The sequence below is a fragment of the Syzygium oleosum genome, unplaced genomic scaffold, assembly GCF_021117445.2.
Source record: "Syzygium oleosum isolate NSW1041296 unplaced genomic scaffold, Sole_v2.1 Sole_v2.01, whole genome shotgun sequence".
Lineage (NCBI taxonomy): Eukaryota > Viridiplantae > Streptophyta > Magnoliopsida > Myrtales > Myrtaceae > Syzygium > Syzygium oleosum.
Genome location: NW_026607485.1, coordinates 18,319,054 through 18,388,637, shown reverse-complemented (window position 1 = coordinate 18,388,637; position 69,584 = coordinate 18,319,054). Strand labels below are relative to the sequence as shown.

The following is a 69,584-nucleotide window of genomic DNA, read 5'->3' as shown; positions in this document are numbered from 1 at the left end:
GTTTCTGCTTAGCTAGTGTCTTGAGTAGCGATGCATGCAAATGCCTGGCATAAAATGATAAGTTTGAGGGCTTTCAATTCATGTCCTTTATCCGTTTCTCTTATTTTTTTGCTCAGGAGGTTGAAAAAGGAAGCTTCATGTAAAACTACGTTTTCTGGGTTCTAATATGGTAATTGAACCTCGGAATTTCTATTAATCTTGCCAAATGGGGGCACTGTACTGAGGCCAAACTTCCAAAGAAAGCACCTTAACATATTTTGACTTTGTAGTAGTGAGATTGTAGTTTTTTCATCAAGGTGTGTTTGGTTTTGGTGTTCATATGATGTTTTGTCTAATGGCTTTGTCTTATGTTCTATGAATGTCCCTGCATTTTGTGCGAATTGTTTCTGAGCTTCCCTGCGGCTCTTTTGAGGATTGAGTTAACATTTTGAATTGCATCATTTATTTGTAGCCAATGAAGACATTCTGATAGCCCTTGCCCATCAGAAATATAAAGCTGGAAGCTATAAGCAGGCACTAGAGCACAGCCTTGCTGTTTATGAGAGAAACCCCCAACGGACTGATAACCTTCTTCTGCTCGGTGCAATATATTATCAGGTTGTTTCGGTGGTTCCATGTTTGTGTCGATTCAATGATGAGATGGCATTAGGTCTATGGATCTGATTCGGTGACTTGATTTGAATGCTGTAGCTGCATGATTTAGATATGTGCATAGCCAAGAATGAGGAAGCACTTCGAATTGATCCACATTTTGCTGAGTGCTATGGAAATATGGCAAATGCGTGGAAGGTAATGGAACAAAAACTTCAACGGCTAGGGTACAGCTTTTAAGCTGGTTAATTTATGTGGGTCGAGTGTGATGATTTTTCCTCCATTCTTTCTTCCTCAGGAGAAGGGAAATATTGATGCAGCGATTCGTTACTACTTAATTGCTATCGAGGTGTGTATTCTGCTTGAAAGATTTCTTCTGGCTGATGGAGTTCTTTTTTTTCACACATAAGAAAACTTTTTCTGTTTTGATGTTCTTCCTCCCATATTGAGCTTGAGATGTAAACTTGACTTGGATGTCCAGAAACAATGATAGATGGTTAGAATACTTAGTTACTTCCCAATTTTTTTGGACAATTTTTTCATTGTAAAGATATGGCCAAGTGGCATGTGAGATCTATTGTCACTTACCGTTATGGAGCGTCTAACCTTTGGTTTGGCAACTGAGCTAATTAATGCTATAGATTTTAACAATTGTAGAAGTATGACCAGGGGGCCTGCTTCTTTTTAAGGCGTTCTATGTTTCATAATTTGTCTCGATGAGCGATTCATATTACGGGCCGTCGGATTAATGATCTAATCTTAATTTTTGAAATGACATTTGCAGCTTCGACCCAATTTCGCTGATGCTTGGTCAAATTTAGGGAGTGCATACATGCGAAAAGGAAGATATACTGAGGCTGGACAGTGTTGTCGGCAGGCTTTGGCACTTAATCCACGCTTGGTATTATTACACCCATATTTGAGAAGCATATATTTTAATTTCTTGATGTTTCTAATTTTTTGTTTGCCTGTTGGTGCAGGTTGATGCTCAAAGTAATCTCGGAAATTTAATGAAAGCTCAGGGTTTGGTGCAAGAGGTGACACGACTTACGACTTTAATTGCTTCTGTGATTTGCCTGTTCATGTGTTTTCTGATTGTATTTTATTTGTCCATTCTTTCAATGGAGATTGGAATGAGGTTGGGACACCAATGCTTCTCAGAATTGGTCTATTTCGTTTCCTAGACTGCTTTTAACACATGATTTTTCTTTTTTGTTGCATGGAATGGTTTTCTCATTGCTGTAGGAAACTGTACTAATGTGAAATCTAGGTTAATAATTTATTTTTAGTGGGGGGAAATAGTTCAGTTGTTTCTTTTACTCAGTGTTTCTTGGGGGTAGATATTGCACATTTAATTCTCGCTGAACGGTCGAGGAGGCGTATTGGTTATTAATCTTTTGTGCAGTTTAAGGCATACAACCAAATTTTGGAATAGCATGGTGAAATAGGAAAATATTTTCTTTATATGCTATATTCAGTTGTTTCAGAGTAGTTCAGGAAGCACGTGTTGGTAATTGAATCGCAACTTCTGCATTTTCTGAGTATTTGTTCACTTTTTAGGCATTCAACTGTTACCTTGAGGCCATCCGTATACAACCAAATTTTGCAATCGCATGGTCAAATCTTGCTGGCCTTTTCATGGAGGCAGGGGATCTTAATAAGGCACTTCAGTATTATAAGGTTAGTAATCTGGTTGAATTTATTTCTCTTCATCTAAATTTCATGCATTTTTGCATGAGAGTCTCCTTGAGCGTGCATATGTATTTGTCAGGTGATGGCCTCTAGTTAGATTTATTGTTTGGTCAGTAACCAAGATATGATCCAGTTGACCGGCTATGTACAAAAGTGACTTTCTAGAATGTTCTTGATGTTCGCTTCTCATTGCGGTCAGAAGCATTCTCATTGTGGTTCTTTTCTTTAACTGATTTGAAATCATAAACTTTATTTACAGGAAGCGGTGAAACTCAGACCAACATTTTCTGATGCCTACCTGAGCCTTGGAAACGTCTATAAGGTAAGCTATCAATATTGTGCTAATGAGGTGGGGTAGCTGCAAAAGCCAGGACGAGTGTCTGGTGAAAAACAAGATCTTTCTTTTGCCTTTTCCAGGCCTTGGGAATGCCTCAAGAGGCTATTATATGCTATCAGCGTGCTCTGCAGTCTCGACCAGATTATGCTATGGCATATGGTGAGTTTTTGCTTTGCTTATTTCCTTCATGTTTGTGTAAAAACTGGTGGAAAATATGGAAGTAAGACATATTGCTGAATTAGACTCTTCAAGAGTGACTTCTAGTGTTAACACTCGAGTCAAAAAGGTCAACTAGTCGGGATACTGTAAAGCACATAAACTACGCTATTAATGTAGATATATCTTTTTGATGGTAAAACAGTCTCATGATGTCAGTGGTTTCATCCTAGAAATGTTTCCATGTGTTAATGAGCTATTCATGGAACTGGATCAGATACGTACACATTTGAAACCATATTCATTGAATTGAATGGAACTTATTGATCTGTCAAAGTTGATGGCGCAGGTAACTTGGCCAGTATACATTATGAACAAGGTCAACTTGATTTGGCCATTCTCAATTATAAGCGAGCAATTGCTTTTGACTCGGGCTTCTTGGAGGCATACAATAATTTGGTTTGCCATCTCTTCTCCATGTCACTTTCAGATATGTAGAGTTTATACTTGTAGTTACCCTTTTATTCAATTGATGTTTCTTTTTGCACAATTAGGGTAATGCTTTAAAAGATTCTGGAAAGGTTGATGAAGCCATTAATTGCTATCGAGTAAGTTTTTATGAGAGTTTTTTCCATCGGTTCCGTAGTTTTGTATGTTTAACCATATCTGATCTCTTTATCCTTCTCTGTGAAGCACTGTCTTTCTTTACAACCTCACCATCCTCAAGCACTGACAAATCTGGGGAATATATACATGGAATGGTACTTCCATCCCATTGATCATTTCTACACTTGCACTTGTTTTTACCTATTATCAACGTAATAGTTGGAACCTGCTCTCATTTAGAAGTTGATTTTGTAGGAACATGTTAAATGTTGCTGCGTCCTTTTATAAGGCTACCCTTACTGTGACAATGGGACTTTCTGCTCCTTTTAACAACTTGGCAATAATATATAAGCAGCAGGTCTCTCTCTCTCTCTCTCTCGCTCTCTCGCATGCACGCACTTACATCTAGGTCCAGGATATGATCATTCTTCAAAGCTTTAACGGAAAGAGGTCTAATTTGTTGCTGTTTTTTATTTATTCTTTTATTGTGCTCCATCACAGGGTAACTATGCTGATGCAATCACATGCTACAATGAAGTTCTGAGAATTGATCCTATGGCAGCTGATGGGCTTGTCAACCGAGGTAACACATACAAGGAGATTGGAAGGGTTAGTGAAGCCATTCAAGACTATATTCGTGCAATTAACATCAGACCCACAATGGCTGAGGCTCATGCAAATCTGGCATCAGCTTATAAGGACAGGTTTAGTAGTTTGCTTACTTACGCTGTCATTGAGACGTTTCTACAGCTATTTAAAGATTCTTATGGATTTTCTGGGAATCAGTGGACATGTTGAACCAGCTATAAAAAGTTACAAGCAAGCACTAGCTCTTCGTCCTGATTTTCCAGAAGCAACTTGCAACCTTCTTCATACATTGCAGGTATTTAAGAACTGTACTCTCCTCCCATTTTTGCCCCTTGTTTTACACGTAGCGGGTGAGGCCAAAGTGAGACCAAAATCTACACCTGGGGAAGAGTTGCACTTGCACCTCTCAACGGGGAAACTTTCATCTTTTTAATTGTGAATTGTTTAATTTTATCCTTCCAATTTCTGACAAATAGGACTACTAAAAGATAAATTGGGGTTAATGTGATGGTCTGTAAGATGATTGAAGTGTTATAATCTCTTTTGCAACTGGACGATCATGTGTGATCTCTTCGATTTGATAATCCATGGCTGAACTATCATAACTTCTCTAGGAATTAGGTATCCTACAGTAATGAAAGATCATGTGCTACTGTTCAAGTCTATGAGATTTGGCCAGGAGGTTATTTATTCAGTCATTGTGATTGGTTTTGCGTGCTTTCACGTCATTGATAATTGCCTGAGGAATGCAGTTTGGGTTTTAAATATTCTCCGCAAGATTGTATTGTGAGATATTTAATGAAAATTCAATCTGAGTGCAATCTGAGGAGTAGACACGTCATACTGAGATATTGTGGAGATGGTATGTAAGCAGGGACATTCTGAGTTCTTAAGGAAGCCCAATTCTATCTTTTGTTAGAAATCTGTATGGTTCATGAACTTAGCTTTGAATGTCAATTTATCTTTAAGGATTGTCCAGTTGAGTTCGAAAGTACAGGCAACCTTATGCATTTAATAGTCGTTGTTTCATGTTAATTGCTTGTGTCTTTATTTTGTTGATTTGACCATTTTTTTTAGTGCGTGTGCGACTGGGAAGATCGTGAGAAAAAGTTCTCTGAAGTGGAAGGAATACTCAGGAGACAGATTAAGGTAAATTGTCATTTGTCATGAGTAAATATATCTATATTGCCTCTGTAAAGAATACATGCATCTAAGTTTATAATTGTGCCCTTATATTACTTTCAGATGTCAGTGATTCCGAGTGTACAGCCATTTCATGCGATAGCCTATCCCATTGATCCGTTACTTGCACTTGAAATCAGGTGAGTTATGCTGCCTTTTTGTTGAAGTGAATAACAAAGTGCTGTGGCAGTTGTTTTCATGATTCTCTTTTTTTGTAGTCGCAAGTACGCTGCGTACAGTGCTCTTGTTGCATCCCGTTACTCGCTTGCTCCTTTCAATTATCCTGCACAATATCCTGTCAAGAGTGATGGTGGGACTGGACGTCTAAGGGTTGGGTAAGGCCCCCCGCTTCCCCCCGCCCCCCATTTTAGTCTATTCGGCTCATGTGCACATTGCCTTAATTGATCATTCTTTCCATGTGGTTGTCACTGACACATCTCATCCTTGATTTTCAGGTATGTGAGCAGTGATTTTGGCAACCATCCCTTGTCTCACCTCATGGGCTCGGTCTTTGGCATGCATGACAGAGAAAACATTGAGGTTTGTTGGATGTGAAACTCTAGGCTTGGTTTCAAATAGCTATGTGAATCTAATAATCGATTATATTGCAGGTCTTCTGCTATGCGTTGAGTGCCAATGATGGAACTGAATGGAGACTTCGCACGCAGTCAGAAGCAGAGCACTTCATTGATGTCTCTTCCATGACTTCTGACATGATTGCAAGGCTAATTAACGACCATAAAATTCAGATTCTTGTCAATTTAAATGGCTACACAAAGGTATGGTGCTTGTGTGTGTGATTTGCTGATTTAGTGTCAGTATTTCAGCATGTCATATGTAGTTGAGACCCATTTTTATAGGTATCGCCATAAACATCTAACAAGCTGTATAATTTGGACCTTGTCAATATCAAATTAAATATTAGATGCAAGGGCTGCTTTTTATCTGACAAATCCTAGTTTTTGTACAATCTGTGCATGATTTTAGTTTTAACCCTGCAGTAATTGATATTTCTTCCCTGTCAGTCATAATAAACCCCTTCTTTTTTCCATTGATTATGCAGGGGGCAAGAAATGAAATATTTGCTATGCAACCTGCTCCTGTACAAATATCGTACATGGGATTTCCTGGAACAACAGGGGCATCTTATATACATTATTTGGTCACGGATGAGGTTGACAATTTCATTCATATTTTAGTATTCTAGTCTCAGTCACCTGAAGATACGACTTGTTATTTGACTTTCAAAATCTTCAATTGCAGTTTGTGTCACCTTTTCGTTATTCACACATCTACTCTGAGAAGCTTGTCCATCTTCCTCATTGTTACTTCGTTAATGATTATAAGCAGGTCAGTCATCTTTACTTTGTTTCATTCTTCTTTTGGTGAACTATTGGTGGAGTGTGTTTTAACAGCTCCCTCTTATGACAATCATTATCAGAAAAACCGAGAAGTACTGGACCCCAGTTGCCATCCAAAAAGATCAGATTATGGATTACCTGAAGACAAATTCATATTTGCTTGTTTCAATCAGCTTTACAAGATGGATCCTGATATTGTCAACACTTGGTAATACCACATTGTCTGGTTATCATTTTTTCGGCAGTTCATCCTTTGGAGATGTTTTAACTTGTTTGATCTCTCTTTATCATCGCAATAGGTGCAATATTCTCAAGCGTGTACCCAATAGTGCACTTTGGCTCCTCCGATTCCCTGCGGCAGGCGAAACCAGACTTCGTGCATGTGTGTTTTTCTCCTAACATTGTGCTCTTTGAAAATATCTGTGCATGTTATCATGTTTGATTGATGCTTTCTTGGTAGTTGAATTTGGCTACTGGGTGAATATCAATTTTAAGAGCTCTTTTCTCATGGCAGATGCTACTCAAAGGGGCGTGCAACCAGATCAAATTATTTTCACAGATGTTGCCATGAAAAATGAGCATATAAAGCGCAGCGCTTTAGCAGATCTGTTCCTTGACACGTGAGATATCTTTTATTAGCTTCTTCCCATTCTCACCAAGAAAACAATGAAATGTAGTTTCCATCATCGGTATGCCAAAGATAGAGGGAATTTATTGTGCATTTTGCTATCATATGGGCAGACCTTTATGTAATGCTCACACAACGGGCACTGATGTTCTATGGGCTGGTCTTCCGATGGTGACGCTTCCCCTTGAGAAAATGGCAACAAGAGTTGCAGGTTCATTATGTCTGGCTACTGGAGTTGGGGAGGAGATGATTGTTAATAGGTACTCTCTCTCTCTCTCTCTCTCTCTCTCTCTCTCTCTGCACACACGTGTTTGGTAGGAAAGACTTATTTCCATGAATAGGAAAAGGTCGTATGTCTATGGTAGTCTTGCCGTTACTACTGTATTTGGTTTAGTTGGCATACTTGCTCTCTTGTACGCGCCATTGAATAGAGTATTAGGTAGTTCGACTTTTGACCGTGTCCATGCATTAAATCTTTCAAGTCTTCGTGTGTGTGTGCGCACACTGCATTTACAACCTCTAGTTAGGGTGAAATGGTCGTGTAAATTCTTGGTTCACTAGCGTTAAGTGTCACGTTCCCCTATTCCTTTCTCGCTGCTGATGTGTTTCTATTTTTTTTCTTGGGAAAAAATGATCCAATGCGACAGTCTGAAGGAATATGAAGAGAAAGCGGTTTCACTGGCATTGAACCGACCGAAGCTTGAGGATCTTAAAAGTAGACTCAAGGCAGCTCGTCTGACTTGCCCTCTGTTCGACACAACGCGATGGGTGAGCTCAATTTCTTCTATCTCTTCATTTTCGTGTGCATCTTCCCAGTATGGCGCTAGTCCATCATCTAGAAATCGACGAATAGTTTCGCCGTTTTCTATTTCTGGTTTCATTGCATCCGGCATGTCGGAAGCTTCAGAATTTCGAATGGACCCTTTTCTGGGTCAATTGATTGATCTAAGTTAAACATGGAATTCCAGGTGAGAAACCTCGAGCGGGCATACTTCAAGATGTGGAATCTCTACTGCTCAGGCCAGCATCCGCAGCCCTTCAAAGTAACCGAGATCGATTCGGAGTTCCCATACAATAGGTAGGAATAACAGGGGTATAGAGAGAGAGAGCCAGACGGGAATGTACATAAAAAAAAAGGCGAAAGGGTTCAGTGGTAACATTCATTCTTGTCGGATTTGCCTTCCTCCTTGTCCAGATAACGGGATCGCTCTTTTTATGTTTGACAAGAATGAGAACCTCCTTTTTAACATGTGACCTCAAAACAGTTTTGAGGATCTCGAATTATAATGTAAACGCGAAACGGTTCATACAAGCTTGGGAGGTATGAAATTTATCAAGTCTTCGATGATTAAATGCTAAGATCAGTGTCTTCTCTCCACTTCTTGATTCATTTTTTGTCTCGGCTTCGGTTCACCACTGAAGACGTGCTCTTCTTTTTCGCGTGTTTGGAGTTCGGACAAACTCGGCTTGGCCGTAATGTAAACTGTTCATTTTCCTGGCATATGGCGAAAGCCTCTTCTGATTTAGTCTTCTTTAATTCGCTCGAACGGGGCTGTTCGTTTGAAGGAAAATTGATTCAACGAAATTATGATTTCCGATTTTTCGGTATTTGGCAGTATTTGGACGATGGAAACAATTAAGTCTAGATTTTGAGAAATTGACTTCCTCTTCTGGCAAAATTGTTTTGTTTAAAGCTTTCAGTGGGCTTACCTCGGACTTCTTAGTTTACTTTGAGTCCAGTGCCAAATTGAGTGTAGTGCCAAATAGCCTTTTATCGAAGAGCACATCATCTGAGTTCATTAAAGCATATCGTTTCATACATACATTTGGCAACGAGAGCTCAGCCTTCGGGAAAGTGTCTTATCCTTGAGCTCTTTTCATAAGGATAAGGACAGCTTCGGCGGAGTATTCTAACAGGTGTCGAAACTTCCTTTCGACGATTCCAACATCAAGAAAAATCAAACTCTCCGTGTAAGTATTGCAACAATCAGTCACAAAAAGGACATAATATCAGAGCTTCAGCGGATGCCGTGACTCAACACAAACCCAAGAGAGAAACCGTAAGGAAAGACCCCCACGTCAACAGCCCTAATTATCTCTAACCTCCTCTCCAACACACGCACACACTAACTTAGATAGTACCAAACTCGAGCAGTTCCTGCGAATAAGTCATCTGACTCGGCAACAACTACGTGCCATTTTACTCAGTAAAACTAAAACGCATTTCTTAGTTACATGAGGCACCCTCGAAATTCGTAAGAACCAACGTCAGGTGTGGCGAAGTGTTTATTTAGGTCGACCAATCCGCTAGATCAAACATTGTTTTCATTATTGAGAATATTCATACAAGAAACACACAGCTCAAAACTCACCTGTTCATGGCAGAGGGACACAGAAACTAAAGGTCTAACAAAACTCCTGACGAAGACCGAAACACACCCACCAAGAAAAAACGAACCCAAAAAGGCCAAAGAGAAAAAAAAGGAAAGATCGAACTCGTTGTTATTCACTCAATAAAGACGGATTGGTTACTCGAAAGCCGTCTCAAAACCCGGACTTGCCGCCTCCGCCCCTGGACGGCCCGAAGGTGAGGAGCTCCTTGGACCGCACCCACGGCTTCACCACCACCACCGACTCGAACACCTTCCTCGCCCCGCGCTGCACCCCCTCGATCTTCAGGTAGTACTTGATCCCCGCCACCACCTGCCTCTCCGCCCCCACCACCGCCCTGAACACGATCTCCTCGTTCCCCCCTCCTCCTCCTCCTCCTCCTCCTCCTCCTCCGCCCCCACGGCGCTGGCGCTGCAAGCGGTTGTACTCCTCCACCGAGTACCGCCCCAGGTCCTGCACCTTCTCGTTCGACCTCACGTCGGGGACGGCGGTCCTGCCCCCGACTCGGGGGCCGACGTAGCCTCCGGAGGCGAGGAAGGAGAGGGCGGCGAGGGTTATCAGGAATAATACTGAGGAGGCCATGCGATGTTGTTTGCTGTTGCTGCTTGTGGTTGTTTGATGATGATGATGATGACGAAGATGGAAGGGTGAGATTGTTTGATGACACCGATGATGAAGTGATTACGTGAGTTTGCTTTGTATTTATAGAGGGAGAGAGAGAGAGAGAGAGTATGATTGCGGGTGGACACGCAAATTAAGGGAGGAGGTGCAGAGGATGAGACCGACGATGGCAACACATACGGCGTGCCGCGTCTTATACTTAACGACACCTCGTTGTTTGCTTCTTCATTATTTTGCATTGATTGACAAGTCGCTCTCTCTCTCTCTCTCTCTCTCTCTCTCTCTCTCTCTCTCTCTCTCTCTGCCCTAGTGGGGGCGAGCTCGTTTAAGATCCGTGTTAAAAAGTCCGACTCAAAAACTTGAATCAATAGGTGATCAGTGATTACATAAATTGTATTTTAACACATCTCTTGCATGCAAATCGGATTAGGAATGGGGTCGGCGCGCGCGAAATAGATGGGAGCCTCTACCAATTGTTTCAAAAGCTTGAGTTGATATGTGAAGAGAGATCGCAATTATGTAAAGAGTGTATAAACTCTATCGTCATGCGACATAGGATATTTCAAGTATTCGCAAGAGTTAGATATTTTCACATGAAATATCGTAACACGTCGGTTCTCGAGGCACTCGCCAAATTATTGTAATTTTTATTTTATATATGTAGATGACACGTTTATATCAATTAGATCTAGACAATACCATGTGCTCTCTTGGCCATACGGGATACAATCAGATCAATCCGAAAACGATGTCATCATCCCATATGGGAAAACCCATTTCCTGTGGAATGCAGTAGTGGCTCCACATCAGGCCTTTGCACCATCATTTTGCAAACCGTAGGCCTAAAAAAATTACACTAAACCACACAGATACTTGTCATTGTAAAATAAGTTCATTTTTCGCAGCATGGAGACCATAAAGGATGTGATTGTTTCGTGGAAAATAAATAAATTGTAAAATATTTTCCTAAAAATAATCAGTCATTTTCATTATTCACGATAATGCTTAGATAAAATTGTTGTCGATAATGAAAATATTTTTTATTGATTAATTATTTCAAGTAATAGAAGCGATTATTTTTAGGAATTATTCATTTTTTTGCGAAACAAACGAAGTAAAGCCTAATAATTTTCTATTAAGACGAAAAAACCCGCCTGAATATATGGTTCAGCTTCAACTTCAAAGGTTTGATGAGAATCTGGAATTTCACAAAGCTCGCACAGAGACTGGAGAAGCCATTCTTCTTCGGGGCCATTGCCGATTGGTAGGGTGGGCTTACGTGTCGGTTTGCGAGAGTGCGGCCTCGACACGTGGCGTCATTTGATTCGCTTGCCGCATGATCTCCTCACGAAGGATCACGTAGGCGGCTTCATTGTATGAGTTTTGTCTTACTGCAGGACGTTATCTGAAACTAGTGTTTTCTTGCAGGATCGACTATGAATCACGTTGAATCATTGTGCCGTGTGATATTTTGATGTGGACGCTGTTGACACCTAAATTTTGGCGTATCATTTAGTGTTATTTGCATAGAAAATTAGGGATTAAATTTTTAACCCCTAAACAAAAATATTTAGGTTGCATAACATATAGTTTAAATTCATTTTAGATTAATTGCATTTTGCATCGGACCGTCGGTGACGAACGAGCTTAAATTTCATCGAATGGGACTCGGCTCGCTTGGAATGCAAGGGCCGGGAATTATAAGTCAAACGGGCTCGGTTGTTTTAATTTGAGTTTAATTCAGCCCATTATGCTTAATTAAATAAAAGCCCAAGTTAAATCAGCCCATTTAAATTAAATTAAACCTAAGCCCAAGCCTAAGCCCATTAGGACTATAGAGCCCATCTAATTGACCTAGGTTAGCATTATATAAACATGTTTAGGTCAGATTTTTAGTGGGGGGGGCTTGGTCTTTTGGGATCTGATCACACACAAACACAGAGAGAAAACAAGAGAAAAAAGAGAGAAGAGGGGTGCCCGCGGCAAGCTCCTCCTGGTCACGCCTTGCTCCCGCACCTCCGCTGCTTGACGCTGACATCAGCCAGTCGTGAGCCTCAACGGTGATTCCTTGCTGCTTTGTGCTGTCCTTGCTCCACGACATTCGCTCCACCGTGGACGCTTGCACCCAACCGAGACGCTCCCATCCCGAAGCCCCGTTGACGACCAGCTGCTCCAATCCGACGATTCCCTTCACTGTTGCTGCTGTTCGTGAGTCGTCTAAATCATGGAGATCCCCCGCTGCACTTCCAGGCCACGACGTAGTTTTGCATTGTTACGGAGCAGCAAACCCAGCGAGTCACCGCGGCTGCCGGACCTTCTTTTCACGATCTTGGAATTGTCTTTTATTGTAGGATGGTTTGGGTCTTGCTGGGAGTCCAATAAATTTTCTTGCAGCACCGTGAGCAACACTCATCACGGCTCCCCCCGACTTGCCACCGAAAGACGTCCACACTGCAAGATTTTCCTTCCTTGACCGAGAACCACCGACCCAATAAGCTTCATACTGCCAATCCACGGAGACAACAACGTCGAAGGAGAAGTCAAAGACGGAGCCAAGTGGTGGAAGTTGATTGAAGGACTTTGACTACTCTTCAAAGGAAGAGCACGTTCTGCGCACTAAAGGAGGATTCTAAAAGGGCACATCTCCACTACAAAGCCGTCCCCCCAGCTTGCGGCCAGTCTTGCACGACGCTGTTATTCCTGCTGTTTCGAGCGCCCACGCCATTGTTGCCATCCCGACGTGAGCCGCCGCGCCGACGCTGCGTCGCCCGTCGTCCGAGTCCGATCCCGATCCACAATTCGAATTTGGAAGTTATCTGCAAATTAGGTAATTCAACATTATCCGATATTTTCAGAATATTTAATTTCCTAATATGGGTGTTTGAATATTTCGTGAATATCACGTGGATATTTAGAAATCTTAGGATAATGTTCGATATATCCGCAATATTTTTGAATATTCAAAATTAGGAAAACTTCCTAATTTAGCAACGTATCTGGACGACTATCCGACCTTATCCCTAAGGTTCGATACACGGCGATACGGAAAATTATTATCCTATCCATAATCACTTGGGTACGATAATGATTTTTATCCCCCTTCCAAATTTGAATAATCGGCTTTCCGTCGATATCTATAACCCTATAGATATGACCGATAGTTTGATTTGTATGCCTAATCCGAGTTTGAAACAAATATGGCGGATCGCGTGGACGTTTTGAATGTGGTTGCTATCCTTGTTTATTTAATTGCTTTCCTTTTTCAAATAAACAGAAAATTCAAAAAATATTAATTAGATTTGAATTAGAGTTTTTGCATGTCTAGGAATCCTAAATATATCTAGAAGATAGAGTAGTTATTTAATTTAAATTAGGACTTGAGATGATTTATTTCCTAGTTTAAATTAAGTAATATTCTAATCTTAATAGATTATTCAGGTTATTTTATTATTTCGAATTTCCATGAAAATCCCAAAAAAGAAGAATGAATTGTTTTAGGATAGATTAGGATAGATTGTATTCTTAATTTAAGTAATTCATTATTTCGAATTTTAACAAAAATCCTAAAAAGAAATCATGCTAGGGTAGATTAAGTCATCATAGTTTGCATGTTAATTTAGGCATTTTTATTATTCCGAATTTAAATTGAGAAAATACCAAAAATAATCATTCGTCCTGTCATTAGAAATAGGTCACGTCGTCGCACGACGTATAGTTTGCATGCTAGGTTGCATTAATCGCATGTCATTTTCGCATGTCATTGCATATAGGCTAGATTTCATTTAAATAAGTGAAAATCCAAAAAAAGAAATTGAGTGAATTGCTTGTTAATTAGAAATCATATTAGGGTGTCAATGTGATTTTCTAGCTAACAATGCAGATGCTTACGTTGCTTCAAGGTAAGTAATTCTTCCAAACTTGCAATTTATTTAATACTTTCTGGGTGTTAAATTGGTGGTTTGCGCACTCGCATGAACACCTCACATGTTAGTAACTAAGTTGAAATGGATCCAAACTGCCTGCCAAAACATTTTTGAAAAGAAAAGGTACCGAAAGGGCGTTAGACCAGATCTAGCGTAATCAAGTTCCCGGGCTTAGAATCTCTGGTTCGTAGGAATAAAACATATCTCCCTATGTTTTATTTAGGTTTCTAATCAACCTACCATAAATTGATTAGTGGCGACTCCGAGCATAAAAACTTTTGCATGTTAAAAACTTAAACTCTAAGTTGCGAATTGGTAGGGCTTGGGAGGGCCCGAGTTAAGATTAGTCTTAATAATCCATTAGCTTGAGAGAAATTTCGGGTCGCGACAGACGCGATTGCTGAAGATCTTTTTGGATCGTTTGAACAAGTAAAATATCTAACGGGGGCGAGCACGGAGCTTGGATTTGCGCGGCGCGCCATAGAATGACCGTGATTTTTTATTAGACCTGTCAAAATATATCATAGACTCATTTCCTAATTCATATATGATTGATTGAGTTACATTAAATGGGTTTAAAATGGTAAAATTTAACATTATATGGATATTAAATGGGTTTGCAACTTCCTTAAACACTACAAAAAAACATGTAATTTGCGACGGAAAATTTTCGTCGGAAATTTGCGACGGATTATATTTTCCGTCGCAAATTAGCGACGGTTTATTTCCGTCGCAAATTTGCGACAGAATTTGCGACGGATGAAAAATCTGTCGGAAATTTGCGACGGAATTTTTATCCATCGCAAATTCCGTCGCAAATTTGCGACGGAAAAAGTTCGTCGCAAATTTCCGACGGAAAAAAAAACCGTCGCAAAATCCGTCTCAAATTTGCGACAGAAAGAAGTTCGTCGCAAATTTGCGACAGAAAATAAATCCGTCGCAAAAAGTTCGTTGCAAATTTCCGACGGAAAAAAAAAACCGTCGCCAAATCTGTCGCAAATTTGCGACGAAAACGAACGTCCGTCGCAAATTTGTAGTTTATCAGCCCATGATATTCCAACCCTATCTCTCTCTCGCTCTCTCTCACTTTTCTCCCTCTTTCATATGTCTGAAATCAGCAAAATTCGCGCACGCACATATTAATCTCGGTGAAGCTTTTGTACCGGTAAGTATCGTAGCTAGCTTCGTGACTATTCATCGTTGAAATGTAATTTCTTTTATTTTATACATGTTTATGTTTGTTTTTTTTTCGTATCTGCATCACCGGTTTAACGACCGGCGACCGGCGACACCTCGCCGGCCTTTGGATGAGGCCGAACAGCCACGCCTTTTTGCGACGGAAATAGTTTCCGTCGCAAATTTGCGACGAATAAATGAAAATTCCATCGCAAATTTGCGACGGAATTAACTTTCCGTCGCAAATTTGCGACGGTATCAAGGATCCGTCGCAAATTTTGCGACGAATTTCCTTGATTCCGTTGCAAATTTGCGACGGAATCAAGGATCCGTCGCAAATTTGCGAGGGATGAATTCCGTTTCCATCGCACATTAAAAATTATTAAAAAATGATTCTTAAGTGATTATTCTTTTTGGGTATGTGTCTAATTGAAGGTCTCGCAATCCAAGTGGACGTTGCAATTCTCATCAAATTGACCACTTTCTCCTACCAATATTTCAGTCAAATATTTGGGTAAGACTTCTTTACATGGTAATTTTTTTTTCTATTTTTGCAATTTCATATTAATTGTTGCATGAATAACAAAAATTATAATTTCCAAAATTTTATGGTTTTAATTAAGAACAATAGATATGATATTTTAAATATTTTACCAGAATTTTTTATTTTAATACAGACACAATGTAAAGAGAAAGGGCTTGGATGTATAATAAGAACTTACCTGGACGTCAAGGATTGACAGATGAGTTTCGTACTGGGTTGGAACTATTTTTAGACTTTGCTAGTAGTAAATATGAGTTCATGGATGGAAATAAGTTAACGTATCCGTGTAAAAAGTGCGGTAATGGTAAATTTATTGTGTGTGATCAAGTTAGAGAACACCTTACTAGATTTGAGTTTTGTCCGAACTATTATAATTGGACTTCCCATGGTGAACCATTTATATCTGATGAAGGATATGGAAGAAGTGACCAATTTTCAGTTAGGGAAGAATGTGGCTATTATGAGCAATTGAACCCATACGAGAGGATGGTGATTGATGCAGCTAGTTATAATTTTGTCACAGAATCAAATCATGCAAGTACTAGTTTTACTCCTACACGTGAACAAGTGGGTACTAGTCATGCTTCACAATTGGAAGATATAGGAGTAACGGGTTTTGATGAGAATGACTATAATGAAACTTTTCAATCTAATCAGTTCTGGAATGTGTTGAAAGCAACAGATGAACCTTTATGGGCAGGTTGTGAGGACCACACTAAGTTATCGGTGACAGCCCGACTATTAAATATCAAGGTAGAGCATAATGTGTCTGCGGATTGCTTCAACTCTTTTGTTGAAGTAATGCGGGAATCATTGCCTCGTGATAACATCATGCCAAGTGATTTTTATGATATGAAAAAGCTAGTGGATAACTTAGGTCTTTCGGTTGTAAGGATTGATGTATGTAGTAGGGGTTGTATGGTATATTGGAGAGATGATGAAAATGCAGAATCTTGCAAATTCTGTAGCCAACCTAGGTACAAGATTAACAGGAGGCCGGGTCGTAATCAGAAGCGTAGACCATGCAAGTAAATGTTTTATCTGCCCTTAATCCCCAGATTGCAAAGGCTTTATGCGTCTAAAGCCACTGCTGAACACATGACTTGGCATGCAAATCATGAAACAGAAGAGAGTTTAATGTGTCATCCTTCAGATGCGGAGGCATGGCAACATTTTGATAGAACATACCCTGAGTTTGCGATGGAGCCTCGGAACATCAGGTTAGGTCTCTGTGCCGATGGATTTGCTCTATTTGGGAAAACAGGAAAAAGTTATTCATGTTGGCCAGTTATTTTAACGCCGTACAATCTTCCACCTGGTATGTGCATGAAGACACCTTATATGTTTTTGACATTGATCGTGACAGGGTCGCAAAATCCGAAAAAGTTGATAGATGTTTATATGCAACCATTGATTGAGGAGTTACAACGGCTATGGGTTGAAGGTGTCCCTACGTATAACGTTTCTACCGGTCAAACATTTGTAATGAAGGCTGCTCTTCTTTGGACGATAAATGACTTTCCAGCTTACGGAATGTTATCTGGATGGAGTACAGCTGGGATCTTAGGACGTCCGATATGTTTGGAGAGGTCAAAGTCATTTAGATTAAAACATGGAAAGAAGCCCAGCTATTTTGACTGTCACAGACAATTTTTACTGCCAAGTCATCCTTTCAGAAGGAATAAGAAAGAGTTCACCAAGAATAGGACTAAAAGAACGCGTCCACCATTGAGGTTGACCGGCGATCAAATTTGGGAGCGTGTGCAGGACTTTCCAACTGTTGTTGAGAACCCGCACGGCACGACTTTTGCGTACGGAAGTACACATAAGTGGACAAAACGTAGTATATTTTGGGATCTACCATATTGGAAGGCCCATCTTATTCATCATAATCTTGACATCATGCACATAGAAAAGAATGTTTTCGACAATGTCATAAATACTGTGATGGATGTCGCCGGAAAAACAAAAAGACAACTTGAATGCAAGAAAAGATATGAGAGATATTTGCGATCGGCCAATACTAGCTGTGGATGCAAGCAGCAGGGGACCAAAACCGAAAGCAGTTTATACATTGGATAAGGAGCAGAGGCGAGTTGTTTGTCAATGGTTGAAATCTGTGCGGTTTCCTGATGGATATGCTTCGAACCTCGGGAGATGTGTTGATTTGAATGAATGCAAGTTCACAGGTTTGAAGAGTCATGATTGTCACATCCTGATGGAAAGACTAATTCCAATAGCTTTGAAGGAAGTTCTACCGAACTTTGTATGGGGCGCCATTACAGAGTTAAGCAATTTCCTCTATGATATTTGCTCGACAGTGTTAAAAGCATCGCACATGGAAAAACTAGAGAGAGATATTCCAATTATTCTTTGCAACTTAGAAAGGATATTTCCTCCAGCGTTTTTTGATTCGATGGAGCATCTCTTAGTTCACTTGCCTTATGAGGCCAAAGTTGCAGGTCCCGTCCAATTTCGATGGATGTATCCATTTGAGAGGTAATGTTTTTTTTAAAATACAGTTCAAATTAGTTTAGCATATAATATATTCCGATAAGCTTCTTTCTATTTCAACTAGATTCTTATATCATTTGAAGAAAAAAGTGAAGAATAAGGCACGTGTTGAAGCTTCAATTTGTAATGCATATATTATGGAATAAGTGACAACATTTGCATCATACTATTTTGAGCCGCACGTTCAGTGCAAGAGGCGGAGAGCAGGCAGAAATGATGAGGGCCCCATTGATCCCAATTGTACAGCATTCTCTATTTTCAATTATCTGGGTCGACCAAGCGGCGCATGTCAGTTTCGTTACTTATCAAGCGAAGAATTTCATGCAGCCCGTACTTATATTTTACTGAACTGCCCATAAGTCGAGCCATACTTCAAGTAAGTGTAAATTTGCAAATATATGTTTTGTGTGTCAAATTTTGCTAATATTTATATGGTTTTTAATATTAGGATTTTCCAAATTTCAATGTTTGGACTACAACCAAATGAGTTTGACCGTTTGTGCGATGAACAATTTGCAGCATGGTTCAAGACATATGTAAGTTGCCTACGGACCAAAACCAAGTTATTAAAATTATATACATCATTTAGTATAATATATATTATTGACTTTGCATGTGTAACCTTAGGTTCACAGTAATTATGATAAAATTGGAGGGCAAGGATTGCTATATCATCTGTCATGGGGTCCACAGTTAAGAGTTCGAAGTTGGCCAGCATATTTCATAAATGGATATAATTTTCATACTCAAGAATATGGAATGGGAAAATCCACAATGAATAGTGGTGTGTCTGTTCGGTCATCCAATGGTGGCAGTTCAGAAGATGATTTTTATGGATTGTTGGATGAAATCATAGAGATAGAGTACCCTGGACCATTAATGATGCGGGTTGTGTTATTTAAGTGCACGTGGTTCGACCCCGTCAAAGGAATGAAGGTGCATACGAAGTTCAATTTGGTTGAAATAAATCACAAGAAAAGGTATATAAAGTATGAACCATTTGTCTAGGCACAACAAGCAATTCAAGTATGTTATGCATCATATCCTAGTTTGAAACGTGACAAAGCTGATTGGTGGGCTGTATGTAAAATCAAAGCACGGAAGAAAATCGAGGAATACTGGAAGGATAGAGCCTACCAACAAGAAGAAGTGTGTAACACGGTTGAAATTGAGGAATATAACATGCCAACTTTACGAGATCCGTGTGGAGCAATGATAGATGTGGATCCAACTGAAATTTGCGAATTAAATGTACAAGAATGTTCAGAATCTGATTTTCAGACAGATGACGAAGACGAGGACGAAGACGAAGACGAAGATTAAAATTTTTGTCACAAACACTACAGATGTGTAATTATTAATGCTACAAGTGCTATTTTGGTTGTTATCATTATTGTTCTTGTTGTTATTGTTATTGTGCTTTTTTATTATTGTTATTGTCGATTATTCTTTTTATTTTAATTGATCGTCCGAAATTTTGTCCCTAAATGCCGACAAGTCAAATATTATTAACGTGCCCTAACAATTCCGATATTCTAATTTCCATTGCAAAATTTGAGATGCCAAAATTTTGGACTGAAAAAAAAACGTAGCAAATTTAGGACCCAAATAAATAAGATGCTAAATTTTTGACCGAAAAAAAGACGTCACAAATTTACAACGATCATGTAGTATGTCCATATTTGCGACGGACTCAACCTGTCCATCGCAAATTTCGACGGACAAGTTGAGTGCGTCGCAAATTTTGCGAGGCAATTTTTACTGTTCGAAATTTGTGACGGATAATTTAATCCGTCGCAAATTTGCGACGATTTTTTATTTCCGTCGCAAATTTGCAACGGATTTTTTTTTACGGCGCAAATTTGCGAAGGAAAGTGGAGTTCCGTCGCAAATTTGCGACGGACTATAGTGGTCCGTCGCAAATTTTGCGAGGCAATTTTTACCGTTCAAAATTTGCGACGGATAATTTAATCCGTCGCAAATTTGCGACGGATTTTTATTATTGTCGCAAATTTGCCACGGATTTTTTTTTACGTCGCAAATTTGCGACGGATTTTTATTTCCGTCGGAAATTTTTTGTCGTTCGAGAATTTGCGACGGACATAGAAAGTCCGTCGCAAGTTTGCGAAGGAAAGTGGAGTCCGTCGCAAATTTGCGACGGACCAGTATAGTTCGTCGCAAATTTGCGACGGACTCAACCTGTTCGTCGCAAATTTTGCGAGGGAATTTTTACCGTTCGAAATTTGTGACGGATAATTTAATCCGTCGCAAATTTGCGACGGATTTTTATTTCCGTCGCAAATTTGCCACGTATTTTTGTTTACGTCGCAAATTTGTGACGGATTTTTATTTCCGTCGGAAATTTTTTGTCAGTCGAGAATTTGCGACGGACATAGAAAGTCCGTCGCAAATTTGCGACGGAAAGTGGAGTTCCGTGGCAAATTTGCGACGGATCAGTATAGTCCGTCGCAAATTTGCGACGGACTCAACCTGTTCGTCGCAAATTTTGCGAGGGAATTTTTACCGTTCGAAATTTGCGACGGATAATTTAATCTGTCGCAAATTTGCGACGGATTTTTATTTCCGTCGCAAATTTGCAACGGATTTTTTTTTTATTTGCAAATTTGCGACGGATTTTTATTTCCGTCGGAAATTTTTTGTCGGTCGAAAATTTGCGACGGACATAGAAAGTCCGTCGCAAATTTGCAAAGGACATAAGGTCCGTCGCAAATTTGCGACATTATTACCCCCTCCACCCCCCCTTCCCCGACGCCACCCAAGCCCGATCTGTACAGTTCCCCCGCCGCCGTCGCCGTCGCAGCCGTCGCCGTCGCCGCCCGGCCTCGCAGCCGCCCGCAGCTCCCGCCGTCGCCGGTCGCCCCCGCAGCCCTCGCCCGTCGCCGGTGGCGGGCGCCCGCCCAGCCCCACCGCTCGTCGCCCGCCCCCCGCCGTCGCACCCTCGTCCCCGCCCGCCTCGCCGCCCTCGCCTTGTCCGAGCAAATGCCCGAAGCCCGCCGCCGCCGACCAGCCAGACCGACGCCATTGCCGCCTAGCCTCACCGCCCTCGCCCGCCCGCCAGGAGCCGCCCTACGCCGTCGGCCCGCAATCGCCGCCGTCATTGCCGCCCCACCATCACCCGGCCGAGGCTCTCGCCGGAGTAGCCCCCGCCCGTTGTCGCCCTCGCCGGAGCACAGCCCACTGCCGCACGCCGCCGGCCGCCGACGCTCGTCGCCATCGCCGCAGCCTCCGGCCACCCGCTCCACCCGCCTCCTGGGCCGCTAAGCCGACGCTGCTGCTGCCGCCCGACGCTGCCGCCGCTGAGCCGCCGCCCGACGCTGCCGCTGCCGCCGCCGACGCTGCGCGCTGCCGACCGACACCGTCGCCGCCGAGCTCCGCTGCTGCTCGCCCGGTCCGTGGCCGAGCACCTGGCCGACTAGTCACCATTTGGGCCCACGCTCGCGCCGGGACCGCCACTGTTCGATCGGCTGGTTTTTGTTGTCCTTGAACCAAGTAAGCAACTCCCTAAACCCTAGTTAGTATAATTAGGTAATTAGTCGGACTTGTTTAGGGATTATTTAGGATCACTTTTCGTTGTCTAAGTTACGGGTCGATTTCAGGATTGTATGTGGCTTTGATCGATGGTCGACTGGTCAATTTGTCTATTATGTGGATGATTGAGCGTTAAATGACGATAGGGTGATTGATTAAGCGTTTTCACAGAAAATGCTTGAAAATTGAACAATTCTATAAAAAATCATGAAAAATTACGGAAAATTAAAAAAACGGTATATGTTGGCAACAAATATGAAATTTGACCGTAAAAGTTTTTTAAAATTTTTAAAAAACTAAAATTTCATAATATCACAAAATGGCAAAAATTAATAGTGACCACCCATTTTGAGTGAAATTTAGATTTTTTAACGTTCCGGGACAAAAAATATTAAAATATTAAAAATTTTCATAACCTTATAAAATGGCTTAAAATAAATGTTGTCACCCATTGTGAGGGAAATTTTTATTTTTTTTGGGTGAAAAAAAAATTAAAAATATATAAAATTTCAAAACTGCATAGAATTGCCTAGAAAACATGTGGCCATCAACTTGCAGTGAAATTTAAATTTTTTTAGGTGGCAAAAAAAAAATTAGAATTTAAAAATTTTCAAAACTTCACGGAATGGCTTATAATACCTGTGGCCACCCACTTTTAGTTATATTTAATTTTTTTAACGTGCCCTAAAAATTATTAAAATAAAGAAGGACAAAAATTTTGGAAACTTTACCTAATAGCTTAGACTACCTGTGGCCACCCAATTTTAGTATGGAAATTTTTTTTTATTTCACGGAAAAAATTTTATATTAAAAAATAATAATTTAAAAATTCTAAAAATTTTTAAATTTCAAAACTTTACAGAATGTCTTAGAATATCGGTGGCCACCAACTTTTAGTGAAATTTTTTTTTAGGTCCCAAAAAAAATTTAACAATAATAACAATTTTTCTCTTACAAAACTTTACAGAATGACTTAGAATACCTGTGGCCACCCACTTTCAGTGAAATTTAAATTTTTGTACGTGGTAAAAAAAAATTTAATCAAAATGAATGCGATTCATATAGTGATGTTTGATACCTGTGGCCACCCATATCGTGCTTATATATTGATGTTTCATATCAAAATGAATGGGATTCATAGTATATTTGTTCGTAGGAAATTGCACGTCATAAGCACTCGACATTGGCTCATTTCAAGGAAACATTTTCTCAGTCTTTCCATCAAAATGGTAAGCTTCGTCATGTACATCATTATGTATCCGTAATACGTGTCAATAGTTCTTTACATATTCGCATAACCTTCCTACTCGTCAGTATAAACGTGGAGGTCATTCGTATAGAAGACAAGCCTCTTCCTCGTCCTCGTCCCCGGCCCTTTCCTCTTCCCCTGTCCCGTCATCTAACCCTCAACCACAATATGGACATGTTGGCCCTTCCTCCAACACTCAACAACATGTTACGAGACTTGGCCACATGCGAACTGAATCTCCTCCAGTTCAATCTCCTTTAGCTCCCTCTCCTTCCGTTCCACCTCATTATTCGGCGGAACAATCGAATATTGACGGAAACACAGGTCAAGAAGATAACAGATTCTTCATATGCCCATTTGGAGATTCGTAAGTACTTCATTTTTATTTTAGTATATGTAATATTTAGGGCTTTAGATATTGATGTCAACTGAATTGTCGATGTTGCACAATATCCGTATGATTGCAGATCCACGGATGCTCCGTCAGTTGTGAGGGAATTGAACAAAATAGTAAGAAACTTTTGGATGGGAGAGTATATTACTTACAGAAGTGTTCCACAAGAAGTGAAAGAAATGTGGTTGAATGAGTTCAAGGTAAGTTTTACATATTTTATTTTCTCACCAATTAAGTTTGGTGTAGTATATTGATGGTCAAGAATGATGTAAAGGGACCATAACAACTCTGTAGTTTTCGATACCTAAAGGACCAGATATTTTCCCCGACATGAACTTTACAAAATCTGTCTATATTTGTCTGGTGCATGGTTATAGATATGTGATCATCATAATAACTTTCAATTTGTGTTTTTATTCATTGCAGCGGAAGTTCAAGTGGGAGGAAGCGGAAGACAATGAAGTGAGAAGAATTTTCGATAAGAAAAACGGTGATTTTATGCGAAATGTCATGAATAGAGCGAAGATCAAGCAAGTGAAGCCGTCTTTCTTTACAGCTGACAATTGGGCGGCAATTAACAGATTTTGGGCATCTGAACAGAGTCGGCAACTCTGTGAGCAGAATAAGAAGAATCGATCTTCTAGTTCTAGTGATGGGTCAGCCACATATGCTGGGGGCTCTATCAACATTGCGGAGCATTGCAAACGACTGGTAAGTCTGTTAAATGAGTTATAAGTTAATTTAATTCAATTACTCATGTTTACATTTTATAGGCACAAGAATTGGGGACGGAACCGACATTTGCAGCTACATTTGAACGCACATTTCAAAAGAAAGATAAGACATGGACTGGCGATCGAGCAAAAGCTATTAAGGTATGTAAGGTTATACTTTTGCTTATATGTAAACTATAATGAAAACCGCGAATGCTTTCAATATTTATGGTAGATATATATATAGTGATTTTATTTTCATCTACATTGTTAATGTAGGAAAAATATTATCAACTTTTAATGAGCAGTGCTAGTGGTAGTGATGATTGTTCTGAGTCCGGGCCATCAGTTGATAATATGGCATTATGGATGGAGGCAACGGGTGGAGTGAAAAAAGGAAAAATATTTGGGATGGGATCGTTGTCAAGGATGTACATGCCGAATAATCCTGGAAGTTCATCATTCACTGCGACTGGTCGAAGGAGGTCACGACAAGACGAGCAATTGACCCAAGAAGTGCATCGTCTGAATAATTTACTTGTTCAGAAAGACGAACAAATAAATAACTTGGAACAACAAATGAGACTCGTTATGCGACACCTTAACCTCAATCGCTATGACGATCCTCCTGTACCTCCAGCCAATCCAATAGGTGATGGGCACAATGATAACCAACACATTGATGCCGAGAATGCTGATGATGATGATGATTTTCTCCAGACTTTCTAGTTAAAATTCTCAAAATCGGGGGTAAGCTTGCTTCATAATCTTGGTTTTTCATAATTTCACTCATATTCATATGTAAGAACATTTATGTTCGTCCTGAAACGTATTTTTGTTAACCCTCTTGTTATTTTACACCTAGTTCCACATCCATGCATAAACGCTTCTTTTATATTCTGGACTGATTTATGTATCAACATTTCCTCAGGTCTCCACAAAAGTGACTACTTTTGGTGTCCTGCCATGGTACCAAAGCTGCGTCTTCTTGTGTATGATTTTTCTGCGTCTTCTATGGTTGTCCCGTCTCTTAGTTCATGTTTTGAATGTATTGTAAGATTGGATATCAAATAGCATCATGTCAGACTCTACAACTTTCCTTCAGTTATTTGTTTCAATTATATGTCATTGTGGCTGGTTTGTCAGAATCTATGGTTTGTTCGTTTTTCTGTTTCAATTATATGTCATTGTCTCCTTTGTTTGATATGGACAAGAATTTATGGCCGAAATGATGTAAAAATAGAGACGAATATTTTAAGCCGAATTTTGCGATCATTACAGTTCGTCGCTAATTTGCGACGAATACATTTTGCAACGAATTTTGCGACGAATTTTGCGACGAAATTTGCGACGAAATTTGCGACGAAATTTGCGACGAAATTGCGACGAATTTTGCGACGAAATATTTGCGACGGATTGTATTCGTGGCTAATTTGCGACTAATTTTGCGACGAAATTTGCGACGAATTTTGCGACGATTTTGCGACGAATTTTGCGACGAAATTTGTGACGAATTTTGCGACGATTTTGCGACGAAATTTGCGACGAAATTTGTGACGAAATTTTGCGACGAATTTGCGACGAAATTTGCGACGAAATTGCGACGAAATTTGCGACGAAATTTGCAACGAAATTTGCGACGAAATTTGCGACGAAATTGCGACGAAATTTGCGACGAAATTTGCAACGGATTGTATTCGTGGCTAATTTGCGACGAATTTATTTTCGTTGCAATTTTGCGACGAACTTTTAAATTTTCCATCGCAAAATTTTGCGACGACCTAGTAGCGACGGAATTTTTTCCGTCGCAAAATTCGTCGCAAATTCGATGTGCAACGGATTTTTCCAAATTTTCCGTCACAAATTTCGTCGCTAATCCAGTGTTTTTTTGTAGTGAAACCTAACTCACCTCTATGACTCTCTCTTCATTCTCTTTTGCCATCACTTGATCTCGCGCTCCCTTGATTTGCACTTTTACCTCAGTTTAGGTATGCGTTTTCCTGAATTTAGTTAAATATGAAAGTATTTTAACAATATAGTTTGAGTCAGGTATGGATCACTTGATTTGCATTGCATGAAAAATAGGTCAAAACGGGTTAAATGTATCCATTTGAATTTGGAAAAAGCTCATTCCAAGCGTTATGTTACTGTCGAATCTAGTTCCCCGTTTGCGGTCATTCCAAGCTTTTTTCTTCAATCTTCCGGCGTTTTTCAGCATCTTTTTTTGGCCCTATTGTTATATATTGTCACATAAGCCTCCCAGTAGTCTGAGATTTGCAGAGTGTTACTTCGTGCGACCTTTTTCGTGATCGTTTCAACAAGCGATTGAACATATGTGGAACTTGAATTCGCGGGTTGCGCTATAAAACGGCCATAACTTTTCGACAAACAGGAGTTATCAGATCAGGCCGATAACATGAGTTTGAAAAAGGCTCGTTCTGAGTGTTATGCTATGATCAAATTGGGTTTCCTGTCTGCGGTCGTTTCGAGCTTTTTTCCCAATCTCTCGGCCTTTCTCAGCATTATTTTTGGCCCTCTGGTCATTTTTTAGATCATTTCTAACTCGACTCTACTCGAGTTTTCAGATCATTTCTCTTTTCAGCATTGTTTTTCTTTTTCCAAACCAAGACTTTTTTTGTTCAGTGGGATTGCGAGTGGCGATTTGTGTTTGTTGCTTCATTGTGTCACGTTTCCATTCTGTGTATGTATGAGATCAATTTTGTCTCGCTAGGTTTTATCCTTGCATTGGCACAATTGGTTGAGGTGTCAAAAAAACTTTCAGATCGAGAATTCTGGATTGCTTTTTCAAATCTCACCAAACCTTTTGTAAAGCTACTATGGATGAAGGACATGTTCAAACGCTAACGGCGTAATTTAATTGGCTTATGGGGCTTGTAAAGTATTCCATGAGTCTCTCGATAGCTAGATCTCTATGGTAGTACCCCTGGGTTATAGAAAGAATTTCATGTTGGGTCACTTTGCAATTAAGGAGAAAATATTCAATGATATGTCATCGGTCTATGTGATATGCGTGAATCTAGTCAGCTCCACTCAAAGAGTGACACTTATCCTTTGACTTGGATTGGTTTGAAAATAAAAAATTAAAAAGCTTTCTTTTCTCTGCCGGCAGAAAATGAGGAGTGACGCTTGTCCTTTAAACTCCTGCTAAAAAGTCTCTCCTCTTTTCATTAAGGGCTTTTTTATGCTCTCCTAGAGAAGAACAACGAAGACACTCCCTCTTTCTCCGGCACTCCCCCACCGCCTCCACCTCTCCCAAGAGCCCCGCTGGTTGCTTAGAGCTCAAATCTACCTCTGACACATCGCTTCCCCCAAGAGCCCCGCCGGTCGCAATTGCTAGATCTCAAGCCCTCTTTGCCTCCGCCGCCGCCTCTCCAGCCCCATCAGCGGTTTTGATTCATCAGCTGACTTCTCTCTCTCTCTCTCTTTCCCACATACGCACGATCACGCCGATGTGCCATGGACGGCACAAGGTCTACACTCATGTTGGTCTCTTGGGGAACCCTAGCAACATCTACCATGCCACACCATCTCTCTCGGCCTTGGCAACTTATGGGCCTCCATTCGATTGCGTCCCTTCGACGAGCTCGTCATCACACCTCATCACATCCATGATCTTGTCCACTTTAATTCTCTTGATCGTCTAGTAAGGTTCCGCCCACAGGAGGAACTGTTGCATGCAACAATTTAGCACCCCTACAACCCCCTATTGGCATGCAACTGTAATTCACTAGCAAAGAGGTGAGATGCAACTGCAGCTCTTATGGGCTGTAACTTACCAGATGATTGAGAGAATTAAAGTGGACAAGATCATGGACGAGATGAGGCATGATGATGAGATCGTCGGGGGGACACAAACGGATGGAGGCCCAGAAGTTGCCAAGGCTGAGAGAGGTGATTCGGCAAAGTAGACATCGTTAGGGTTCCCTAAGAGACATACGTGAGCATAGACCTTGTGCTAGATCGCCACGTCGGAAACAACTAGGGAATTGGTGCCATCCATGGCGGTTCGGCGTGATCATATATGAGAGAGAGAGAGAGAGAGAGAGAGAGAGAGAGAGAGAGAGAGAGAGAGAGAGAGAGAGAGAGAGAGGAGTCGGCTGATGAATTGTAGCCGCCGATGGGCTTTGAAGGTGACGACAAACACGGAGGCAAAGGCGAAGGGGGCTCAAGATCCAATAGCTACGACGGATGGGGCTTTTGGGCGAGGCGACGTGCCAAAGGGAGATTTGAGCTTAGAGCGACCAGCATGGCTCTTGGTAGAGGCGGAGATGGTGACGGAGTGCTAAAGAAAGAGAGAGAGTTTCTTCATTATTCTTCTCTAGGAGAGCAGGTAAAGAAACCCTTGAAAATTGAAAAGAGGTGAGAGACCTTTAAGCAGAAATTTAAATGTTGAGCATTTAGAGGAGAAAGAAAAGAAAGCTTTTTAATTTTTTACTTTCCATCAGGTCCAAGTCAGATGACATGTGTCACCCTTTGAGTGGAGCTAACGAGGCTCATGCACGCCCCATGAGTTGATGATTATAAACCACTCGACTCGCAATTAAAGGTCTATTTATTTAAAGGGAAACTATTTCTGGAAAATTATTTTTTGATGTTCTAATGTTTGGATGACAAGAACTAATCGATCTACGAAAATCATTTTTCATGGACTGAAAACAATAATCTTAAATTGGGGAAGAACAAATTCCCATTCTAGTAAAAAGGAAATTACTTTTTATAAACCACAAAACACATGAAAATTAACAGTTTTCCTTGAAAATATTTATCTTTCTCATGAAATTTTCAGTGAAGTGGAAAATGAATGATTTCAAAAATATTTTTCGAAAAATAATCACTTATATTGCTTGAAATAATTAGTTAATGAAAAATATTTTCATTATTGGCAATAATTTATGTTTAAACATTTTCGTAGCAAATGAATAATATTTTCAGTTAATTCATTTTCGTAAGCGATACAATTAAACGATCATTATTCGGAAAATATTTTCCAAATCATTCATTTTCCGCAAAACAAACGCACCCTAAATCACCAAATTATGTGAAAGCTAACCTGACTTGAGCTATGAAAATCGAAAATATCATCTAAAATTAAGCAGCGAATCAGTTTTTACCTTCGCAAAGTGTTCATGACGGGCTAACCTGTTTTCATCGTGCTAGTGAAATAAGAGTTCATCTCCAATCGAAACGACTCTTTTTTTAGTAGTAATCCGAGAATACGAGCGTGTGAAAACCCAAATATATAGAGGCTCACGGAGCATCTTGCAAGTCTCAAGTTGGAATCGCAATGACTTTGGCCCGGCCTAGTGCAATTTTCATTTGTTTTTTTGCTCTTGAATTTTAAATATGCAGTCATTACATAATTAACATGATCCCATTTAAGAATTTAAAAATTATCATGGAAAGAAAGTTAATTCCATACCATCAACTTTAACAAGTTCGAACTGTTGATTCGAGATGGGTCGTGGGGCTATTAAGTGCTAGCTGAATAATTCCAAAATAATTCCATCGCCTTATTTATATTCTAAAGTTTTTATATACCGCATAATTTCTAAAAATAAAGGAAAAATGACACAAACAGTCCATGAATTTTTAATTTGTTCGATGTGATCCTTGGACTTTAACCTAATGTGCAATGCGGTCCCTGAATTTTTAATTTGTTCAATATCATCTCTGAATTTTTGGTACATGTTCAATTTAATCCCTAAACTATATGAAAATATTCAATATAGTCCTTCAATTAATTTAAGTTCAAGGATCACATTGAATATTTTCTTATAGTTCGAGGACTATATCGAACATGCACCAAAAGTCCAGGACTATATTGAATATTGGGCTAAAGTTCATGAATTATATTGAATAAATTAAAAGTTTTTGGATCCCATTTCACGTTTGATCAAAGTTCAGAAACTGTTTTTGTGATTATTTCAAAAATAAATATAGTCGTGAATTTTTGTAATTATTTAAATCAGATTGGGGTCAGTGGCGGTGGCAGTGGCCGCGATTTTACAAATCCACCCCCGCTCCAGATCCCAGAAACAAGCTCGAGCTCGCACGCTTGAAGGGGGAGTTCGGCACGTGCGACGTCACCTCATCATCATCTTCTCCACCGGAAACTTCCCCCCCCAATTTCAAAAATCTCCTCCCCAACGGCTACATCTCTCTCTCTCTCCTCTCTGCCTTTCTCTCTCTTCTGTCGCTGCCTTGTCTCCTCCCTCCTCAAACCCTAGCTCTCGCCACAGAGACGCTCGCGATCTCTCTCTCTCTCTCTGTCTAGCAGTTCGACGATGAAGCACTTCATGCTGCCCAAAGGCGCGGCCGTGTTCAGGGAAGCGCAGGCGCCGCCGCCGCCCGCCTACGACTCGCCGCCGCCGCCGCCGCCGAAGAGCAAGTCGTCGTCGTCGTCGTCCAAGAAGCAGAGCCGGTGCAAGGAGAACACCCCGCCGCCGGATCCGAACTCCATGGGCTCGGACAAGAAGGCCTCGCCGGCCACCGCGGCCACCGCCGCCGCGAGGGCGAGGTGCCCGCTGCCCCCGCGGCCGCCCTCGTCCAATCCGCTGAAGCGGAAGCTCAGCATGGAGGCGGTTGCGGAGAATGCCCTAGCTGGAGCCTCCGATTCCGGGGTGAAGGTAAATTAGGTCTTGTAGCTCCGCGATCTTGCTTCGTTTTTTGCGGTGCACGGTGATTGGTTGCTGGAAATGGAGTGAAACTTGGTTGAATGTTGTCAAAATTGAACTAGAAGTTTTCTCTGCATTCGTTGGTAGTGTGTAGAGCAACAGATTTACTATATTTAGCCTTCAATTGATTCATTTTTGCATCTGAATGAAGCAGTGCTTTGCAAAGATATACTTCTGCTGATTTTAGCGTAATGGTCAGGTTGTAGTAAGGATGCGGCCGCAAAACCATGATGAAGAAGAAGGCGATATGATAGTGCAAAAGGTGTCTACTGACTCTGTGACAATTAATGGTCAAACATTCACATTTGATGCTGTGGCCGACGCAGAGGCGTCGCAGGTACTTGTAGCTCATCTCAAACAACTCGTGATCCATCTTTACCTGAGAAATGGACTAAAACATCAGTTTGCATTCTGTTATTGCAGCTCGATATTTTTGAGCTTGTAGGCGGCCCTCTCGTTGAAAATTGCTTGGCCGGATTTAATAGTTCCATATTTGCTTATGGCCAGGTACTTAATCTACATTTCTGATCTGTTTGTAATCACATATAGATCCAGTTATGTCATTGACCGTTACATATCTATTTTGGTAGACTGGAAGTGGGAAAACTTACACGATGTGGGGTCCAGCACAAGCATTATTGCAAGATAAGTTGTTGAACCAACAAGGCTTAACTCCTCGTATTCTTGAGTGCCTCTTTGCCCGTATAAATGAGGTGAAAATTGCTCCTATGTGGTAATTTTTAAAGGCACTTCACTTGTGCTGAGCACCGTCATAGTGCAAAGTCTTACTTTTTGTGTGCAGGAAGAAATTAAGCATGCTGACAAACAGCTCAAATATCAATGTCGCTGTTCATTTCTCGAGGTTTTTTTTTGGGGTTTTTATTTTTTTTGAATTAATTTTTCTTAAGTCTCTTATACCATGCAGTACCAGTTTACCATATCTCATCACTCAACATTTCATATTTGTAGATATACAATGAACAGATAACCGATTTACTGGATCCAAATCAGAGAAATCTTCAGGTTAGATTACTGAAATTTAATATAACCTCTGTAACACTATAATATAAGAAATCCACATAAAGTCTCATCACTCTTCTCCTAACCCAGATAAGAGAAGATGTCAAATCTGGTGTATACGTCGAAAACCTCACTGAGGAAAGCGTGTGCTCTATGAAGGATGTGAACCAACTCTTACTACGGGTATGAATCTAGAATCTTGTTGAGTTAATACAGATTCTATTATTGGCATTGCATGTCAGAACTTCTATTATAATGTTTCTTAGTCGTCCGGGGATATTCCTGATAAATATTTCTACGTTATATTAAGGGAGGTAATCAGATTTTTATGTCAATTACTTGGAATATTGTGAGGAACTGTCTTGGTCATTCATTCATCTACATTTAGAACATGTCATATGGTCTTGCAGTTGTAACAGAATTCAAGTTCATCCAGTCAGCTTGAATAATTGTTTAGTTCATTGTACTAGACATCCCTTTACAACATGTCGTTTGGTCCTGTTGAATCGTATTTTTATAATTCTGACATCATGTAGAGTTCAAAACAGTAATGTTGAAGGACTATTTTGATACGTGTGACTCATTTCTCCATTGGGCAGTGATTTGTATTTGTTGCCAACTAATCTGCCCATATGCACCATTTTGGATTTGGCAATCGTGTAGAATTTGACTGGCATAGACTGTTAAACATAGAAATGTCTTGATTTCTGAACGTATCTGACTGGCATGGACCTATAAACATACAAATGTCTTGATTATTGAACTCTTATTATTATTATTTTTTTAGGGGGGGGGGGGGAGGGAGCGTGGTTAATTAATAATTTATCACCATGACACCCCTACCTACAACTGTTAGTAATTTTGCGTGCTTACTCCAAAGTTGTGGTTCCTTCAAATATCTGGATCGAAATCGGTGATCTAAGGGTGATTCCTAAGACAATACCATTAAATTGTGCGACCGTACATCACGACAATAGATTAAAGAAACTGAGTCAGAATTCTAAACAAGTTCCGAAGTTTGCTAAGCTTGCTTGTCTTTTGCATTTCTGTTTCCATGTCTTTTCCTATCCAAAATATCAAAAGAAGTTTCCAAGTTTGAGTTTTAGAGCTATTGGTTCGTTGCTATTATTAATGGCTGTTTTGTTTCTCCGAGATGAATTTAAGAAACACATGAATGGTGATTTTTGGAGAAAAAGTTTAAGGCGAATGCACTTTAATATAGAAATAAGGTTGTGATATAATAATGTCCGGCATAATCTCCTAAACAACCATTACCGGTGCAGGGACTGTCAAACAGGAGAACAGGTGCTACCAGCATAAATGCAGAGAGTTCTCGCTCACACAGTGTGTTTACATGCATAATTGAGTCCCGATGCAAGGTAAACAGAAATAATTTAGATGTACTAGAAAATTGTGGAGTGCCACCACTTTTCTTTGAATGTTAGTCTCCTCTTGATTACAAAGCATGGCTTACGGAATAAGCAGCTTTAAAACGAAGCAATTGCCAAACTTGACAAGTACTGTAAAATTGTGGGGTGCTATGACTTTTCTCTAAAAGTTTCTCTCCTCTTGATTACAGAGCATGGCTGATGGAATGAGCAGTTTCAAAACAAGTAGAATTAATCTCGTCGATCTGGCTGGATCGGAAAGGCAGAAGTTAACAGGAGCTGCAGGAGAACGATTAAAGGAAGCTGGGAATATAAATCGTTCACTCTCACAGCTTGGGTATGGGTCATTTCTTTTTGATTGCGATTATTCCCCTAATGCAAATTTATCTTCTGCGAAATCCTGAATGACTCATTAATTTTAGATGATTTAAAAAAGCTTGAACAGGAGTACTGCTGGTGGTTTGGTTTACAATCTGTGGAAAAGTTAAAAAAGTATATTATTAAGAAACATGTAGGTGGTTAGGAAAGTGGTGTCCTAGTATTATTGCATGGGGATAACTTGAATGAAAGATATAAAGACAGTACTTTGAAATTTGCCAAAAATATTATGTTGAACAGAATCTATCCGAGAAGCAAAGATATCTAACCTTTTCATCTTGCTTATTGGCATCGACAGTGATTCTTAAGATTTCATCACTTAACTCAATGACATTACTAAAGTAACTAGGATGTAGGCATGGTTATGGACAGTAGAGCTTAAGTACAATACATTTTCTGTTTTTAGCTTTTTGCTTAAGAATTTGGAGTTGAATAGCATTTGACAAGGCTGTTGGCTATATTAAACTGGCTTAATTCCTTTCCGAAATAGTTGTATCAGAAGTCCATTTGTTCGTTTTTTTGCATTCATATGGAGTCTTTTGCAAGCTTCCATAGCCTTACGCAAGTCTCAATCAAAAGGTGCTTTATGGTTATCGTGTTTTCTCAGTTACAGGCACCTTTTATATGTATTCTGCATATTGTGTTTGCTTAGTTATAGACTATTTGTTTGCATACAAGAGTATCATGATAGTGTGAATGCTCTTTTTTTGTAGGATGCAGACTTTTTTAATGCTATACTAATTAAGTTACTTTTGAGCAATGCAGAAATTTGATAAACATTCTTGCTGAAATTTCGCAAACTGGGAAGCAAAGGCATATTCCATACAGAGACTCCAAGTTGACATTCTTGTTACAGGAATCTCTTGGTGGAAATGCAAAGCTAGCAATGGTTTGCGCTATATCTCCTGCGCAAAGGTAATTCTCCTGAGCATTTCAATAGAACAAGAAAATTATCCTCTTTTCTGAATATGGATCTTTACTTGGATATATATTACAGCTGCAAGAGTGAGACATTTAGTACCTTGAGATTTGCACAGCATGCAAAGTCCATAAAAAATAAAGCAGTTGTGAATGAAGTAATGCGGGAGGATGTGAAATTTTTGCGTGAGGTGATAAGGCAATTGAAGGTATATGATCCTTGCTGTTCTTGCCAGCTTGTGTTCCTAGCAGCAGTCACAAATTTATTGGAAAATCTTACCTTCCTATAATCTACAGGATGAGCTACTTCGAATGAAGGCAAACGGCAATAACCCAAGTGACTCAAAACATTACTTAACGGGAAAGGATGTTAGGAGGAGTTTGCATCTTCTGAAATTGAGTCTCCACCACCCAATGACATTACCTCATGCTGATGATGATAGTGATGAGGAGATGGAAATAGATGAAGAGGCAGTCGAGAGGCTCTGTCATCAAGTGGGCTTGCAGTCATCTAGTTGTGGAGATATGGAAGGAGTTTCTGAACAACCTGATGTGGAAGACCTTGGAGATCCTATTGTAGAATCCTCAGACATTACCTCCTCCAAGCATCTATTTGAAGGAGAAAAGTTAAACTCCTTGGATGTTAAAATGGATGATGGAGAAGCACCGGTTGTTTCTCTGAACAGTTCAACGAATTGTCTCTCCCCATCTGGCCTTAACGTCACTGTTAGTGAGACATCTCCTCTGAAGTCTCCAACTCCGAGTGTTTCCCCTAGAATCACCAACTCAAGCCGAAAAAGTCTCAGGACTTCGTCCATGTTGACTGCATCACAGAAGAATTTGGAAAATGACACTTCCATAGAGCAAGGAGGTCTGCGCATTTCTTCTCCAAAATCATTAAATAAGAGCTCATCACATCACCTGCCTACACAGAGGAGCAGTAGCTACCTTGTACCTACTGAACACTTGGCAGCAAGCCTCCAACGCGGTCTTGAAATAATGGAACGCAAGAGTTCAGCTCTGAGAAGGTCGTCATTCAGATTTTCATATAAACCTGCAGAATCTAAGTCAATTGTTCCTGTTATCAAAGTTGACACAGGAGTGCAAGTTTCATTGGAAGACAACCCGATGGTTGTCGAAGCTCCAGTGGATTACTTGTGCAGGAATTGCAGAACCAGAACACAGACAGATATTAAAGATGTTGACGGGGGCAACCTGCAGATGGTGCCAGTTGGTGGGTCCGAGTCCAGTGAGAAATCAAAGAAGCAAGTTCCCAAGGTAAACCTAAAGGCTGCAAAATTTGAACTATTTTCCCCATACCTGACTAATCTGTATCATAGAAGAAAAGGTGATGTCAATCTCTCATATGTCATACAGGCAGTGGAAAAAGTTTTGGCAGGATCTTTCAGGAGGGAAATGGCACTAGAAGAATTTTGTGGGAAACAAGCAGCAGAGATAATGCAGCTTAACCGCTTGGTAGGTTTGCTAAACGTGCCATTCTGAGACTTGACTTAGTAAGAACTAAAAGTTTGACCATTTTGGGAAATCTTTTACAGGTACAACAATTCAAACATGAGAGAGAATGCAGCGCTATAATAGCACAGACAAGAGAGGATAAAATACTTCGTCTCGAGAGCCTCATGGATGGTGTTATGCCAACTGAAGAGTTTATGGGGGAAGAATTTGCCTCTCTTAATCACGAGTACAAGGTAGAGTTTTGCTCTAAAGTATTTGCACATATATTATAGAGTCAATGTGATGAAATAGTGTAAGTTCTTTCCTTTGTTTTCAGCTTCTGAAGGAGAAATATGAAAACCATCCTGAAGTTTTGCAGTCAAAGATCGAGCTAAAAAGACTGCAAGATGAACTGGAGCAATATCAAAACTTCTTTAATAATGGGGAAAGGGAAGTACTGCTGGAAGAGATTCAAGACTTAAGAAGCCAGCTCCAGTATTATATGGATGCTTCCACTTCAATGGGTACGAAACGCAGTCCGCCACTTTTATTGGATTATCCATGTGGACCCAGTTCAGCTCCATCGTTAAGCACAGTCCCAGAGTCCAATGAAGAAAGCGCTGAACAGAAATTCGAACAAGAGAGAAAGCATTGGACTGAAGCAGAGAGCAAATGGATATCACTCACTGAAGAGTTGAGGATGGAGCTTGAAGCTAGCAGGTCACAAGCTGTAAAGTGGCAGCAGGAATACGAAACTGAGAAAAAGTGTGCAGAAGATTTGAAAGAAGCAATGCAGTGGGCTATGGAAGGGCAAACAAGGATGCTTGAACAGTATGCCGATCTTGAAGAGAAACATATTCAGTTACTTGCAAGGCATAGAAGAATGCAGGATGGTATAGATGACGTGAAGAAGGCAGCGGCTAAGGCTGGTGTGCGAGGTGCTGAATCTAAGTTTATAAATGCCCTTGCTGCAGAAATATCAGCTCTGAAAGTGGAAAGAGAAAAAGAGAGGAGATACATGAGGGATGAGAACAGAGAACTTAAATCTCAACTGCATGATACTGCTGAAGCTGTGCAGGCAGCAGGTGAATTACTCGTGAGGCTTAAAGAAGCAGAAGAAGCTGTTGCTTCAGCCCAGGTGACTTTTGCATTTTCTTTACTTGCTGGAACTTCCTGCTTTTACAAAGCTGGGTTGTATTGTTTGCCTCATATTGCACCTTCTAATTTGTGGCTGGTGTGTGAACTTCATGATATGTGCTAAGCCACATCCACTCATCACTGGCATCAGGGCAGCGCATGTGGCATGCAGTACTGCTCACTGATTCGTGTAGTTTTCTTGAGAGTTCAATTGACAAATAGATTTGCATCTTCCATTACTTTTATATGAACAGTGAAGAACATCATGACATCTGCTATTTGGGGAGCTATACATGATGATGTGTCTTATATACTCATGTAAACATTGGGCATATGTTATTTTTTAATACGATTTGCTTTCTCTTTGGGCCTGCAAAGTTTTACATAGGCTGAAGGAAAAGTTCTTTAAGATTGTAATTTTTTTAGTCGAACCTGGTAGTTTTCACTATTTAGGTATGGAAGATCAAGGAATATGAGAGTAGTCAGGGAACGTATTTTGGTTCATATGCAGCCGATGTCTACGGGGGGTTAATAATGCTAATAACCCGGTTTTCTATGAATTGTAGTATGATAATCTGATGTGGAGTTTTAACATGCTGCAGAAACGAGCTACGGAGGCCGAGCAAGAAACTCAGAAGGCTTACCAAGAGATAGATAAGTTGAAAAAAGAGCACCAAACTGAGATACAGACTGTGAACCGCCTCCTAGCAGAGTCTAGATTGCCTAATGAGGCATGCGGAGCTGCTGATTTCACCGTGGCCAAATACGACAAGGGCGAGCCCCAAAATGCGGACGACCAGCAGTGGAAAGAAGAGTTCAAAGAGTTTTACGGTGGTGAAGACAGTGAGTTGTCTAGACTTGTGGAGCCTAAATCATGGTTCATGGGATACGATAGTTGCAATATATAGTGAAGAGAAATGTAATTGCTGAGTCATGTATGTATGTATGTGTTACATAGGACCCTCGTGGCAGCTCCTTCTAGTCAACCCTTTTTCGCATTGATTGTGAGGACCAGTGTCTTGGTTCTCTTTATAAGCTTTGTATCATCAAAATGTTAGATCCTCACTTTCCAACTCTTACATATAAAGTGACATGGCTTCATTCTTTTATTCAAATTGTCTTTGGTTGGACCAGTGTCGACCCTCTTCCTATTCGTCGTCCATCATTGTTTTCTAGCATTTGAAAGAAAACAACCGTCGGAACGGTTGTGGTTAGGTCAGACATTTGTTATGCACAGTAACAAGCCGAACTGTTCTTTGTTTTCAAAGGGATTTTTGGTTGAACACGGTGCACAAGTAGTCATGACATTTTCTCCCTTAATAAGGGTATTCTCCATATTAAACATAAGTTAGGCTAGAAGAAACTGAAATTTTTTGAAATGAACTCGGAGCACTGTGAAGAAGACTCCATGCTTTAATTCCTGGTTTTAGTGATTATAGTCGGGCGGACGCGGAGACAGTGGAACGACGGAAAGATCACCAAAACCGAACGCAGTTATTTGCTATTCGAGTTCGGATCAGATCAATCATGTTCCCTGGAATGCAGTTCTTGCATACCCCATGAGGCTCTCTCTGCCTTGTCCATCTCAATTGCACTTCTCAAAATTTTCGCTACGACCTTGGCCTCGCCCTCTTTTGAACGAGTCTACTGATTTTTAAGGGCCATTACGGACAGATGGTACTTTTGGGTCACTGCTATAAATTTCGGGATAGTGATGTCCCACAGAATAAATTATGTGTTGGGCAGTAAATTACGAGACTATACCATAAGTTATGTTCAGAGACCGAAATTGATGTGCTGTGGACTCTCTGTGAGATTAATTACTTCTTTTCATGATATGTGAAGATTTTTTATATTGAATTCCAAAGAAAGAGAGGTCATTTTGCCCTTTAGGAAAATTGGAAAACTAGTTCTCACGGTGTCGCACTCAACGGTGATGTCCCTCTACCCGCCGTAAAAAAAGGATCACAAGCATGTCGTGCCCGCCAAAACAAGATTTGAATCCGTAAGATGAATCTAATGATGATGGCCGGTTCTTGCATCATTATAAAATTTATTGTCTTGGGTAAAAAGTTATTGACATATAGATGTTTTGGGAGTAAGTTCAGTGTGAATTGATGTTAATATTAATATGGATGTGCAACACTAGATACTCTTACTTGAAAATTTACTAGTCACGGTAATGGATTATTATCCACATGAATTTCTTACTTTTCTATATTACAATTTAGAAGCCATATTGAGGGAATTACAAATTACTGACTTAGACAATTTCAATTTTTTTATATGAAATTAAATATCGAACTCGAGAATTAACTAAGTCCAAAATAACTTTTCAAAATTCAAAGTTACCAGTAACATATGAAAATCAGTAGTTACTAATAAGTACATACATTTTCAGTTAAAAAAGGGTACTTACCATATCGAAAAATTTACTTTTAATATTCATTTTTTCATATTGTAACTTGAGAAACATTGCCAATCAATTTATGGAGTTATTAATTTGTGAAATAGGAAAAGTTATTTTTCCAAAGACAGAACTTACTAATCCATTGAAAATCTCAAGCAAAACCATTGGAACTTGGGCATGATGCTGATTGTGCACATTGTATGCTGTTCCATTTCTTCGGTTCTTTCTAAGCCTTTTTACATTTGACTCTCACTGGTCATCTCATATTTCAGTGATCTCTCAGCTGCTTTTGTCCCAGAATTCATAGTGCCAATACATGAAGCAGCAATACACTTATCTGAAAGTTAAAGTTGGATGATGTGCAACAGATTTCGCCGGACTCGGACAATACCTTCAAGAGGTAAATGAAAAGTGTAGGAGAATTTCCATTCATGCTCTACTCATTTGCAATTTCTGCAATCTGTAAAAATACTTCTCATTTGTTTCGTCTGTCAGATTGAAGTTTGACAGCTGACTTATCTGAATCTCTACTAGGACAACTTCGAATGTTGTGTCCTTTACATTGGCATAACCTACAAGTATACGTCTTTCTCGCGGAAATCAGTCTAATTTTCATATCATTACTGACTCGAATGGCCCTGACTCTCTTAGGGCACGTCCGGCGATTATGGCCACTCTGACTGCAGATTCTGCAATGAGGAGACTTAGCGGCGGGGCTTTTGGTGTATCTCCACCCTGGCTTATTACAAGTTCTTCTATTATGGCCCTTTTTTCCACAGACCTGACATCTGAAACGCCTGTCGATCAAACTGTCCCTTAGTTCTGGACAATAATGCCTCCTATGTCCTTCGCGTCCACAGTATGAGCAGTAAAATCTAATGCCTGCAAGGAAAATACAGGACACAAGTTCTCATATAGCTAAAAGGAAGAGTGGATCTGCTTCTCTAAAGAGAGCGAGGAAACAAACTCTGCTTGCAAGTCGCAAGTATAGGGCCAACAGTTTGACAATATACAATTCCAAAACAAATACGATATCGGTGAAGTTTTGAAGTATCGACGCGCCGAAAGTAAACTTCTAGCAGCAGCATTTTTAAAGGGGTAACTTTAAGCATGTTGATCAACACGGTTCAATGCAGCGAAATGAGGCGGACCAAATCATGAAACAAGCATTTTAAAAAGCATTTGGCTCGGTGTCTTAGAGATGACACCTGTATCAGGTACAACACCTGATCTAAATCATTTGCCACCTTGGGGATCAGCAGTCGATGAATTTAAGAGGGAGTGTCGCTGATGGAAGGTCGAGAAAGGAAAATCGCCTCTATCTCCTTATCTCTTTGTGCTTCAAGGAGAGACTGCAGATTATGAAATAATCTGGAAGAGATGGTAGTCTTCCTCATCATTCTAGGAGCAAAACACGCTCACCTCTTAACGACTTAAAGGCGTTCACTAAGGAAACACATGCTGTCATAATGTCGCAGAAAATCTTCTATAGAGGATCAAAATTCACATCAATGACTATTTAAAACTAAACACACCTGATATCTTATACAAACTTACCTTTCATGGCTATGCTCCTCTTTCGGCGGTTTTCAGGATCACTGAAAAAAGCTTTCTGCAGTTCAGAAGCACGTTTCCTTGCTGCAGGAGTTCCTTTGGCTTTCTTCATGACGCAAAATAACAAATTCTTTAACACTTGAATTTTATTTCTAGACAGACAAATAAACTTGGAAAAGAGACGAGCTTCTCATAACATCCTGATAATCAATAGGATAGGATAGCACTGATGACAATTTTCATGAAATTGCAATTATGCTTGATTGCTGACAAATTCTTTGAGTGAAATGCAGTGGCAGAAAAGTCTCATATGGAGGAACCATAGAAGTTCTATGGGTTTAGTGAAGAGAGAAGTCTATACAAGAAGTTCTACCAAGTAAAATTGGACTGGTTGATAGTGGAATTTGGCCGGATTTTGGCCTTGTTTGTGACACTTGAGTGATTACTGGATATTGGGCTGATTTGCCGATGATGCTGGAAGAGAGGACACTGGTAGGTGCAGACTTGCGTAATGGGTCCAAAACCTCTATATTTTTATCACACGTTGCTTCCATGTGTAAACTTCTATTTGAAAGAACCTAAGAAGTTTGGAACAACCACCTAGATCCATCTTGACAAAGCAGAATGCATTGTTCATAGAAATTGATGCACCAGTGCAGAAGCAAACTTAAATTAATTGATTTTGGTAATACAGGCTGCAAATGCAGAAATTAAGGGCAATGGGCGTCACCACATCAAAAGCATCAATCTTAAGAGACAAAGTTGTTGGACTTATCCTACTAAAAAGCATGTCAGATAGAGAACACTAGAAGCAAACTCAGGTATAACTGTTTGTTAGAAAGTCCAACCCAAAAGCTTAAGCTATTAGGTGGAGGGAGACCACGTGAATATAAAGAGCATTTAGGACCCATTGTCAATCGATGTGAGATAATTCTTCAACACCCCACTCACGCGCAAGCCGGATTACGAGTAGCACGTGAAATTTTGACATCGCACGTTCACATGAAATTTTTACCATGCGCATTCGCGAAAGAAACAGCATTGGCTCTAATACCATTTTAGAAAGTCCAACCCAAAAACTTAAACTATTAGGTGGAGAGAGACCATATGAATATAAAGAACATTTAGAACCCATTGTCAATTGATGTGGGATAATTCTTCAACACTGTTGAAAAGGTAAAATTTGGTGGAAGCCTCATAGGAAATTTCTCTATCTTTACGTGGAATTGGAAGCAGACATCAGCACCAACATGGGATTCACAATCCTTAGTACTGCTATGCTCATGCAATTGACATTATGGAAGGCCAAAAAAGACTCTGAAAAAAGTACAAACAACTTCAGGTGAAAGGGTGTTTCAGAGAAGAAAAACAAACCTTGATTGCAGCCACTCTTTGTGCATGAAGCATGGGATCACGGTGAATGATCTTCATTCTGTTGCTAAATAGTCCAGTTTTCTCATTAAGACTCTGATATCAGCAATAAGCAAAGAGGTTACAACATGTCATCACAAAAAATGCAGTGTCTGAAAGTCAAAAAAATACCTCCCCCCAGACATATAAATGCCCTACAGCAGTAATTGCAATCCTTCATCACCAATAATGTGCATATTATGAATGATCCTGTGATGGATGTGATAAATTTGTACTTTCTAGCTTGTAACATCTCTTCACAAGAACCCACTTATAATTCAACTAATATCAACTGCCAAATACAGCTACATAACTTATGCTGGCGTTACAGTGTCTAACAATAGGAAATATACATAAATGCACCCCGAAAATTTCTCGATCCATATTTTGGCTAACTACAGATGAAGTGGCAAACTAACTTTAAGTGCTCGGCTGATCTTCAGACCAACTTCAGGAGATGTTGACTGGTACACTCGCTTTGACTTTTTCCTTACATCCAGCTTTATGTCTAGATTATCAACTTCATCATCCTCCTTCACTTTGAATGGAGAACTGTAGGAAATAAGAGCAAAAGTTAAATTGTCTGAACTGTCAATTTATTACCAAAAGTTTAATTGTCTCTATGACCACCGAGTGGCACCTCAAAGTCGCACCTTACCACCAGTGGGAACAAGATGCAAACAGCCATCCACAAGACGTTTCATTACCCAACAAACCCCATTTGTGGAGCCGAATTCCTAGGGAAGGTCACTAATAGATAATAGACCTAAACAAGAAGAACGCATTTTCATGGAACTATAACAGAAAAAACAAAGAGACATGGAAGTTTTAAAGGAATTGTGGAGTTCCAACAGTCATCTCCACGCTCTGTAAAACATAGCTCAAATATAAGGGCACATTTGATTCGGTACACCACCAAGTGCAAACATTATCTAGTAGCCACTAACTTGAGCTTCAGCTTGCTTGTCCATGAGATAAGCAGAATCTTTTAGTGGCCCATAATTTATCCACCGAAGGTAAGTTTCTTTGTCGATGTAGATCATGCTCAAACTTTAACATGATAATAAAAAGTTGCATACATTCAGTAAATTCTTCAGCTCAAATATTGCAAACACAGATAAACTAGAACACTACCAAATTGAAGGAATTGTAGCATACTAAAATGACTACAATAACGAATTTCCATTGCTAGAATAAGGAATTCCAACAAAATGATAAAAATTAAAATGGAAAGGGAGCTACAGAGTTACCAGAAGGTCTTAATAAGTGCGGATGCTCTATAATATTGATTTAAGAAGAGGAAACACGACTTTTACAGACCATAACTAAATAAACTTAAAGCAGGAGGTAATGAGGTTACATGGATCGGGCTTTCTCCCAAGGTTGTTCATCAATTGATTCTTCCCATAAAACACATTCGCCCAAGCACCGACGGCAGGTCACTATACCCTGTTGAAATGATCAGCCAAGTCAATCCGGTACATTGTGGACAGAGGACAACAATTTCACGTGACTCTGATTTTAGGATTGCTCATGACAGAAATTATCTAACAAAAGCATGATCAGCCTTTGCAGTAGATTCAGGGGATTTGTGAAAGATATGAGCTAACGGATGACTTTGAGCAAATATTGCTGCATGACAACGAGAGAGAGAGAGAGAGAGAGAGAGAGAGAGAGAGAGAGAGAGAGAGGGAGGGAGGGAGGGACATAAGCACCAGCCAGTAACATGCCATTGCTGCTGTTTGTTCAGATAGGTGATCAAGTTAGGTAGGCTACCCCCATAAGAAAAATGTATAAGAAATTAATTTAGCCCACCCATTTAAGCTAGATGTTTCATCACTCAGCAACACAGAACTAAATCATGATCGTGCAGTTTAAGTTCTTATTCTTTAGACCAATTCGGGTTTCCATTTACCGACTTATTTTGACTTAGAACTTCCTTTTTTGTCAGATAAGTATGAACTGTCCATTCTTCCATCAGTGGTAAGTATATTAATGTAGCACCGATATTCAGAGCATAGTCATCTAATCAATGTCAAAATACCTGTCCACCTACAGTTGTGGCCAAGTTGACCAACTAGTGCAAATTGAATGAAAACAATTAAATGCAATACTTTGATTCAACAATGGTGCCTCAATCAAAATGGTCAGTGGAGAATTTTATCAGTTTTTTATTTTTGAATCTTCTACTCAAATTTAATAATGGATATTCCTATTTCTATGAGCTATTTTAACCACTCATAAAGAAGTCAAGGTGGCAGTTTTCCTCCAACGATGAATCCAATAGAAGTATGTACAATGCAAAAAGTAAAAATCTTGTGCAAGTGCAATAGACATTAACCTAATGCATATTTCTGCAATATGATAAGACAAGTCTATTATATGATAGAACGTATCTACGTAATATTATTCGAACTTCATCTTTACCTTACATTCTTGCCCTTCCTAGCCACCTGACTTCTACTTCACCAGATCATAATTGCCGGAACAGAATCTATATAGGCAATGGGAGATCTCTACTTATTATATATTCCTCGCATTTTTCATCATGATGTATCAATCTAAGTGTATTGAGTAAACCAAAGAAACTGAAAGGAACTTGTAAGAACTCGCACATGAAAAACCAGTCTGACTTTCGTTAAACAGCTGTTAGGACTTGTCAATTAAAATTGGAAAAAGACTGTAGCTATATATGTCTATTCTCAACTCTAATACTTGCTGAGAACTACTAGCAAAGTAATTGGCCTCCACTTGATAGGTTTTGAAAAAAGAATTCACTAGTACAGATCCAGATTGAATGTCTTCAGTCTACATGAAAAATTACATATCCCAGCTAATATGGCTTGGAGACCATTAACCAGCATTAATGTCGAGAACAAGATCAAGCTTCCCCTGTTCAAATTGACATTAATTATGGAAGATCGCTACAATAAAAGTTACCTTTCCACTGCACTGTGAACAGTCCAGTCTTGATCTTTCAATTCCGCAATCAGTACAAGGAGTATAACCCCTTCCCCGACAACTTGGGCAAGGCAGCTCTCTCATATACTGGCCACTAGGGCCAAACCAGGACCTTGGTCGGGGTGCGCCAGAAATGGCATTCCTGATATTTTGAATCAAGTATGTCAGGTGACAATTCATACTGTTAGATAGAAAACCAGAGATCAAATGTGTGAACCCAAATCGTGAAACGCTAAAATGCAGTGGCACCTACACTTTGGTGTGAAAAATTAAACATGCAAGATCATATAATATATGCAGAGATCTAAAAGAAAAATCTTCAACAATACCTATGGACCAACAACAAGCACAAACTTTTGGCAGACCTTAGTTTAGCAAGGGACTTCATACTGAACTAAAATCTTCCTGACTGCATATATGTACATTGTAATGCATATCGATATATCCTGCTGTCACATGGTACTTGCTCGGCGAGCTGATGCCATTCACATTTATTTAATCGATCGTTAAAAGTGTTCGCTCAAATGCTTGATCAATGCCTCCCTCTATGGTGCCTGCTGCTCGTGGATGTTTAGACGGGATGCATGCTATACTGCAAGGCCATTCTAGTTGTTTTTTTTAAGCAAGTCTGCATCGGCCAACTAGTGGCTGCAACATCAAGAAGCAAAACCTTTTCCGACTATGTAAAACGCTAATTTGTGTTAACAACAAAGTAAATATTGTGCGACCCAACAACATGCTTCACTGAAAAGCCAACACAGGCAAATGAAATCAGAACCAAAAGTCGATGGTTGGATCAAGGCAACGCAACGTGCATTGCAGTACCGACATAAATTCGGCCTACACTTACAGACCCTCATCTGACAAAATGAGGATGACAGCGAGAGCTAACCTTGAGGGCAGATCGACCTCGAGCCCCAGTAACTCCTCGGCCGGATCATAACCCACCTACCATTAACAACACGGAAGTCAAAAAACGAGGCAATTCACAAAAATGTCAAGAAGCAGTTTTTAAGCTCAATCTTCACTCCAACACCTTTACACTCTTCAGAGTCGCATGGAGAGTGAGTGTGTGGCTGTCTGCGTACCTGGCTCCGTCTCGGCTTCGGCGCTGAACCGTCGCTCTCCGAGCAGGAAGAAGGAGGAGGAACTGCGCGGATGATGAGGGAATGCTGCCTCTTGGAATACAAGGGGACCAAGACGAGGTAAGCATCCTTGCGTCTCCAAGGAGGCAAGAGAAGTCGCAGAGAGGAACATATCGAGGACATGTCCTGTAAATTCTGGGCAAACATATCCTCAAAAACGGAAACAACTGACAACAACGACAAACGCAACGACCACCACTGACTGGAAACTCTTCGCAGCACTATACGCTGTTTGCTTTGGCAGCGCAAAGTGATAATCTTGAATTTCAAAATACTATTTTTATTTCTGGAGCTGCGCCTTTTATGGCCACAATCTTGGGATTATCCTTTGTTGGGCATTTGATATCTTCCATTACAAACACGATACATCATTCTGATATCAACAGCACTAAATCGACATTGACCTGACTCAAACTTCATTGCATTTTGACTCATATTCGCTCTTTATTAAAAAAACTGCGGTGATTATGATTGATGGAATTTTCTTGTAATATTTTTTCCATATTTTTCTCGATATTTTTCTCGATATTTAAAGTAATTTTACTTTTGTTTTAGATTTTTGAATGAAAGTAGAAGCAAGAAGTAGTCTTTAAGCCCCAGTTAATTATGAAGTCACACTGTTCTATTTCAATCTTGGAAGTAAAGTTCCATTAGTTATGAAGTTTGTAACGTTTGCAGAATTCTCTAAACTCTGCTTCAACTGTATATTACAATTTACTGGTAAGCCGTGTTGAAAATGCTGCTGGGTCTTATTTCTAAGTCAGTTAATAATGTATTAAGAACAATTCTTTTCTTTTCTTTTCTTTGTTTCCCCTACTGCAGGTAATCTCAAAATTTCACCATCTGGTTCAGGGCAAAATTCTGTCAGAACATAAATACTTCAGGATCGAGAGGCCTATCATGTTGAGTGTTGTATGCATTTCGAACTGCTTATGATATTTAACTGGGAATTTAGCTGACTGCCCAAGAACAGTTTTGTGACCCTGAGAACTCATCATCTTCTTTACTGATTGTACCAGGTAAATGACTCATGACCCAGAGTCCTGTTTACTTTGACCCAAAGTCTTTGGGTTCACATAGATTTCCGGGTCCTTGGTTATTGCAATCTCTTGGAACCCTACTTGGCTCTTAGGAATAAAAGTTTCCAATTTCTCCAGGGTCTTCGGCATAACTCACGTTGCACATGCTGAAATACGGGCATTTTGCTTCTTTTTATTTTTTTTTGGTAACTGAGGTGTCTAGGTCATTTGCGCGCACCTCGACTATTCCTCGAGAGAGACTAGCACAGCAACCCACCGCCATGGCCCTCCACTTAAATCAAAAGTGCTCAACTGGGGAATCGAACCTGGGACCAGTGCGCCTAACCACACAATCCCAAGTACGCTCTAACCAACTGAGCTACCCATGGGTAAGTTGCATTTTGCTTCTTTTGTTCCGCCAAAAAGCAAAAAATTGCTGGATTTGTAATGCGTGTATATGATGCATTGTCAAACTGAAGATATCAATGAACTTTTATGAAATGATTTCTCGAGATTCAACCAATTGTCTTGATCGTGGAATATCATTAAAAAATAGGAATCCGTGTTATCAAAAGATTTCCTGCGATTATGGAGTGAGTCAATCATCCACTTTGGTATCTTATTGAACAAAAATTACAATGCTTAGTAGAATTCGGGTAGAATTTTCTCATATAAATGCTATCATAGAGTTGCTAACAAGCACTTGCTGCAATTATTTAGATTGATCACGAAGTTCAGCTCAAGGTTTATCTATCACAAATCGCCAGAATATTTTCCTAATACTCTTTGGTGTCCTGGCTGTCCTGGGTAGCGATGACATGGATCTAGCTCGGAACCTGCAGAGGAACATCATCCAGGTGACACCAAATTGATGGCTCAGTTTTCCAGTTTCTCAGAAACCAGATGCGCTCCATGTGAGCTGCTTTAAGTTCAATGGGCTCAAGTCCTTCAGTCAGCTGGAGTTCTTGGATGATCAATAATGATTCAAGCATTCACTGATCTATCATACCAGCAATTAATCAGGAGTCGGTTGACATGAAATTGGTTTTCAAGCTTTCAACCATTCTATTGGGGAGAAACACCATCAATCACTAACGTCTTTTATATTCAGCTTGTCACAACTCTACACAGAAGGAAAAGTACAGATCGCTCGCACTAGTAGCACTAACAGGTGACTCCTGGCAGAAGTATAAAAGGCGGTCAGCAATTTCCACATAATCAGCTCGGGCAACTTACGAAAATTGTCATTCAGTGTCGGCTGAATCATCAACAGTGCCTGATACAGCAATCACTTGTTTTGCGGACGCTTCATTTTGAGAAGATGAGTTAGGCCAGCTATTACATGAAGCCTACTGCTTGGAATGCCTGTTTTTGCCAGTGCGTTCCCATTTTTGTCCAAAAGCACAAAGCAAGGAACATATCTAATGTCATAGTGGAGGAGCTGCAGAAACAGAGACAACCAATTGAATAGCTTGTAATTTCTTAGAAGAGAGGCTGCGAAAATAGTGAAATATAACTCAAATGACGTGATGATTATGACACATAATTTGAGCAAATGTGCAGACATGAGACTTAGTGTGTGATTATAAGAAGATGGCAATTTCCAATTAACAGTAGCACCAGGAAACATGAAACAGGGACTTTTATCACATAGACTAAGAAAAAGCACCCACATTTATGGATCCTGAATAGCCCAAAAGGAAGTGCTTCTCATAGTAAACAGTATGCTAGTTTTGTAGCAATCACAACTGTGTAAGAGCTTCACTAAAAAATTTAATGACACCAAAGGAAGAATTTTTCTCAACCTAGTAAGGAGGTTCAATTCATTTTCAGATGCTCTACATTTTTGCACAAGAAGTAAAAGATGGCAAAATCCTTGAGGCTATTCAAAATTTAGCATCTCACACAAAACTCCTGCGTGGGACTATCCTTTGCAATTACTCCCTATAGAAGTAATTACTTAATGATTGCATAAAATGCTCCTATTGAATTTACCAGGTTGATGTTTCAGATCCAGACAAACAGAGATAAGCCCTTCGTCAGGAGGCACTTGTAAAAGAGAGACTAAGAAACAGAACGATGACAAAGACGAACCATAAAATTCACAATTTGACATGCAAAATTTTCAAGGACAACTAAAGAATAGCGATTTCCACAATAATGGCAATTCTCTCTTGAACATTTAACAGTTAGTGAAATTCTTGGCATAAGGTTTGCAAACAAAAGCGAGAATTTTGACAAGAAAGATGTTCTCATGCAAAAGAAAAAATCATCTTGGAGCTACTGGAGACAGGGATGACAAGTTTGAGAAAAACATGTCAATTCTATGAAAATTTTAGGCTCCCCTAAATTGGGTGTTTGAGGTACCCAATCAATAATAAGGATTTAGATGGATGCACACTTCCATATGGAAGGCATTGGGCAGGGCACAGCCAAACATTTGAATACTATGATGGAATTGACTTTAGATGCTAAGCAGTATAGAACTTGGCCAAAGGGATGTGAAGCCAAGCACGATTATTCAAATGGTCTGAAGTTATTATTGTTATATTCTGCTCTGCAGTTTTAATTTCCTAGTGAATTATATGGCAAAAATCTAAGTGTCAAAACAGGCAACAGCTCCTTCCCCAGTTTCCCTGCTCATCTTTTATAACTAAGAGCACAAGCTCACAACCATAAATCTAACCATAGATTGTTCCAGTTCCAAGCCATGTGAATGGTCTGCACACACACACATACTGCACGCCATGTATACACACGTAAGCGCATACGAACGCTCAAGTGTCTACAAATTTTTGAACAACGTACTCCATCTGTTGCCGAAAAACGTTCCATCCTAACATACAAAAGAAATCATCCCTCAAAAGAACTAGCTGTTCACACAATCGTCAAATTCCCAAATCTCAGAAACACCAGATGACAACCAAAAGACTCAAAGAGAAAGATACACGAAAGTACCTCAGGAAGCCACATCTCATTCTCTGCATCTGCCATAACAATGCTGAGCCAATCCGAATTCCGCCCCTCCACCTCCAGAACAAACTTGAGCAAAGAACTACACAGCCGGCACTTGGGTGAGTAGAACTCGATCACAGTGGCCTCCTTCCGACTGGCCAAAGCAGAGGCCAACGCTCTCTGCTCCGCCTCTCCTTGCTCTTCAGCACTCAAGCCCTTCTTTTGCGACTTCAAGACCTTGTCTTTACTGGTTCCAGCAACCAAGGGCGAGGATTGAGGAGATGGGTCATGAGAAAGCGGGGATTTTAAGGCAGAAACGAGGAGATTGGAAGCGAGGGAGCCCATGTTTTGCAAAGATTTGAACACCCATGGAGTTTCAAAGCTACAGCCTCTGGGGTCAGCAGGGTTCCGGTGGATGTCCCATGGCCATTTCAAGCAGAACTGAGGCTGTTTGGGACCAGGACCCATGAAAACTTATCTTGCCTTTGCAATGTTTTCTTTGCTTCAGTCTGAGTCGCGACTGCTCGGACCCGAATCCGAAGTCCGGCCACCGAAGGGAAAATTTGCGCCGCCGCCGCCGCCGTCCGGCTCGGCCGAAGAGTCTAACGAGAAGAAGTCAAGACAGCGTCGTCGTCCCCGCCGGCGGGGGCGGCGGCGATGAGTCGGTTAAAGGGAAGCGAAGGGGAAGCAGCCGACGGAGAATTGGAGATGGCAGGAGGTGCAGCGAAAATGCAAATGGTCTATGCTCTTAGGGCAGGTTTGGTTCGGCTTTTCAAATGCTACTCGAGGAATGCGAATACTTTAAGGTGAAAATCACTTCGGGAAATGAAGTGGTATTTGGTAAAAAATTATTTGAAAATCACTTAGGAAAATGTAATTGTGTTTGATAAATTCCTTTTTACAAATGGGCTTTGGGAGATTTTTTTTTTTTAAAGTACCCTTCGCCGGCTCCGGTGAAGGGCTACGGTCGCCGGCGAGCCAGATCTGGCGCCGGCTGCCGTCACCCGAGGAGGCCCGAGGTCGCACGACCTCAGGCCATCGCCGCCTGGGTCGCGCGACCACAGGTGACGGCCGCCTGGGATCGCGCGACGGCCTGGCGCCCGGGTCGCTCGACCCGGGCCGTCGCCGCTGGGTCGCGCGACCTCGGAAACTGCGCCCGGGTGGTCGCGTGACCCCAGGCGGTCGGCGCCCGAGGTCGCGCGACCCAGCGCTGGCCGTCGCCGCCGGGGGTCGAGCTACCCGGTGACGGCGCTGGGCGGTCGCGCGACCACGAGCGATTGTCGCCTGAGGTCGCGCGACCTAGGCGACGGCGCTGGGTGGTCGCCCGACCCTAGGCGGCCGTCGCTGGGTCGGGCGACCTTGCCGGCCTCGCCGGTCGCCCTAGCTAGCCACCCTAGCCGGCTACGCTTTGCTGAAGAAATTTTTTTTTTTTGGAAACAGTCAGCATTTGTGGAATGCGGAAAGCCCAAAGCTGGTCCGGACCAGCTTTGGGCTTTCCGCATTCCAAATGCTAGCTTTCGGCTTTCCTGACTCGGAAAGCCGAACCAAACGGGGTTAATGTAGACTATGATTGTCAATTATGGTTTTCTTTTTAGGGTGATTAACTTTTTTTTTCCCAATTTAATTTTCATCGAGGAATAATTTCATTCAATAGATTTTTGTCCATATATTTATCAAGTGACTGTGTTTAAATTTTTCATGGAATTCCAAAAGAATGTAATTCATTTGATTCAATTCGATCTTTTTTGAACAGCTAAATGTAATTGATCGCTTATTTTGACAAGATTTTGTATTTATTGTAAACAAAGGGTTATTTGAAACTATACGGAATTATCAAGAATTACGAACGTATTTTAAGATCTAATTCTCTAAAAAACCTCATCAACTTTAGGTATAATCCCAGTTTTGTTCTGAACTTTTTTTGTCTAAAACAATCATTAACTTTTACTCTAATCCCAAATTTGCCTATGTGTCCAAAAACTACCACTAATTTAAAATTTTTTAATCAAGATCAGGATAAGTTAAAGGTGCATTATCAAAACCTGCGACATCTACACCTTCGTATGGAACAACAACGACTTCTTAATATTGATAATCTTGAAGATATCAGATTTTTGGATGCACGGGTAGATTTGAGACTATAGTGAAAATCGATAATCTTTTTTAGACAAAAAACTTTGGGCTATAATTGAGAATGGATTTAAAGTTGGAGATTTTTTTAATGAATTATATCCGTTTCTTCATATATCAAGAATTACGAGATTATGTATGGGTGTCGGTTTTTCTCACATCCAAATTTTAATTCACGTTGATGGGCACATCAGTTTTCGATCGCCGAAATAAAAAAAAAATAGAGTGACTCGTTTAAAGAAATACTTCAAAAATCCAAACTAGATTTTGCATGAATCACAACCTCGAGGACCATATTGAGAAAAATAACGCAATTCGAGGACCGTATCTGCAATTTCCTTTCGAAGGGGGGCTAAATTGGAAAAGACAGAAAATTCCACATAAGGAAGAAAAGCTTCCTTCTTCACTTCGGGGATGTTCAGGAAACTGGAGCACACTTCTCCCCTGCTGCTGCTAGAGTCTCTCTCAAGAGTCCGTGGTAGAGATCGCCATGGCTCCTCCTCCCAGGGTCCTCATGGTGAGCTTCGAAGCGTGTGATCTCTCTCACCGTACGTACGCATGAAACCAAACGACATGGGTGCCCTGTACATGTCTCCGACGATGCCTTCTTCTCACCCGCTGGGCGCGGCTCTTTTTCTTCTTGAAAACTGCAGGTGGCGGAGAAGCCCAGCATCGCTCTCTCCATCGCTTCCGCCCTCACGCGGGGTCAGGTACGTTCTCGCTGCTTAACCCGTTGTTGGGTGTCGTGGGTTTCGTTTCCTTTCGGTTCTTAGATGGTGTCGTTGCGGTAAATGGAGTTTGATTCCGCTCGTTGTGGTTTACGTGGAGCGATGGTTTTGATTCATTACCGCTTCCTGTGAATTAGTTTCTTTCCCTATGACGGGTTCCCCCTAAAGTTTCGGGCCTACTTTGTCTGAATCCTGGATTTTTCGTTTCTTGGTGGGTTTGAGGGTGGTTCTAGATTGCGCTGTGGAATGATTGTTTTGTTTTTCCCATTCTTGGGTTTAAATATGCGCGTGTTACAGATGTCTACACGGAGAGGGAGCACCGACGTTCATGAGTTCGATGGGGCGTTTCTCGGGTTCAACGCGCACTATAAAGTGACTTCTGTTATTGGCCATGTTTTCAGGTGTCATTTACTTCCACTCTAGAATTTTGAACACGGTGCAAACGGCATTGATATCATTTCCGCAAGTGTTGGCCTTGACAATGGATCGATCACAGTCTGCAAGTCCCTACTTTGAACTCTAGGGTACTGATGAATGAGGTCGATTCAGAGTGAATTGGTTCTATTGATCGCACTTACACCGCCCTTCCTATTTCCCGCGAGATATTTTGAAGCATTCTTATATTTTCGGCACATTTGATGGTGTATTGTGTCTGAACACAATTGCTTGAATTTGAAAAGCTGCTAGTCTCGCACCTAACACCAGATCTTATATAGTGATACTATCACTAGCACTGGCAGTATTCGTTTCTTAAATTTTAGTTCTTTTGCATTACGTTCGGTTGGCATTGAAGCTCACAGAGGACTTTCTTTATGATTTCTTTCTTTGTGTGTTGAATCTAGTTTAGATTTCCCGACAACTTATCAAGACTGGACAGCCACCAATCCTCTGGATCTCTTTGAAGCTCCAACATTTAAGACAGAGACAAAACCAGAGGTATAACTGTTTTTTTTCTCTTCTTCAGTTTTTGATGGTTCTTTTTTCTTCATTTTTTTTTTCTCTTTTTTAACATCACTGCATGTTTATGTGCATATATTGTGGATCTAACTATGTTTGGTAAATTCTTTCATGGTTGAAGAGAATTTTGCTCTTGAGATTACCATAGGATATTGATTTTCAGATCTTTAAGATGTTTGACACTTTATACATTATAGTCGTCTTCCCCTTTTAGCGATTTATCACTTTGGGACATTCGAAAGCATGTGCAGTGCATAGTATGCCTGACTGGTTTTATAGGGGGGAGCTACCTTCGCGATTCATTTCGTTGCTGGTGTGGTGGTTGTTGGACATGATGAAGTTGTGCAGTAGGTCTATAGACTTAGGGAAAGGAACTTCTCATTTGGTGATGGTTGATTCTGCATACTTCTAGTAGCTCTATTTACAGGTAAGGTAAGCTTGGGATGCATGTAAAGATTATGGTATCTAGTTCCCCTTCTTTCCATCCTGGCAAGGTAATATCGTCGGACGGTCATAAAAGATGATTTCCGTTTTAGAAATCACCTACAATATAATGATTGAACCTTTGAAGCAGTGTTGGTAGTTACGAAATGCTTCTGATCATAATTTAACCATGAAGTAAATGCAGCTATCCTTCACTTAGGGATAGCTATCTCAGTATCTTCAAACTTCTTCTTTGGTTAATTGGTTTAGAAAGAAAGGAGCTAGAGAACTTGTGAAGGAAAAGTGTCTTATTTAAGCAGCTACTGAAAACTTAATCTTATCTGTTTCAATTAATTGTGGTGCATTGCCTCTAACTATGGCACATAATTGCCTCTTTGGAGAAACTTTTCTGCATTTGTTTTTTTGCAGTTCTCGGTTTCTGTTTTCTTCTAGGATGATGTTATGTCTTTTCTTGTGTTAAGGCTAATATTCGGAGGCATCTAAGTTACGAAGCTCTTGGTTGTGGTTACCTGGTGTTGTGGTTAGATTGTGACCGTGAAGGAGAAAACATATGCTTTGAAGGTAATTTTCCATGTTTTAAGCTGCATGATCCCTCGTCCTTTCATCTGAATGCTGAACAGTGATAGTGAAGAGGATTCTTGTGACATGCACTAATCCAAGGGCTTCAAGTAACTGCTTGCCTTTTCTAAGATAAAAGGTTCATCATTTTGCTGATTTCTGCTTCAAAGTGTTAGACGGCCAGACGACCTGGCCTTGTCTGCTAGATCTTAGAAACCTTTGTTGCCTTGCTTTTAAAATCAAGAAGGTAGACTTGAATGACCTGTGTTGTGCGTAAAAATACTTTTGTTTCCAAGCACGGTCCAGAGGGAAACATCTCTCTCTGGTCACATATTATCTCCCAATTTTCATTTTTTTGTTTGGGTGGGGGGGGGGGGGTTTTGAGGAGGGATGGTATGAAATTAGGTTCTCATGCTGTTTTCCCATAATATGCCAGGCAGTTTTTCCCTGGATTTGTGGAAAAGCCAAACTACAGTTTAGTGTTCCCTTCTTATTTTCCCTCTTCAACATAAATCCCAACATACTAAAGCAGCGTCAATTCTTTTACTTGTTTTTCTCAATTGTCCTCTTCACCTAAATTGTGAAACATAGTCTTGATCTCTTGTAGTATCTGTGGAATTCTTGTGAATGTCGTTAATTGTGGTAACTTAAGGATCCTGATTGGGAGATGTAGCCAGTAATAGATGTAGAAGATAAATAATTAGGATAGAAGAACAGGAATAAAGTGATTGTATTTTTTTAAATGCTGGAGTTTATTGTTGTTGGAAAAGGATTTAAGTGCGTTTTCCTGATTTAGGGCATCTTCTGTCTTTAAAAGTGATTTTGTTCTCCAGCAAGAATTCACGAGCTTTGGTTTATTTCATCTCTTTTTCCTGTTCCAGTTATGGAGTGCACTGGCTTTGGTCGAAACAAGGAACGTAGAAAAGTTTATCGTGCACGGTTTTCTGCTATCTCTGAGAAGGACATTTTGAAGTGTATGGACAACCTTGTTGAACCTAACAAGGATGAGGCATTGGCTGTGGATGCTCGTCAAGAGATAGATCTCAAAGTGGGCGTTGCATTTACACGATTCCAAACTGCTTATTTCCAGGGAAGATATGGGAATCTTGATGCCAGAGTTATTTCGTACTCTCTTTCTCTCTCTCTCTCTCTCTCTCTCTCTCCCCTCCCCTCATGACTGCCCTCTGTTTTTAATCTTTCTTTTCACTGATATATTTCTTTTTTTTAGTTTACAAATGCAAAGTGGACAGACATGATTATTAAGCGAAAATTACTTGAGAGATGTGTGGCTGTTGGGCTGTAGACTGATACTTCTTTACCTCTTTTGTTATTGGTTTGTTTTCACTATATGCATACAAATGAAGTGTGTCCATCTATGATCTACAAATGGTAGCTAATAGTTCATGACATCAATAATTTGTACTTCTGTTGTTAGATTTGGTGTCCCTTGTATCAACATCCTCATGTTGTGACAGAAATCAAGTTGAAATGTCATCTGAAGACCACTTATGTGTTGCATACTGTTAATCTATCATATAATTATGGCTATTGAGTTTGAGCAGCTCTTAATCACAGAAGGTGCTTGGCTCCTTCCATTGAGTCAAGTTTTTATACTTTATCAATTTGTGAACCCAATGAAGATCACTTGCCTAGAAGTACAAGTGATTGACACTAACTTCATTATTATCAATTTCACTGTTGCAGACTGCTTATCATTTTTGTAGTAGTTCTGTAAATTACCAACTGGTTCCTAAGTTTTTAAGGCATATATTATTTAATTTTCTTGCCTATTCAGCTTTGGGCCATGTCGGATTCTTTAACTTGTGTGTTTTTGGTTGTTCAGCTATGGGCCATGTCAAACTCCTACACTTGGGTTTTGTGTCCAACGGTATTTGCAACTTACGACATTTAAGCCAGAAAAGTTTTGGACCTTGCGCCCGTACATAATACATGATGGCTATGAAATTCAGCTGGAATGGGAACGTCAGAGGCTATTTGACTTAGATGTAAGGCAGCCCATAAGCAAAGTTTTGCAGTAGTAAATTTATACTTCAGTCAGAGTAGTATGGAAGAATTCTCTCTCGGTTTCTTGAAGATTTCGTGCTTCACTATTTTCTCTTTCCACATAACACAGGTTGCTACGATGCTCCATAAACTGGTTGTGGGTGATGGAATTTTAGAAGTCACTGACATATCTGAAAAACAGGAAAGCAAAAGTCGTCCTTCAGGTCTCAACACTGTGAATCTTCTGAAGGTATGCTAATCAATGTTAGAGATTGGTTTACCATGTTCTATACTCTTTAATGCTCGTTTGGACTCTTGGTATTTGATGTAACAACATCATGGGCCAGATATATATTGTTTCTTGTGATTGCAATGAATTCCATTTGCTGGTGGGATGGGTAAGAAAGCTATTTTGATAGTGCCAAGGAGATACTGACAATCTTACGGCATCTCAAAGAGTGTGATATTATGATATGTCTGAAGTATATATACTAGAATAAGTGGTAATAATAATTTTAAGAAACTGTAAATTAGTTATATTTCTATGGATGTGAAGCAAAGAGTTTTCTTAATTTTTGTAAGGTTTGTCATAGAATTGAGCACGTATGGAGAAAGGTTTTTACTTCTGCATATTATTATAACTTGTAATGTCATTTGAATGTGTATTGCTTCCTTGCAACATAAGTATAGATATCTACGTATGCTAAATCTTCAATATTTGTTGGAACTCAAATAAAATACAGGAGCATGTAGCTTGTGATGTTGATAAATTCCTACCCTCTTTTCTATGTTCAAGGATAATTTGGGAGGTGTTTGGAACAAAAAGATAAATAAGGAACGCAAGGAGGGACATTCCTGTCTTATTCTTGTTGGCATGTTAAGTATCAGGGAGATAGCTCATATGGTCATTTTTCAGTTTAGTTCCCAATCTTTAAAAATTGAGATTCTGCTTCCGGACCTTAATTTTCCGTGCAACTTTAGTTTCTAGCCCTCATTTGAGTTTGGGCATCTATGCTTGAACATGACCTGATTTTCAAGCTTATTGTTTATTCTCCGTTGGACTACATATATCAAATATATGATTTTCTTTCTATTTACTTTGGTCACTTGCAAACGTTGTGGCTTAATTCTCCTTGATGCAGAGGGGTTCAACAATTAAAATCATACAAAAACGAACTTAGGACTAAAAGATCGCTCTTTAAAATTATGAAGAAAAACTACATCAGTGGTCAAAGTTCAGGGATTGCAAGTGCAATTTTTACTTACAACTATTTCCTCCATTATTGCAAGTAGATGTGTCCCACTAAGCTGAGGAGGAGCAGTGAGATTTTGCCTGGCCTTACATAGGATACTTTCAAATTTTGAAGGTTCCATATCTGTGTGTGTGTCTATGTACATATATACGTGTAGTGCTTTTGTCATCATTGTTGCACCTGTCTGTTCATGCTGTTGAGCTATTTGCTGTCCTAAATTATGCATAGCCAAAGATATTTGTCATATCCTTGAGAAGTACATGACAATCTTTCTTAATTCATTAAAAAGGTTGCTTCTAGTGCACTGGGTTTTGGACCTCAAATGGCAATGCAATTAGCTGAGAGACTATATACTCAAGGTTTCATCAGGTGGTTCTTTGAGCTTTTCTTCTTCTTCTTTTTTTCCCAATAATTTTCCAGTATTTCTGTAATTTTGTCTCAATTATAGGCCTGCCATGCCTGTGTAATTCCTTCTTGATTTTTTTAATATAATTCATAGCATTAATCATTGATGAAAATTTCTTGTGAGGGGGCATTGAACTCTTTATTTCTAAACATCTTTCTTCTTGAATGATACTTTCAGCTGAGTAGGTTTGGTGTTAAAAGTATACCTGATTAAGTAGGTTTGGCTGCCTATTGATCCATCTATTAACTTGTGAATGCTAGTCAGGATGGAAAACTTTGACTTTTGGCCCATAAAACAGGCTCTCTTTGAATGAGATCTCAATTTCAGTGACGGTTTCATTAGATATCTTACAACTAGAATCATTCTTTTTTCCGATCCGGTTCCTCCACCACTGCGAACCCCAGTTAATTTCAAGCTTGGTACACTTTTTCGTTATTGGGAGGACCCAAGTACTCCCGTTGATATGGTCTTCAATCCATTAGGAGTACCCTCACGAATGAATGTGGGACAGATATTTGAATGCTCGCTCGGGTTAGCGGGGGATCTGCTAGATAGACAACACAATGCATAAAAAGAAATCTTTCTGTCCCTCATCAATAGGGAGCTAGAAGAAGCGAGCAGAATCCATTGAAAGTCCCGTCTGTCTCCTAGATCGAGTCATTAAAAAAGAAGCAAAGTGCATTAGTCACAGAGTGAAGCATAAGGATGAGTGAGCAAGCACAGAGCGAGCCATAGAATGAGCTAAGCCAACTCAAGAGAGAGCAAATCAGTGCGTAGATCCGGAGATTCCCGAATAGGTCAACCTTTTGAACTGCTGTTGCATCCATGGGCAGGCAAGAGACTGGGCAAGGGTTGCCTCGCCCGCGGCCAGGGTTATCCACATTTTCCTTTATTTGTTCGAAATTTTTTTGGAAACAATAGCCTTTATTATTCTTTTAACATCAAAAGTTAGTATTCTTTCTAATTTCAAATGGATAATCTAGCTATCCACGCACAGAGAGTACAGCCTACCCTGCTTCGTTTGACTTTAAAAGTGCTCTTGCTGCACAAGCAAATAATCCTACTTGGGGTAGCTATGTGGAGAGGCTTCTAGAAGACGGTTATCATAAGCCAAGGTCTGGAACAGATGCTGGTGATCATCCTCCTATAACTCCAGTAAACTCAGCGACAGAGGATGTGCTTGGAAATGATGCCTGGAGACTGTACCAGTACGTTTGCCAACACTTTCTGGGAAGCATCTCTTCTGACTGCAAGTACATTAGGTAAAACATTCATTCCCTGATCTTTAAGTTATCTTTCATCGTCTGGTAATATGTTTCGGTGGGGTCTTTCTTCTCTGGTTATCAAAATGGATTTAGAATGGGAGTACGGATTGTTGTTAGTTGAGGCAAAAGAAGATAATGTATGTAATGGGTGAGTGGTTGGGTTACTGTTTATGTCTACTTTCTGTTAGCCTTCATTTGAATCCCTTTGAAGAAAAATTGGATTGTTGGCTAGCCTATCAATAATTGCCTCTAATTTTTTTAATGAAGAGAGAGATGTAGCACGTACATTGGCTTGTTAGGTAATGGCTCTCCTTTTCTGTTTCCAGGACAAAAGTGAAATTTGCAATCCGAGGAGAATTATTCCATTGTATTGGACATCGTATAACAAACAAAGGTTTTACTTCTATCATGCCATGGCTGGCCATTAATGAAAAAAGTCTACCTCAATTCACGAAAGGCGAGAAGTTAGAAACTTCAAAAGTGGAGCTGCATGAGGTATTGTTTTGTGCCTGTAAAACATGTTGCCATCTCATATGCAGAAGCGTCATTTTGTCTGCCTGTGGTGTGGTTGATCAATACTTATTTCTGCCCATAATAGTTCTTTGGTCATAGAATTCTTGTGAGTACAGGCCAAGAAAAAAAAACCAGTATACTTGTGAGTAATGTAATGATGCTGGCATCTTCTTTCATGGGATTTAACTATAATGGATGGACGACTACTTTAGTCTCAATAAATTTCAGGTTGTTTAACAGTTGTCAGGTAGAAATGTCCATAGATAAGTCCAATTTGATTTTGGAGCTAGGTTTACTTGCTTTGAAACCCTTCTTGTCCAGGGTGTTGCTTTGCCAATTCAAGAGATCTCACTTACTATTGCTTCCTATTTCGTCCTCAACTAAAAAGAAAAGATTTTTCATATTCATAAAAGCACTGGAGAAATGTGGCATATACAATGTGGACTTGATGGTTTGGCTTTGCGATATAAGCAGACGTTAGGTTGGTGCCATTTTCTCTTCTCCTTTGTTAACAGTGTGTTAATGCTTGATTTTAAATTTATACAACAATCAGTAGTAAGCAATCAAAGCAACATCTATGTTGTGCTCCTAGTTCTACGAATTTTTAGATTACCAGATTTGAACGAGAGAATAAGTGGTTTAGTACTATTAACGAATCAATTAGGAGAATATGTTATATTCTTGTCATATGTCAACCTTTCTTGATGATAGGGGTCGATGCAAGATCAAGAATTGCGATGGTGGCAAATGTATGTTGTTCAACAATTAATTGGCAAATAGAAGTGGGATCTTGATTAGATCAAAGGATGAGTTAACTTCATTTCATGCATGGTTAATTATTTGAATAGGAATGTTTGGGTGAACAAGGCACCACTGAGAATGTCGACGCATCTTGTGTCTAAGTATGCAGACACGAACTGAAGCTTCAATAAGGTTGATGAGCTATTTTTTTCTGGGTTTTATTTCACTATTTCCCTTTTTTCTTTATTCTTTGTATGGAGTCACCGAATGATTGGCAAATTTTTAAGAAGAAACGGATGAAGTTATTCCATCAACTCCTTCAACTTATATAATCTATTTGCTCCTTCAAAGATGAGAACGTCTGAATATTTTTGTGAAAAGAAAGCACATTGAATTTACTGTTGTTTTTCTCCTCTGTTCTTGTTTTATGGTTTATTTTTTTTTTAGTTTTGTTGTTGGAGTAGCAAGGAGGCAAATAGTTAATCGTATTTCCCAGTATATTCAATGAGGCTGCACTGTTGCGGTAAAAATATGTTAGGCAGCGTTTTCAGCTAATTTTTGAGTCTATTAATTTTGTAAAGCGTGGTTTGTTTGTTATTGATGACCTTTGACTTCCTTTCTCATTTCAGGGGAATACAACTGCTCCTGATTATCTTAGTGAAAGTGAGCTGATTTCTTTGATGGAGAAGAATGGAATTGGAACTGATGCATCTATCTCTGTGCATATTAACAATATTTGCGAACGCAACTATGTACAAGTGGGTGATGTAGCATTCCATGTGTTCAGTGGTTCAGAATGTTTAAGTATCAGAGACAAAGAAAGTTTCCTTATTCACACGCAATCTACTTGCAGGTGCAGGCTGGAAGGAAGTTGGTTCCAACTGCCTTAGGTATTAGCTTAATAAGAGGCTATCAATCGATTGACGCTGATCTCTGTCTACCTGACATCCGCAGCTTCATCGAACAACAGATTACTCTTGTTGCGAAGGGTCAAGTGGATCATTCTCATGTTCTGTCTCATGTGCTTCAGCAGTTCAAGCAAAAATTCATATACTTTACTAAACAGGTTAGCATTCATTGGTTTTAATTGCTGCATCTTTTAATGAGTAAATTTCCAGAGAAGGGGCTCAAAATGATTTTATCTGTCATTCATGTGTTCACATGCCTCTTTGTCTAAGGTTGAAAGTAAACTTTTGTTAATATGCATCACTTTCTGTCTCCTTAGACTGGAGTTTGTTGCATTCTAATTGTTGGAATGTATAAATATTATATATAGTAAGCGTGTTCAAATCTAACCGATGAGCATTGTTTTCTTGAAGAATCAACTGAAATGCTGAAGACATATTATATTGATAATTTCAAGTATTACACGAATAAATTTATTGCACCCCCTAGGAGCACTTAAATTACCTTGAAAAAAAATGAGGAGAAATAAGCTTGGTAATGTTAAGTACAGATTCATGGATACATTCACATTACATCAGAGCAGCACAATCTTTGGAGGGCAATTGTTTTATCTATCTGGATATATTGTTAAGATTACTGCATGTCCGGAAAAGGGAATTTATTTACTTGGTTTTAATCTAAAATTGTTTCTTCCCCATGCATTTAATGAAAGTGTACTGATAGCAATATGTTTCTGAAAAGTGAAATATACGGCCTGTTTTAACAGGAAGTTTCAACTTTCATTAGAGATACGACAGGGGCACTTTAATTAAGACCTTACCATTTTATCATTCTTTCTTTGTGGTTGGTTCAGATTGGAAAAATGGACGTGTTGTTTGAAGCTCAATTTTCTCAACTTGCTGATTCAGGCCGCGCTCTCAGTAAATGTGGCAAGTGTCTCCGATATATGAAGTACATTTCTACTCGGCCACCACGTCTGTATTGTAATACATGTGAGGAGGTTTATCATCTTCCTCAAAACGGAACAATCAAGGTGAATCCTTCATCTTTTCATGTTAATTGCTTGGTTGAGCATGGGTATATTAAGTGGGCATTGGGCTGGAGTTCACTCTGTGAGCTGCTTTTCTGGGCTGTCGTGTATTGTCATGATATGGATTCTGTTTAACCTGCTTTAATGCGAAGCAGACTAGAATGTTTGAATTTGTGCTGACAAAAGCTTACAAAATGTGAATATCCATAGAGTATGAAACTCCTTATTCTCGTTTCATGCAACGTCTGTGTGAACTATTCTGATGTGCTCAACTTTGCTGATATTTATGTAGCATGGATTGCTCAGATCTCTGGACTTTCCCTATTCCTTACTTTTTATGCATTTGAAACTAAGTTGAGGAGCTCCCTTTGCCAACTGTACTGATGGAAGTTAAATTCTAATATCTACTGCAAATACTTCTTAGAAGTGGATACTTGCTTTTACAACTATGCCACAAGATGCTAGAAGGAAATTGCAGAACTTTGTATATCTCTAAGTAGACCTGTTATGCTTGTCTCAACGATGAACACTGATCAACTTTCTCATCAATCCCCTTGTTGCAGCTATACAAGGAGCTCAAATGTCCTTTGGACAGCTTTGAACTCTTGATCTTCTCCATGCCTGGTCCTGAAGGCAAATCATTCCCTCTCTGCCCATATTGTTACAACAGTCCACCCTTTGAAGGTATCGATATGCTTTTCGGTGCTGGCAGGATGGGTAACTCTAACAATCCTGGGAAAGGAGCCGGCATGCCATGCTTTCTCTGCCCCCACCCAACGTGTCGGCATTCTCTGATAACCCAAGGAGTATGTGCATGCCCGGAATGCAATGGTACCCTCGTACTAGACCCAATCGGTGCCCCGAATTGGAGGCTCTTCTGCAACATGTGCAACTGCCTTGTTCTTCTCCCGCAAGGTGCTCACAGGGTGTCGACTACTCCAGACCGGTGTCCCGACTGTGACTCGATGATCATAGAAGTGGATTTCAATAAGAAGGCAACGCCTTTAGAGGATGGGGCCACGCTGCATAAAGGTTGCATTCTGTGTGATGAGTTGCTTCATTCTCTTGTGGTGGTGAAGCACGGCAAGTCATTTTCTAGACGAGGTGCGAGAGGAAGGGGCCGAGGAATGGGAAGATCTGGGAGGGGTGCAGGCCGTGGCAGTTCGAAATTGGTCGATCCTAAGATGTCTTTTCGAGGTTTCTAATGGTTGTTTGTGACGGCACTAAGGAAATCTGATCGACAACAACCTTGATAAGCCATCCGGCTTTTACTTTCGTAGTTCCTTTTCTTTTAGTAGGATGTATCGAATGCATATTATGCATGGTTGCTAAATCATAGGTGAGCATTTTAACCGAGGACCAATTGAAGAATACGGATGTTCTGTGAATGTGTACATGTGAGTATTGTACAAGAGTGACGAATGATATGCGAAAAAATTGCGTTTTTGATGAAGATGTGAACGTTGTAATGAATGAGAACCAGTCATTTATTTAACTGACTTTTGGCAAATGACAACATCAACAATTAATAACAACAACAATAACGACAGGGGTAGTGATAGGCCTTTCTTTCTTTTAGTTTGACCATATTATGAGTGACATGCCATAAAACTTCTCTTTGGGGAAAATATATATGTATATTTTGGAAAACAATCAGGAGAGATTTCAAGGACTCGACCGCACATTTGACAGGCCAACGGTGTCTCTACCGCAAAATTTTTTTATTGCGAACTACCGAGCAATTTTGATCTATACAATTCCTAATATGGAGGATTAAGCTTTCTACTCTCTAGACTTTACCGACGTGTTTCGGGTCACTTTTCTTCTAGCACAGGGTTATAGAATAATACAAAGACAGCGAAGAGTATAAGAAAACATTTGGGTGATCACTCGAAACAGAGTTTCATTTTCGGTTTCAGAAAGGGGGACTTGTTATTGCAAGACAGCATCCTGTGCTCATAACACTCCGGTCTTGTCAACAAGAAGTCTAAAGAGCGGGTACCATAGGCTTGCAATTCTGAGTGGCAGTTTATACTGGTCAACCCTAGGCTCCTTGAAAAATCTTTAGTCCATTGCATGAATTTTGGAACTGTTTTTAACGTCATAAACAGAACATGCTCCTTTTCAGCTAGTGGTGGTGTTTCTTCTTTTGAAATTTAATTTTTTTCCCACCAATACATGCTCTCTGCTTTTACATATATGCACGGTAAGGAAAATACTGCATCTACCACCAAGTATGGTAACCTAGTGATATAGAGATCTAGGGTTTGAGCTTATTGCCAACGAATGTCTAGCCAGCTTGTGCGTAGAGCGCTTACTGCATCATCAGGAGAGATTTCCTCGCTCCGGCATTCTGGTGTTGCTGCAAAGACGAGCTCGTTAACCTTGAAAATTTAGGTCTCGGGAGGACCGATGAAGAAGTTATATCTCGAACCCGCTATTCTGTAAGGAGAGCGGAAGTCTTACTATAACAACCAGAGAGGAGAACTAGATCGATTGCTCCACTTCGTCATTTTAATCGTCATGAAAGAAAGGAGGATATTAGTTTCTATCAGAAGCATGCAGGTTTTAAGGGTGGTACGTATCGGCCCTACGTTAAGATCTACCTGTCATGTTGAATGTGTTATTGCTGATATATTCAGCTAATTCACACAAACTTCTAGTTTTTACAAAGAGAGATAGAATGAAACTGTCAAGTACAAGCAAAACAGGAACCTTTTAGAACTGCACACAAACGTGCAAAACTGATTTGTTCCACTTCCTAGAAAATAGCTAACAAACCAACTGCCTAACAAACAAACTTGACTGAATAACAAAGAAAAAAACTAAAACGACAGAACATCAACAGCGGGACTGAGACACAGCTCCAACAAACTCCTCCTTGGATCAGTTGCTGCTGCAAACTCCTATTTTCTCTCTTAACAGCTCAAATCTTCCAGCCTGAAGTGGCTTTGTGAACATGTCTGCAAGCTGATCTTCTAATCTGCAATAGACCAACTTAACTTCACCACTTTGTTGCACTTCACGCGGAAAGAAGAATTTGACCTTAAAATGCTTGGTTTTGCCATGGAAAACTGGATTTTGTGAAATTGCTAATGCAGCCTGATTGTCCACATAAACTTCAATGCAATCACCAGAATTCAACCATAGATCCTTCGTTATCTTCTTCAGCCACAAAGCTTGATTTGCAGCTGCAGGAGCTGCTATAAACTCAGCCTTTGCAGTGGATTGAGCTACAATCTCCTGCTTTTTGGAACACCAGGAGAAACAAGCAGAACCAAGAGTGAAGCAGTACTCAGATGTACTCTTCATGTCATCCACTGAGCCAGCCCAGTCACTATCAGAAAAGCCCTGCAACTTAAACTTCTGGCCTTTCCTAAACTTCACACCAAAAAACAATGTTCCTTTGAGGTATCTCAAGACCCTTTTTGCAGCAACCAAATGTAGCTGACTGGGACTACTCATGAACCTGGGTAGAACACTCACAGCAAATAGAATATCTGGTCTAGTTGCTGTAAGATACATGAGACATCCAATCAAGCTTCTATACATAGAAGCATCTACTGCATCTATTCCATCATTCTTCTGCAGCTTCTCCTTAGCAGCTATAGGAGTGCTTACACTTCTACAATCTTCCATCTGAAACTTCTTCAGAATTTCCTTCATGTATTTTTTTTTTGGCAAATGAAGATCTCATGTGAAGCTTGTTTGATTTCCAGACCTAGGAAATAAGCCATCTTTCCCAAGTCTAACATCTCAAAAACTGCAAACAGACCTTGCTTCACCCTCTCTATCAGTTCCACATCATTCCCTATCACCAACAAATCATCTACATAGAGTGACAAAATTATAACACTATGATTCACCCTCTTGACATAAAGAGTGAACTCACTCAAGCTTCTTACAAAGCTAAAATCCTGCAAGTATCTATCTATCTTCCCATACCAAGCTCTTGGAGCCTGCTTCAATCCATATAGAGCTTTCCTCAATCTGTATACCTTCTCTTCTTGCCCTTTGGTGAAGCCTTCAGGTTGTTCAACAAAAATCTCCTCAAGTTCTCCATTCAGAAATGCAGACTTGACATCTAACTGAAACATAGGCCACCCCTTATTTGCTGCAACAGTTAATAGTAGTCTGATTGTATCAAGTCTTGCAACAGGAGCAAAAGTCTCATAATAGTCTACTCCCCATATCTGAGCATAGCCTTTCACAATCAGTCTAGCTTTGTGTTTATTGACAGAACCATCAGGATTAAGTTTTGTTCTGAACACCCACTTAACCCCAATCACAGTCTTATCAGATGTTCTGTCAACAAGCTCCCATGTGTGGTTTTTCTGAATCATTGCCAACTCCTCCTGCATTGCTGCAATCCACCTCTGATCCTCCTTAGCTTCCACAAAGTTGGCTAGTTCAAGCACTGCCACATTGTTTCTTTCATAAATTTCAGTAAGTGACCTTGTGCCTCTTATTGGTAGATCATCCATATTATCTTCCAATCCATCCACAACTTCATCAACCTGTACAATTGTTGCAGGTTGTTGCTCTGCAGATTGCTGCTGTCTTGTATTCTTTTCTTCCATCCAATTCCGCTCATCTTCCTCTAGAAAAACAACATCTCTGCTCACAGTCACCTTCCCTATCATAGGCTGAAAAATCCTATAAGCCTTTGATTGGAGACTGTACCCAATGAAGACTCCAGGCTCAGCTCTTTGATCCAGCTTGTCCCTCTTGACCTGAGGAACATGACTATAACACAAACACCCAAAAACCTTCAAATTCTTCACAGAAGGTCTAACACCATACCAAACTTCAAAAGGTGTTGACCTCTTTAAGGCCTTTGTGGGCAATCTGTTCAACAGGAACACTGCAGTATTAGCTACCTCAGCCCAGAACTTCTCAGGTAACATCTTCTCCTCCATCATACATTTGGCCATCTCCATAATGCTTCTGTTTTTCCTCTCACTGACCCCATTCTGTTGAGGTGAATAGGGAGCAGTGAACTGCTGCACAATGCTTGCTTGCTCACAGTTTAACTTAAATTTGTGAGCAGTATACTCAGAACCATTATCAGACCTGAGCATTTGGATTTTCTTCCCACTCTGATTCTCAACTAAGGCTTTGAACTTCACAAACACATCAGCAACTTCAGACTTGGCTTGTAGAAAGTAAATCCAACTCATCCTAGTCATGTCATTTGTGAAAGTAATGAAATACCTGCTACCACTGAGAGATGACTCAGATATAGGTCCCCATAAGTCTGTGTGGACTAATTGCAGCTTCTCACATGCTCTCCAGCCCCCTCCTTTAAAAGGAAATCTGGCTAGCTTATTAAGAAGACAAGTTCTGCACTGTGGAAATTCCTCTTCCAAACTTGGCAAGTCATCTGCCAAGCTATTCCTCTGTATAAACAACATGTTCTTATGAACATGTCCAAGCCTTTTATGTCATAGCTCTGCATTTTCTTCTTTGCACTTCAAAGCCATTTGTTGCATCTCCCGTGGCTTGAATAGGAAGCACTTGTCCTTCATTGGCATTCTCAGCACTTCCTTGCTATCTGCATTATCAATAAGGCATTCCTTCCCTTCAAACTTCACCTTATAGCCCCTCTCAACTAATTGACCAACACTCAAGAGATTCTTGTCAACTTTTAGCACAAAGAGAACATCACTGATCAGCTTCACCTCCTGATTTCCTTCAATAGCCACTGTACCCTTCCCTTGCACTTCGATATACTGTCCATTGCCAATTCTGACTCTAGACTTGACTGACCTATCTAGTCTCCTAAACAGCTTCAAATTGCCAATCATATGATTGGTACAGCCACTATCCACCAGCCACGCATCATTCTCAACAGGAGAACCATAATAGGAAGCTACAAACAAGTGTTCTTCCTTAGTCTCATTCACTGCTATCTGTGCTTCTCCTGCTTGCTAGTGATTGTTCTCTTTGCAGATAGCTTCCATGTGACCAACCTTGTGACATCTTCTGC

At 40.1% G+C, this 69,584-nt stretch overlaps 6 protein-coding genes across 8 annotated transcripts in view; 3 read left to right on the top strand and 3 right to left on the bottom strand.

Moving 5' to 3' along the window:
- Positions 1–8,500, top strand: part of LOC115683444 (probable UDP-N-acetylglucosamine--peptide N-acetylglucosaminyltransferase SEC) — a 9,663-nt gene extending 1,163 nt beyond the window's left edge. Inside the window, exons 2-28 of the mRNA XM_030607982.2 lie at positions 452–597; positions 691–789; positions 890–940; positions 1,376–1,492; positions 1,572–1,628; positions 2,152–2,271; positions 2,543–2,605; positions 2,701–2,779; positions 3,126–3,235; positions 3,331–3,384; positions 3,470–3,537; positions 3,638–3,740; positions 3,884–4,086; positions 4,169–4,265; positions 5,048–5,119; positions 5,216–5,292; positions 5,371–5,487; positions 5,608–5,692; positions 5,764–5,931; positions 6,216–6,326; positions 6,416–6,502; positions 6,594–6,721; positions 6,813–6,895; positions 7,028–7,133; positions 7,255–7,401; positions 7,789–7,909; positions 8,110–8,500. Coding sequence (XP_030463842.2) covers positions 452–597; positions 691–789; positions 890–940; positions 1,376–1,492; positions 1,572–1,628; positions 2,152–2,271; positions 2,543–2,605; positions 2,701–2,779; positions 3,126–3,235; positions 3,331–3,384; positions 3,470–3,537; positions 3,638–3,740; positions 3,884–4,086; positions 4,169–4,265; positions 5,048–5,119; positions 5,216–5,292; positions 5,371–5,487; positions 5,608–5,692; positions 5,764–5,931; positions 6,216–6,326; positions 6,416–6,502; positions 6,594–6,721; positions 6,813–6,895; positions 7,028–7,133; positions 7,255–7,401; positions 7,789–7,909; positions 8,110–8,223 — 2,783 coding nt within the window. The 3' untranslated portion in view covers positions 8,224–8,500. The remainder of the gene's footprint in view (positions 1–451; positions 598–690; positions 790–889; positions 941–1,375; positions 1,493–1,571; positions 1,629–2,151; positions 2,272–2,542; positions 2,606–2,700; positions 2,780–3,125; positions 3,236–3,330; positions 3,385–3,469; positions 3,538–3,637; positions 3,741–3,883; positions 4,087–4,168; positions 4,266–5,047; positions 5,120–5,215; positions 5,293–5,370; positions 5,488–5,607; positions 5,693–5,763; positions 5,932–6,215; positions 6,327–6,415; positions 6,503–6,593; positions 6,722–6,812; positions 6,896–7,027; positions 7,134–7,254; positions 7,402–7,788; positions 7,910–8,109) is intronic.
- A 949-nt stretch (positions 8,501–9,449) lies between these two features.
- Positions 9,450–10,269, bottom strand: LOC115683489 (cysteine proteinase inhibitor B). Its single transcript, XM_030608016.2, has one exon. The coding sequence runs from the start codon at positions 10,112–10,114 to the stop codon at positions 9,686–9,688; it is 429 nt and encodes a 142-aa protein (XP_030463876.1). The 5' UTR covers positions 10,115–10,269; the 3' UTR covers positions 9,450–9,685.
- Positions 10,270–30,392: 20,123 nt separating this feature from the next.
- Positions 30,393–38,315, top strand: LOC115683471 (kinesin-like protein KIN-12B). Its single transcript, XM_030607997.2, has 16 exons — positions 30,393–30,862; positions 31,110–31,247; positions 31,334–31,417; positions 31,501–31,623; positions 31,713–31,772; positions 31,880–31,933; positions 32,021–32,113; positions 33,214–33,309; positions 33,510–33,655; positions 34,462–34,611; positions 34,694–34,823; positions 34,912–35,892; positions 35,992–36,090; positions 36,171–36,323; positions 36,407–37,207; positions 37,809–38,315. The coding sequence occupies exons 1-16, from the start codon at positions 30,521–30,523 to the stop codon at positions 38,112–38,114; spliced, it is 3,756 nt and encodes a 1,251-aa protein (XP_030463857.1). The 5' UTR covers positions 30,393–30,520; the 3' UTR covers positions 38,115–38,315.
- Positions 38,316–40,030: 1,715 nt separating this feature from the next.
- On the bottom strand, positions 40,031–47,008 carry LOC115683513 (uncharacterized). The gene is made up of 8 exons (XM_030608045.2): positions 46,630–47,008; positions 46,434–46,489; positions 45,521–45,683; positions 43,941–44,029; positions 43,000–43,132; positions 42,545–42,637; positions 41,174–41,276; positions 40,031–40,498 (listed from the first exon to the last, which is right to left on the bottom strand). The coding sequence occupies exons 1-8, from the start codon at positions 46,831–46,833 to the stop codon at positions 40,092–40,094; spliced, it is 1,248 nt and encodes a 415-aa protein (XP_030463905.2). The 5' UTR covers positions 46,834–47,008; the 3' UTR covers positions 40,031–40,091.
- A 1,727-nt stretch (positions 47,009–48,735) lies between these two features.
- LOC115683510 (uncharacterized) lies at positions 48,736–51,364 on the bottom strand. 2 transcript variants are annotated; one of them, XR_008815837.1, is made up of 3 exons: positions 50,664–51,364; positions 48,942–49,146; positions 48,736–48,883 (listed from the first exon to the last, which is right to left on the bottom strand). XR_008815837.1 is itself a non-coding variant. In XM_030608038.2 (2 exons), the coding sequence occupies exons 1-2, from the start codon at positions 51,126–51,128 to the stop codon at positions 48,994–48,996; spliced, it is 618 nt and encodes a 205-aa protein (XP_030463898.1). In that variant the 5' UTR covers positions 51,129–51,364; the 3' UTR covers positions 48,736–48,993. The 2 variants fall into 2 exon arrangements, 1 of the variants encoding a protein (XP_030463898.1); XM_030608038.2 differs by having other exon boundaries at positions 48,736–49,146.
- A 1,805-nt stretch (positions 51,365–53,169) lies between these two features.
- On the top strand, positions 53,170–65,048 carry LOC115683445 (DNA topoisomerase 3-beta). Of its 2 annotated transcripts, XM_030607983.2 has the most exons (15): positions 53,170–53,307; positions 53,444–53,500; positions 53,816–53,919; positions 54,361–54,454; positions 55,381–55,480; positions 56,359–56,602; positions 57,321–57,483; positions 57,612–57,731; positions 59,024–59,103; positions 60,124–60,402; positions 60,732–60,900; positions 62,289–62,417; positions 62,513–62,725; positions 63,419–63,598; positions 64,159–65,048. In XM_030607983.2, exons 1-15 carry the CDS (start codon positions 53,281–53,283, stop codon positions 64,798–64,800), a joined length of 2,601 nt encoding a protein of 866 aa, XP_030463843.1. In that variant the 5' UTR covers positions 53,170–53,280; the 3' UTR covers positions 64,801–65,048. The 2 variants fall into 2 exon arrangements, with proteins under 2 accessions (XP_030463843.1, XP_030463844.1); XM_030607984.2 differs by lacking the exon at positions 53,170–53,307 and having other exon boundaries at positions 53,474–53,500; positions 54,366–54,454.
- Positions 65,049–69,584: the final 4,536 nt, after the last annotated feature.

Excerpts from the sequence above, each read along its gene's own strand:
- LOC115683510 (XM_030608038.2), bottom strand. The coding sequence starts at position 51,128 with ATGGGTCCTGGTCCCAAACAGCCTCAGTTCTGCTTGAAATGGCCATGG. Across the intron at positions 49,147-50,663 it reads ATGAGATGTGGCTTCCTGAG|CTCCTCCACTATGACATTAG; the intron begins GTACTTTCGTGT and ends CTGTTTCTGCAG.
- LOC115683513 (XM_030608045.2), bottom strand. The coding sequence starts at position 46,833 with ATGTTTGCCCAGAATTTACAGGACATGTCCTCGATATGTTCCTCTCTG. Across the intron at positions 44,030-45,520 it reads GTTCACAGTGCAGTGGAAAG|GGTATAGTGACCTGCCGTCG; the intron begins GTAACTTTTATT and ends TCATTTCAACAG. Across the intron at positions 43,133-43,940 it reads TGGGAGAAAGCCCGATCCAT|TTCTCCATTCAAAGTGAAGG; the intron begins GTAACCTCATTA and ends TATTTCCTACAG.
- LOC115683471 (XM_030607997.2), top strand. The coding sequence starts at position 30,521 with ATGAAGCACTTCATGCTGCCCAAAGGCGCGGCCGTGTTCAGGGAAGCG. Across the intron at positions 30,863-31,109 it reads CCTCCGATTCCGGGGTGAAG|GTTGTAGTAAGGATGCGGCC; the intron begins GTAAATTAGGTC and ends CGTAATGGTCAG. Across the intron at positions 33,656-34,461 it reads CGTTCACTCTCACAGCTTGG|AAATTTGATAAACATTCTTG; the intron begins GTATGGGTCATT and ends TGAGCAATGCAG.
- LOC115683445 (XM_030607983.2), top strand. The coding sequence starts at position 53,281 with ATGGCTCCTCCTCCCAGGGTCCTCATG. Across the intron at positions 59,104-60,123 it reads TATACTCAAGGTTTCATCAG|CTATCCACGCACAGAGAGTA; the intron begins GTGGTTCTTTGA and ends TGGATAATCTAG. Across the intron at positions 62,418-62,512 it reads GCGAACGCAACTATGTACAA|GTGCAGGCTGGAAGGAAGTT; the intron begins GTGGGTGATGTA and ends ATCTACTTGCAG.
- LOC115683489 (XM_030608016.2), bottom strand. The coding sequence starts at position 10,114 with ATGGCCTCCTCAGTATTATTCCTGATAACCCTCGCCGCCCTCTCCTTC.